Source organism: Hibiscus syriacus, unplaced genomic scaffold, assembly GCF_006381635.1.
Source record: "Hibiscus syriacus cultivar Baekdansim isolate YM2019G1 unplaced genomic scaffold, ASM638163v2 tig00116970_pilon, whole genome shotgun sequence".
NCBI lineage: Eukaryota > Viridiplantae > Streptophyta > Magnoliopsida > Malvales > Malvaceae > Hibiscus > Hibiscus syriacus.
In genome coordinates, this window is record NW_024063494.1 from 412,154 (window position 1) to 473,101 (window position 60,948).

The 60,948-nt window shown below is 33.7% G+C and overlaps 5 protein-coding genes and 1 pseudogene across 6 annotated transcripts; 5 read left to right on the forward strand and 1 right to left on the reverse strand.

Moving 5' to 3' along the window:
* Positions 1–4,814: 4,814 nt before the first annotated feature.
* On the reverse strand, positions 4,815–6,062 carry LOC120191588. The gene is made up of 2 exons (XM_039194521.1): positions 5,931–6,062; positions 4,815–5,852 (listed from the first exon to the last, which is right to left on the reverse strand). The coding sequence occupies exons 1-2, from the start codon at positions 6,060–6,062 to the stop codon at positions 4,815–4,817; spliced, it is 1,170 nt and encodes a 389-aa protein (XP_039050452.1).
* Positions 6,063–15,430: 9,368 nt separating this feature from the next.
* On the forward strand, positions 15,431–41,602 carry LOC120191549. Its single transcript, XM_039194491.1, has 8 exons — positions 15,431–15,456; positions 28,271–28,275; positions 37,378–37,571; positions 38,634–38,778; positions 39,003–39,263; positions 39,708–39,789; positions 40,205–40,401; positions 41,079–41,602. The coding sequence occupies exons 1-8, from the start codon at positions 15,441–15,443 to the stop codon at positions 41,358–41,360; spliced, it is 1,182 nt and encodes a 393-aa protein (XP_039050422.1). The 5' UTR covers positions 15,431–15,440; the 3' UTR covers positions 41,361–41,602.
* LOC120191548 (coniferyl alcohol acyltransferase-like) lies at positions 18,215–21,715 on the forward strand. Its single transcript, XM_039194490.1, has 2 exons — positions 18,215–18,692; positions 20,738–21,715. The coding sequence occupies exons 1-2, from the start codon at positions 18,282–18,284 to the stop codon at positions 21,692–21,694; spliced, it is 1,368 nt and encodes a 455-aa protein (XP_039050421.1). The 5' UTR covers positions 18,215–18,281; the 3' UTR covers positions 21,695–21,715.
* A 1,591-nt stretch (positions 41,603–43,193) lies between the features above and the next one.
* On the forward strand, positions 43,194–47,466 carry LOC120191589 (annotated as a pseudogene).
* Positions 47,467–49,117: 1,651 nt separating this feature from the next.
* On the forward strand, positions 49,118–55,482 carry LOC120191558 (ABC transporter G family member 39-like). Of its 2 annotated transcripts, none has more exons than XM_039194498.1 (19): positions 49,118–49,476; positions 49,591–49,711; positions 49,802–49,890; positions 50,154–50,238; positions 50,344–50,634; positions 50,719–50,809; positions 50,916–51,816; positions 51,931–52,091; positions 52,218–52,321; positions 52,444–52,609; positions 52,714–52,797; positions 52,874–53,010; positions 53,111–53,443; positions 53,531–53,821; positions 53,911–53,994; positions 54,078–54,211; positions 54,324–54,551; positions 54,650–54,821; positions 54,915–55,482. In XM_039194498.1, the coding sequence occupies exons 1-19, from the start codon at positions 49,118–49,120 to the stop codon at positions 55,437–55,439; spliced, it is 4,356 nt and encodes a 1,451-aa protein (XP_039050429.1). In that variant the 3' UTR covers positions 55,440–55,482. The 2 variants fall into 2 exon arrangements, with proteins under 2 accessions (XP_039050429.1, XP_039050430.1); XM_039194499.1 differs by lacking the exon at positions 54,915–55,482 and having other exon boundaries at positions 54,324–54,426; positions 54,542–54,551; positions 54,650–54,781.
* A 1,226-nt stretch (positions 55,483–56,708) lies between these two features.
* On the forward strand, positions 56,709–58,888 carry LOC120191560 (pollen receptor-like kinase 5). Its single transcript, XM_039194500.1, has 3 exons — positions 56,709–57,405; positions 57,490–58,119; positions 58,202–58,888. The coding sequence occupies exons 1-3, from the start codon at positions 56,709–56,711 to the stop codon at positions 58,870–58,872; spliced, it is 1,998 nt and encodes a 665-aa protein (XP_039050431.1). The 3' UTR covers positions 58,873–58,888.
* The last annotated feature ends 2,060 nt before the right edge of the window (positions 58,889–60,948 follow it).

Consider the following 60,948-nt stretch of genomic DNA (forward strand, 5'->3'; position numbering starts at 1 on the left):
TCATTTCCAATTAAAAACGAATCTCATCCATCTTCTCCCTACCTTCCATTGATTGCCAAGTGAAAATCTGCATAAACATCTTACGGAAGTTCACATGGTTTGCTCAAGCGTGAAACCACAAGTAGTATCTAAGGACCAAATCAAACTCTATGTTTTCCCTTTTTCCTTAGTTGATTTGGCTAAAGAATGATTATTTCATTTACCATCTAACTCTATCAATACTTTGGTTGACATGACTCATCTTTTTTCTTGATAGGTTCTTCCCTTCAGCGAAGGTAAGTGAATTAAGAAGAAGCATCCTTAAAATTCGACAAAAAGATGGAGAATCATTCTATGATTACTGGGAAAAAGATTTAAGAAGCTTTTCGTAAGTTGTCTGCAACACGAATTAACCGATCAAACACTTCTCTAGTACATCTACGGAGGATTGCTCCCTTTGAAAAATAAAGATGGTAGATGTTGCTAACGGAGGAGATCTAGTAAAAATGACTTCAAAAGCGGTCAGAGATTTGATTTTTACAATGATTGCTAATTCTCAATAGTTCCGCCCTTCAAGTGAACCCACCCGATAATTTCCTTAGAGAGTAAAATTGATAAATTAACTAATGTAGTTAATTCTCTTATTTTAGAGAAAATCAGTGCACTAAGACTTTGCAAAATATGCACAATGCCAGACCATCCTATGGATTATTGTCCGACGTTACAAGAAGACGCAACCACTCAAGTGAATGTAGTGGGTAATTTTCCAAGACCTCCTCAAAGGCCTTATAACCCACACAGTAATACTTACAATCTGGGGTGGAGGAACCACCCAAACTTTAGTAACATTGGTGGGTGTCGAATCCAACAAATAATAATACTTGCTTTTTAGAAATATAAATTGTAGTAGTGATAAGCAAGGTCGAATCCACAGGGATTGGGTAGACTTATTTTAATGAAAATTAAAGCAATGAAAAAGGGGTTTTTGAAATTGAGAAAAATAAAGACAAAAAAAATTATAATAAACTAAGAATTTAGAGAAATTAATATTAAGGAAATATCCAACTAAAGGTATAATTTCAGAATTGATTCAGAGAATTGATCATAGATGCAATGATAAAATCTTCTACTTTTCACTAAATTGGTTATGGTTATTGAGAAGCTCTAACAACCTGTCTCTCCTTAGTTTCTCGATAATCAAGAGAAGCTATTTGATTATTTCCCTAGTTAATGAAAAACCCTAGACAAGCTCTTAATATTTAATCCACCAACATCATTAATCACTAGAGAGACCACCAATTCTAGCCAACAAATACGCAAGCTCGATTCATTTAGACTAGGTTATATACCTTCATAACATAATCATAATCAACCATGTTACTTTACCACTAATATTAGAACATTTAAACAATTACGGATTTAAAGTTCTAAATGGCAATTTATCAACCTGATAATTGAATAACGGATCCTTTGCACAATCAATCAAGAAAATAATTCTTAATAAAAACAGAAGATATATAAATAGCAAAGAAGTAAAAGAACAATGAAAATTATTTAGATCTCACAATCCTTGAAGAACCAAAACTTCAATTATCCTTCAGTTGGAACAAAAGTATTTAGCTACTCATAATTGAAAGAAAACTAAAAGAAAATAAGGATAAAAACTGATGTAAAACTTGATGATCCACTAATGAAAGCCCTAGCTCCCCTTTTTTTAAGGATTTTCCTATTATAGATAAGGAAGTTTCCCTTAAAGAAAATCCCACAAAAATAGGAGTTTTAAATGCCCTCTTCTTTTTTCTAAAGATAAGAAAAATCAAAAGAGTCTTACAGCCGTCATTAAACTATTTTTCCTTTGTAAATTCGTAGCCCTAATTTAGGGTTACACGGACTAGTAAGGCACGCCTACGCCTTAACTGAAGACTTCTTCTGCGGTAGTTCAGGATGAATAAGCCGTGCCCACGCCTTATGCGAAAACCACTTATGGTCTTGCCAACTTCTTGAATTCTGATTTTTCCTCCTTAATTTGGGGATTTTGTGAAGATCATGCTAATCATTAGATTTTGAACTTATTTTATCCAAATCTTCAACCTAATCCACAAAATACGAAATATAATCAAAATCCATGATTTAAGCAATTTTAGTTATTCAAATATGAGGAAAATATCATAGAATATATGTCTAATATGCATCTTATCAAATTCCCCCCACACTTAAACCAATGCTTGTCCTCAAGCATACAATAGTTCAAATTCATAACTCTTCTCAACATCAATCCTTCTTCTTCCTTTGCTCATCCTTCCACAATCAAAATTGTCATGCCTTAAAGAATCAAATCTAAACACAAGTAAGGAACGAGAAATTCGTAGAAGAAATTCTCATAAACCAAAACACATGAATAATCACTCCATCAATCTTTTCGAAATCAAAATGCAGTGGGATCTAATACCCTCACATTGGATTCACTCAATACGCTCGAAGTGTTTAAGGGTGTCAACAAACTCTCAAGCCAAAACATAGAAAATTTTTACCATAGGCTTGCTAACCTATCACATCCCCACCACTAGTCAATGAATTGAATGCATAAAAACCTAAGGGTCTTAAACAGGGTGTAATGGGGCTTAGGTGAGGTTTGGTAGGAAAGGAATTTGAGCTGTTTTATTGAAGGAGTCATACAAACTTATCCACATGGAACTTAATCTTCAAATGTTCTCTTCAAGCCATATAACTTTTTTTTCATTGCACAATCTCTCTTTCTTTATTTCCTTTGCACAATTTTGCTTTTTTTGTTTTGTTTTTTTTAATGAAAGAGATTGCAACTCGAATCACTATATTCCAACATCTTCTGATCTTCTCAAGATAATTTGAATTCTCATGTGAAGAAGCTCATATAATCCTCCAATTCGAGGTTCAAAAGAGAGGAAATTAACAAAAAGGATTTAATATTTACTTATACCATGGTTAATTTCAAACAAAAAGGCTCATGCTCAAAATTGGCTTTCTAAGGATGATAATCAGTGTAGGCTCTTTACGAAAGCTAAAAGTGGTTTCACCTAAATGCCCTTATCGTTCTTGATGCATCCAATTCTAAAATGTGGTCTTCGACATGTATAGTAAAGCAAGTTCTAGAAAAATTAACTATGTATGGCAATCACTCAATCAAGAAATGGAGCATGCTGAAAGTGAGTGCTCATTGGCCCAAAAACTCATAAAAAGGGTAAACATATATCAAATCCCACACATTTTTCATTCAATCAATCATCAAGAGTAATCAACCAGTGTGTAGTAAATAAGAATTCAACTACTCAGGCTAATCCCCTATTATGCTTCAACTTAATTCGATAATTCAAAACAATCCAAATTATGTAAGGACAAACATCGAAAGAATCTGGAATTTTGTAGAGAAAAATCACAAACAAGAACTAAAGCATACTTGTTTTTTCGGAAAAAATTTGAAGCAAAATTATGTTCAAAGCAAAACCATGTATGAAATACTCTTCCCCACACTTAATCCATACATTGTCCTCAATGTATCAAAAGTAGATGCTCAAAAACCACAAAAAGGGTAAGAGTAGAAAACTCCCCTAAAAATATTGAGCATCAACCACGATATCTATCACGAGATGGGAGTGAAGGCGATGTGCGTCGGCTGGGTTGATTCTCGGACTGAGCGGAGATGTGGGTTAGGTGGAGCAGAGAGGATGGTTGGTGGCGCGCATTCTTCTGAAGGAGCACAAAAATAAAGAAAAGATGAGGCACATTTATATTTGAATCTTGTTTCCTGAACCAGAAGTGGTGTTGAGTTTAGACGTGGGCACGTCTTATACAAAAACATTTTCTGGATAGTGAGAGACTTTAGGAATAATTCTACTTTTATAAGGCATGCCCACGGGTTACAAAAATTCATCTTCTGACCTAAAGAGGAAAGCAAGAATAATTGTATTCCGAAAAATAAGGAAAAATAAAATAAAAATAAAGAAAATAAAAATTAAAAAAAAATTGGGTTGCCTCCCAAGAGCGCCTTTCTTTAACGTCTTTGGCTAGACGTTGTAGCTTCTCAATCATCCTAAGTTCGGTACTCCAAAATGGTTTGACCAACAGTATGCACAAGAGAACCTTCATAAAAAGGTTTGAAACGATGATCGTCGACTTTAAATATTTGACCTGTATCCAAACCTTGTATTTCATAGAATTTTTTTCTCCACCCAATAGCTTCCTTGTACTCTCTAAGCATTTGAATAAACTTTTCTTCTTCAAAGTGGGAGAGTTTGTTGGAAATGATCACCGAAATAGTTTCCTCTTCTCCTAGATATACATGCTTCAGATGATTTGACAAAGGTTTCGTTTTCAATTTTGGTGCCTGCACAAGAGAATGAAGAAGCTTGGTGTGAGAAAGAGGTGACTCAATATAAGATACATCATACCTCATGGGTTTGAGTGATTCTAGTTCTTGGATTGTATCTTGCAAATCAAGATCCAATACATACTCTTTCATGATTCCCTACAATCCTTCAGGAGTGAAATTCATGTTGAGTGCAACTTTCAACTTGTCATCATTATTTAAATAAAAAATTTCCTGTGTTAAAGGGTCAATAACATCCATGAAAAAAATAGAGGACACATCACCAGGACATCTCATGGCATCATAAATATTGAATTTAATAATTTCACCATCAAATTCCATGGTAAGTGTACCATCATCTACATCAATTTTTGTCCTAGCTATTTTCAAAAATGGTCTTCCTAACAAAATTGATGTTGATTTAGAATAATCATCTTCTTGCATATCAAGCACATAAAAAATCTGTAGGAAAAATCAATTCATTGACTTGCACCTAAACATCCTCTAAAACTCCCTCAGGATATACATTAGATCTGTCAGCTAGTTGAATAATCACTCCTGTCTCTTTCAAAGGACCAACGTTCAAAGATGAGTAAATAGAGAGAGGCATGACATTTATTGAAGCTCCTAGATCTAACATTGCTCTCTCAATCCTAACATTACCGAGTTTACAAGGGATAGTGAACATACCTGGGTCTTTGTACTTGGGGGGTAGTTTTTTCTGGAAGACATCTGAAACATTCTCCCCCATACTTACCTTTTCATTGCCCTTGAGCTTTCTCTTATTGGTGCACGATTCTTTAAGAACTTTAGCATATCGAGGTACTTTTTTAATTACATCAAGTAAAGGAATATTTACCTCGATCTTGCGAAATGTCTTAAGAATTTCTTTCTCTTCTGCTTTTTTCTTGGATTTAGCGAATCTAGAGGGAAAAGGAGATTCTATGACAAATTCCTTCGGTTTTTCGCTTTTGAGTCCTTTAGGTTGGTCTTTCTGAGTTTGAGGAGCAACAACTTCCTTTTCAGCTTTTTTATCTAATGCTCTCCCATGTGCCAATGGACTAGGTTCCTTCAACTCCTTTCCACTTCTTAATGTGATTGCACTAACGTTTTGTTTTGGATTAACAATGGTTTGTGAAGGTAACTTACCTTGGGATTCTAACCGATTCACGGATGATGCCAATTGACTCATTTGATTCTCCAAATTTTGTATGCTTGTTCTTGTCTCTTGCTGAAATTGTTGTGTATTGGTTTCAAGTGATTTGACAATTTCTTCTAGGGACATACCCGGCTTTGAAGAAGACTGCTCATGTGGAGAACGCTGGAATTGTGATGATCTTGGTCCATAGCTAAGGTTAGGATGATCCCTCCATCCTGGATTATAGGTATTTAAGTAAGGATCATATTTCCTTTGGGGGGGATCGAGAAACCTTCCAATTGCATTAGCGTACTCATGAGAATCATCTTGAAGTGTAGAACACATGTCAGTTGGGTGACCGATCACATCATATATCCCACAAGCTTTCACTTGCTGTGTTTTTCTTATAACTAGTTATTGAACAAGGGAGGTAAGATGCGATAATTGATGTTCAATGGAGGACGAACCTACCTCGTTCACCCTTCTTGAAGATGTGTCTTGCCTAAAGCCAAATTGTTGTGAATTGGCGGCCATGATGGAGATCAATTCCCTAGCTTCACGAGGAGTCTTATTCACTATGGCGCCTCCACTAGCTGCATCCATCATCTTCCTCTCTATGGGTAGAAGTCCCTCATATAAATATTAGATAAGAAGTTGCTCAGAAATCCCATGTTGAGGGCAGCTTGCACACAGTCGTTTGAATTGTTCCCAATACTCATGAAGGGTCTCAGTATCTTTTTGTTTTGTTCCACATATCTCCCTTCGAATACCAGCGGCTCTTGAAGTGGGGAAATATTTATCAAGAAATAACCTCACCATATCGGACCAAGTAGTTACAGAACCAAGGGGTAAATAGAAGAGCCAATCTTTAGCTCTATCGGTTAGCGATAATGGAAAAGCGCGCAGTTTTATCTGCTCTTCAGTCACTCCTTGCGGTCTCATACTTGAACATACCATATGGAATTCCTTCAAATGCTTATGAGGATCTTCATTCTCAAGTCCATGGAAAGTAGGCAACAAATGAATCAAACCAGATTTTAGTTCAAAAGCTACCTCTAAAGTTGGGTAGTTAATGCAGAGCGGTTGTTGATTCTCATTTGGTGCAGCCAATTCTCTTAGAGTTCTTTCTTCGTTGGCCATTGTTCCTTCTACTTCAGAATCGCTGGAAGAATCAACCAAGTTGATTGCAGATTCCGATTCAGGGGATGAAGAATAAGAAGCTTGTTTGTTGCGCAAGTTAGTTTCTTTTCTTAACCTGCGAGCGGTCTTCTCGATTTCAGGATCGTATTGGAGTTCACCTGCACGAGAAGAACGGGGCATCAAAATAAATCTAAATGACACCAATCCCCGGCAACGGCGCCAAAAATTTTGTGGGTGTCGAATCCAACAAATAATAATACTTGCTTTTTAGAAATATAAATTATAGTAGTGATAAGCAAGGTTGAATCCACAGGGATTGAGTAGACTTATTTTAATGAAAATTAAAGCAAGGAAAAAGGGGTTTTTGAAATTGAGAAAAATAAAGTCAAAAAGCAATTATAATAAACTAAGAATTTAGAGAAATTAATATTAAGGAAATATCTAACTAAATGTATAATTTCAGAATTGATTCAGAGAATTGATCATAGATGCAATGATAAAATCTTCTACTTTTCACTAAATTGGTTATGGTTATTGAGAAGCTCTAACAACCTGTCTCTCCTTAGTTTCTCGATAATTAAGAGAAGCTCTTTGATTATTTCCCTAGTTAATGAACAACCCTAAACAAGCTCTTAAGATTTAATCCACCAACATCATTAATCACTAGAGGGACCACCAATTCTAGCCAACAAATACTCAAGCTCGATTCATTTAGACTAGGTTATATACCTTCATAACATAATCATAATCAACCATGTTACTTTACCACTAATATTAGAACATTTAAACAATTACGGATTTAAAGTTCTAAATGGCAATTTATCAACCTGAAAATTGAACAACGGATCCTTTGCACAATCAATCAAGAAAATAATTCTTAATAAAAACATAATATATATAAATAGCAAAGAAGTAAAAGAACAATGAAACTTATTTAGATCTCACAATCCTTGAAGAACCAAAACTTCAATTGTCCTTCAGTTGGAACAAAAGTATTTAGCTACTCATAATTGAAAGAAAACTAAAAGAAAATAAAGATGAAAACTGATGTAAAACTTGATGATCCACTAATGAAAGCCCTAGTTCCCCTTTTATAAGGATTTTCCTATTATAGATAAGGAAGTTTCCCTTAAAGAAAATCCCACAAAAATAGGAGTTTTAAATGCCCTCATCTTTTTCTAAAGATAAGAATAAATCAAAAGAGTCTTCCAGCCGTCATTAAACTCTTTTTCCTTTGTAAATTTGTAGCCCTAATTTAGGGTTACACGGACTAGTAAGGCGCGCCCACGCCTTAACTGAAGACTTCTTCTGCGGTAGTTCAGGATGAATAAGCCGTGTCCACGCCTTATGCGAAAACCTCTTCTAGTCTTGCCAACTTCTTGAATTCTGATTTTTCCTCCTTAATTTGGGGATTTTGTGAAGATCATACTAATCATTAGATTTTGAACTTGATTTATCCAAATCTTCAACCTAATCCACAAAATACGAAATATAATCAAAACCCATGATTTAAGCAATATTAGTTATTCAAATATGAGGAAAATATCATAGAATATATGTCTAATATGCATCTTATCATACATACACAACCAGAGGACAAATCAAGGCTATTAACCGATGCCCTCTCCGCCTCAACCATAAAAGTCTTCATTATAATCCATTATTGAGTGGTAGCCTTATCTCAAGAAAAATTATAGAATCGAATTGAGGCTCATCTACAAGAATTGGATAAGCAAATGAGTCAATTGGATAAAACGTGGGACACCTAAAGTCTCAAGGTAAATTGTCGTCACAAATCGAGACTAACCTGAGGGAAAACGTCAATGCCATAACCCTTCAGAGTAGTACCGTTATTACACCTCAGATCCTAGATAGAAGTGTCACGCAATCGAGGGAGAAAAAGAAAGATGAAATGCCATCTCTTCCCACTCAAAGTACTTCCCCGATATCTCCTCCTCACTCCTCTTACGTCGTACCACCTCATTTTCCTTCAAGGCTGGTGAAACGTGACAAGCAAGCTGAAGAGAAGAAAATCCTTGATATGTTTCAAAAACTAGAAATAAATATTCTACATCTTGAGGTAATCCAGAAAGTATCGAGATAGGTCAAATTCCTTAAAAATCTCTGCACAAATTAAATGTGACTTACCAAAAATAGAAGGTGAACTTAGGAGAGAATGTCTCCTCCGTCTCTAAAGTTAAAGGACCAAGCTATGTTTGCAATACCTTGTAAGATCAGTAAGGTTGGGATCAAGCGAGCTATGTATGCTCTTAGCGCCTCTATCAATGTAATTCTTCTCTCTAACTACAATTTGATTACCACTGAGCTTTTAAAGGAAACGAGAGTTACAATTCAACTCACCAACATATCGATTATATGCCTTGGAGAACTCATAGAAAACGTTCTGGTAAAGGTAAACGATTTAATTTTTCCAACTGATTTATATGTTATTGATATGGAAAGTGACCATACAAGTAATGCCTCCGAAATTCTCCTCAATCATCCCTTTTTGAGTATGGTGCATACAAAAATTGACGTATGGAGTGGTATTCTTACCATGGAGTTCGATGGTGAGATCGTTAAATTTGATGTATATAAAGCGATGAAATATCTGGATAACATTACAAATACTAGTTTCATTGATATTTTTTATTTTTTAGTAAATGAAACTAACTTATCCGATGATTTTTGTAGGAAATTTGAGGGTAAAGACAATAAATCCAGGGAGTTGAAAAATATTTCATTTGTTGATTCAAATTTGCACTTAACTCCTTCAAAAACTAAATTTTTACCTTCCATTTTGTAGGAACCAAAAATAGATGTGAAACCATTGTCGAAACGTTTAAAGAACTAATATTTTGGTGAAGACGATGTGTTGCCGACGTTGATTTTCGACAAGATTTCAAAACTGAGAGATCTGAAGAAAATCCTATGAGAATATTTATAAGGAAAATAAGAAAAATTATATTATCGTAGAATTTCTCAAATTTCTTAGATGGAAAAAGCTAATGAGGTGGAAATGTCTCTCGGTGAACATGTTGTCTGAATTAGGTCTTCGAGTTAAATGACATTAAACAAATTGCTCTAATGGGAGGCAACCCATTTTTATTTTTATTTTTCTTGATTTTTTTGTATTTATTTTATTTTTTCTTTGAATTTTCAGGTATCCCGAATTTTTTGGTCTAACTTAAATGAAGTTGATTGCGGTTATTTTGGTCGAACATCAGTTGCAGACGATAGCATAGTCTTCTCTTCCTTGTGCATTTTAGCAAACCCCAAACTTACAATTCATTCAAAAGTCCGTTCTACCGCTCATTTCTAAACCATTCCAAGCCTTTGTTTAATTTTAATTCAACCCCAACTTTTAAATCTTATCTTTGGGCCCTATTTTCTTATCATTTACCATATATTTCCACCTTTTATTTCACCTATTAAATAGGGGATGCCTAACAAAATGTGTTATAGTAAATGTTAATAATTTTTTAATATTTTCGGTTAAGCGTTATCTAAAACATTATTTTTTTCTACCGAAAATGTTAATATTGGGTTCTACATAAAATGTTTAACATTTCCAGGAAAGTGCTATCTGAAATATTATTATTTTTCTGCCGGAAATGTTAATATTAGGTGTTACCTAAATTTTTTTTTTTACCGAAAATTAGGTAACGAAATTAACATTTCCGGTAAAAAAATAATTTTTAGGTAGCGCTTTAACGGAAATGTTAAAATAATATTAACATTTTCGATAAAATCTTTCCTTAGTTGTATATTAAAGTTATCGTACAACAAAACTACTCATTAAATAGCTGTGAAACCCACTTATCCCATTCAATTTTCAATTTTAAAACAAATTAATTCCATTCTTTTTATTTTTTAACCCCCACGTGCCCTTATAATTAAAACAAAATAATTTTTATCCATTTTCCACACATTTTTTTAGGCTGAATTTCTCAAATAAAGCAGTTGAAAAAAATTTATTCGAATAGGGCACTCTTGGAATTATTTCGTGAAATAGAGTGAATGATACAGTAAATCCGAAGACGAATTGGAGTCCAAGCGACTTATACACAAATTTGGGGGAGACGCATGGAGTGCAATGCGTCTACCATATTTTTTCACCTATGTAAATGTACAAAGGGTAAATTACACAATTAATCATTTAACTTTATTCTCTCTCCAAATTCACTCATTGCTCTTTTAATTTTTTCAATTTAATCACTCAACTTTTATTTTACTCCTATTTTGATCACTCTACAATGACATGGATTGTTTTACTCCTATTTTGATAATTCATCGACCATTGTTCAAGTTGTTATATGGAAGTCAATTTGATCCATCAGCTCTAGCTTTGAATTTGTGTACTAAAGAAACCAACATCGTGCTCACATAATTTCTAATTGAAATTGGGTTTAGGTGGGAGTTATGACCTCCACTAATTTAGGGTATAATAAAAATAAATTAATTAAATGCGACTACACTGTTTTGGACAACACTTTCAATTAGAAATTATGTAAGCACGATGTTGGTTTCTTTAGTACACAAATTTCTAATTGAAATTGGGTTTAGGTGGGAGTTATGACCCCCACTAATTTAGGGTATAATAAAAATAAATAAATTAAATGCATCTACACTGTTTTGGACAACAATTTCAATTAGAAATTATGTAAGCACGATGTTGGTTTCTTTAGTACACAAATTCAATGCTTGGACTCAAAAAAAATTCCCTTTGTACATTTATGAAAAAGTGAAAAAAATTACCCTTTAGTACACAAGTTGAGTGATTAAATTGAAAAAATTAAAAGTACAATGAGTGAATTTGGAGAGAGAGTAAAGTTGAATGATTAATTGTGTAATTTACCCTTTGTACATGAAAAACAATATGGGAGACGCATGGAGTGCAATGCGTCTCCCATATTTTTTCACTTGTACAAAGGGTAAATTACATAATTAATCATTCAACTTTACTCTCTCTCCAAATTCACTCACTATACTTTTAATTTTTTTCAATTTATCACTCAACTTTTGTTTTACTCCTATTTTGATCACTCATCGATAGGGATGGGCATGGGTCGGGTTTTTGGTCCACCCGACCCGACCCGAGAAGAAGGGGACCTCCACCCGTGACCCGACCCGACGAAATTAATTTTTCACCCGACCCGACCTGAAATAATAAAAAAATTATTTTTATTCAATAAAAACAGTGACTAAATTGAAAAAAAATATATGGAGGGATATTATTGTAATTATTCCTAAATATATAGGGTAAAATTATATATTTTTTCCGGGTCGGGTCGGGTCGGACTTTTTTCACCCTAAACCCGAACCCGACCCGAACCCAAATTTTTTTTAGAAAAATCTGACCCGACCCGATCGGGTCGGGTCGAAACCCGTTAGGTTCGGGTTAGATGCCCATCCCTACTCATCGACTATTGTTCAAGTTGTTATATGGAAGCCAATTTGATCCATCAGCTCTAGCATTGAATTTGTGTACTAAAGAAACCAACACCGTGCTTACATAATTTCTAATTGAAATTATTGTCCAAAACAATGCAGCTGCATTTAATTAATTTGGAGAGAGAATAAAGTTGAATGATTAATTGTGTAATTTACCCTTTGTACATTTACATATGAATGAAATTGATGAAAAAATATAGGAGACGCATTGCACTCCATGCGTCACCCCCAAATTTGTGTGTAAGTCACTTGGACTCCAATGCGTCTTTGGGTTTACTATAGCATTCGCTCTATTTCACGAAATAATTTCGAGAGTGTCATATTCGAACAAATTTTTTTTCAACTGCATTATTTGATAAATTCAACCCATTTTTTATCACCTCCCTTTTATTTTCTTCCTTCACTCTTTCCCCTCTTTTATTTATTTTTTTCTTTCACCCACGTCGTCGCACCTTAAGGTCACCGCTCACCGATCATCTGATCTATCACCGTTGACCATATCTTGACTCCTATCTTTGCGAATCTTGATCGTCTACAAGCCACGATGGTTCGAGCGAAGAAATCAAGAAACTGATAATTAATTTCTCTCGTTTAATCATAGACATCGTTATCCACCGCTCCATCATATCCAATGCCCATTGTCGAATCATTTTTGAGGTAAAAAAATGACTTTAATTTTATTACCTCATTACTGATGTATTGCTCTTTGGCTTTGCAGGAAATTTCAACATCTATCTGCACCCCGACAACTTCTCTTTTAAGCGGTCGAACCTAGCCATGACTGTGGTCGTGGTCGCCACTAAACACGGGGAGTTTCTCTATCCTTTATCTAGTACCTTAGTTTTACGTATTGGGACAATACACTTTAAATGAGGGGTGGAGTGATTGAATTTCACTTTACTTATCTTTGTGCTTCAATTCTAGTATGTCTTGGCTGAATTGGTTGAACTTTTTGTTGAAATCATTCGCCTTTATTAAATGTTTTGGCATGTCATGCTTGCTTGAGATCATATAATTGTTTGAGTTTATGTATTCATAATAGCGAATGGAATGAGTAGTGATTTGAGTAAATTTTTTTGTGATATTCCATGATTTTGTTAGTTGAAATGTGTTTAACTCAATGCATGTACACACTTCGATAAAATTTGAGCCTTTACGAGCATATTCTTTATATTCTTGCTCTTATTCTTATTTGATTGAATGTGTTGAACTAGGCGTTGATATTCTAGAACCTGAACTTAAATGCATGTCGAGACTACATAAAAGTTTGATGCCCTAAAATGATTAGGCCACTTAGGATTCACCCACTTTTTATGCTAAAATGTCTATCCTTTCGTTTCCATTAGTTAACCAAATTTGAGTTTATTCCCATTCTTTGTTTTCACCATATATTTAAACCCAAGTCTTTTTACTTTTGTCTTTCTTTTCTACCCTTTTCAGGACAAGAGATTGAGTTAACTAATGAACGATCATGATCCACACAAAAAAAAAACAGTTCTGAAAAAAAGGGGAAAAAAGGTTAAAAAACAAAAACAATAATAGTTCGAAAAAAGGAAAAGAAAAAAAGATTGTTTGTTTGATGTTTGTTGGTTGGTGTATTTATTTTGTTGCATTCATTTACTTTGCTTATCTTGTGGATTTAGATCCTATTATTTGTGAATCTCTTGTCTTGACCTTTAGCCTCGTTTTAACCTTATTATCCACCTTTACCTAAGTTTTGTTACAACTTATTCAAGACCCTTTGATTATTGCGTAACTTATTCAAGACCCTTTGATTGTTGCATTTTGTTCTAATTAGTAGTGAAGATTTGATTTTCTTACAGATCTATGGTAATATCACTTTTAGTTCTGACTTTGATGGTTGTTGTGAACTTGAGTTGCATGATGTGTTTCAATATGAGACGAAACAGAGGAAGGCAAATGGAGTTTTCAACTTGTTTGATTGAAAAATGCTTGAGGAAAAGCATGAGATAAGTGAGGGGGAATTTGATGAGTATTCTAAATTGATATTATTTACGTGTTAATTCTTCTGTGTTGTCAATTTATTACTGTTGATTTGGTTTTGTTTTACTTATTTTTGCGCATGAATATAATTTTTAGAACTATCGGTAAGAAGGGCACAATCTGCATTTTTTTATTATCCGATCCCGGTTGGAGACATGGGCATGACGTTGGGCATGATGCAGTCTGAAGTGGTAGCTTCCAAAAGGTCCAATCAGCATCGGTAATTTCTGGAAACAGTCTAGTCAACATTACTTGAGGACAAATTCTTTTAGGAATCTTAGATTTAAGTTTGAATTCAAAACACTTGAGATTTATCTTTTAATGTTTAGGATAATTTACCTTTGAATTTTCATATGCTATCTTTAGGGATTTGGAAAGCTATAAATATCCTCTTCGAGTATAGCTTGAAATACACTTAGATTTTATTTTTGTTTTACTTTGTTTTTATTTTTTTTATAAAAGTTTCATTTTCTTTTTCCTTTTGTTTTTACTTTAAGATTTTTACTATTTTCTTAAAAATGTTAAGTATGATTTTTATCATGCTTAGCTAATTTTCTCATTTAGTCGATAGCTTAGCGATTATTCAATTTCGAATGTGAGAATTGAAAAACACTTAATATCTTCGGATTACATTCTCAATTTTCTGCAAACTTGATTGACAATCGGCCTTTCATTTAAAAACCAAAACACTTTCATTTAAAAAAAAGAGTTTGTTATTTAAAGTTGGGAGAAATAATCCGCCGGTAGCAAGTTTGACTTCCTGATAACACACTTAGCGGTGGTCCGCTAAGGGAAATTGAGATCGGATTTGATTCTCAATGAGATAACATAATCCGAGTTGGGAGTTTCCAATACTTAAATTTGTTTTGTGCTAACGGTGATAGTCGTAGTTAGTCCAATCAATTGAAGGTTGACTTGGGAAGATCAAATTACCAAAGAGAAAATCAAGTTGCAAGGGTTAGGCCTTGTACTCTGTAACTGATATGAATCCCGAAGTAAAATATATTTCAACGATCAAAGTGAATTAAGACAAAGCGAAGCTTGGGGCTATTTCTCCATCATTATTTTCAACTCATACTCTCATTCTTAAAATTTTTTACTTAGTTAATTTTACTTAAATCTTTATTTCAGCAAACCCCCCATTTTCCCTTTTATTACATTTATCAGTTACCTGGATTAGAATCAACTCAATTCTACATTGGAAATTTTAATTTGCTTTTGTTGGACTTGTTTATTTTATTCGAGGATTGCTAAAGCTTTGAAAACGTTGGTTCTATTTAATGCTTTTATTAACTTCTTAATGTGATAAAGTTGGGTTTTATTTTTGTTCTGAGTTGGATGTTTTAACCATGAATTACACTTGTGCTGAAAATTGCAGTGTTGATGAGTTTGATTGGATGTGTTACCTCTGCTGATTGTTTTTAAAGATACTGTGATTGATTGAATTCCTTGATTGTCTATATAATATGCACCATGCAACTGAGATTGACAGCATAACAAATAATGACAGGTATATAATTTCCATAGGTAATCAGTCAAATCTCCACCTTTTATCAAAGTAGTCTACTTGTATAAAAATTCCGAGAGTCTCCTTTATAACATGCTATTACAATATTTAATATAAATTAATCTGTCAATAAATTGAATATTAGTAAAATTATAAATACAACAATTATTAAAGACATGGCCAATTTTACATGAGTAATATGTTTACTGGGTAATCATGACTACAATGATACTTGCTGATTTAGTTATGTCTCTTCATACTTAGGGATGGCAACGGGCCGGATTCGGGCTGGTATTAGTTCTCATCCCCGTCTCCGTTTAAAAAATCCGTACTCGCCCTCGTTTAAAACATCTTGAGGATTTAAATGGGAATTCTCATCGGGTAATCAGAGAAAATCGCTGGGAAACGGATATCCCCGTTTAGTATAAACGGGTATCGGGCCGGGTATATATATTTAAATTAAATATATAAATATTATATATATTTTTAATTTTAATTAAATTTATTAATATTATATATATATATATATAATAATTATTTTTAATATTTATCGGGACGGGTAATCGGGGCGGGGATTACCAAACCCGTCCCCGTCTCCGTTTAACATAAACAATTTTTCCCCGTCCTCGTCCCCATTTATCATTCCGAATCCGACCCGTTTAATTCAATTTTCGATTTTTCCCGTCGAGTTCGGATTTTTTTGCCATCCCTATTCATACTCGGTATTTTTTTGCGGTTCTCTTTCTTCTTTATCTTCATTGGTCATTCTTTTCTACTGCCAGTAATTATATAAAAAAAGATGTTAAACGGTACCATCGACTGACCTTGGCCTTAAGAAAGCAAAACCTACACTAATGAGAGAAGCATCCAAGGTACTTAAAAAAATCATAATTAGCTGTCAAGCTTACCAACACTCTGCATTCGTCCACCAACTATACAGTTCATGGATGCGATAATTTATACACGCTTCATACATGAAATTAGGTTGAAGATAATGACTCGTGTTTTCATTAATGCAATTAAAACTCAACTATTTAGATTATGCATATCTAATAACATTAATTAAGTTGAATTTATTAAAAAAAGTATGATTAACAAAACATCTTCTAAATTTAATGCTTGGTTGAAAATCGCAGCTGAGGGGGGAAAAGTCCAATAAAACAATAATAAATACGAGTTTAGGTTTGACAGGGTAATTAATTATTATTTAATTCCCTAATCACTTTCGTTTACTATAACCCCGGAAATTTCATCAGCAAACAGTCTTTTAATCATATAAAATTAATCTCTCTCCATATTTTCACTGCAAATTAATCATCAATAAACGACAACGTTACGACTTGAAATTTATATAATTTTTTATTTTTAAAATTTAAGGTTTAATTTGTAACTCGATATGAGTTTTCTAAATTTTTTAAACCATTCTAATAATTTTTTATATTAATTTTAAAGTTTTGAACTTTAAACTGAATTTTTAAGTTTTGGTAATGTTTTTATATAATATTAAAGTTATTTTCATCATCTTTAATATAAAATAAAAATAAGATTGTATAAACCAAACGATCTCGATGATTAAAGAATCTACTGTTATTTCTTAAAGTCTCAAGTCCGAGCATCACATGCGTAAGAGTATGAGCATTTATTGTTAACGAGTTGAGAATATTTGAACAAATATTATTATGTATTAATCTCAAAATTATAAAAAATGAATAAAAAGTAAAAGTTGTCAAAATGTTACGGTTGAAATCGATTTTTTATTTTTGAAATATTATTTTTCTCAACCCTTGTATTTATTGCAGTAATAGATGAAGAAGATGAAGCGTAATGGCCTTCACTGACGTTTGAACAAAGAAAGCAACGTACTTTTGTTGTGGTCACTTTTGAAAAGTTCATGATACCCCAAAATTAATACATACTTCCGCCAAAAGTTGAAACGTCGGTATTACTATAATTGAAGAAAACTGGTGGAAACGGTTTTCACGGGCTTGTCTATGTTAAGAAAGTAAGGCATTTCATCGTCCAAGTGAAACTTTTGGTATGGTATTAGTTCAAATAATCAGGCTGCGTTCCGGGTAGTGGAAACCCTAATCTTCACATGGACTGAGGGAGGTTTTATCTTTTATGCTGTTGAATGATACCCCATAATTAATTTAAGTGGACTAAATCATGAGAATATTATTATTAATAATAAGTCTAATTTCTGTTTTAGATTTTTGAACCTACAATCCGTTGGTTTAGTGGGATGAGACACTAAGTCTCTTAATCAAGGTCAGAGGTTCGAATCTTGGCGTTTAAGAATGGAGCAAACTGGGTTGGGAGGATCGCCCTCGTATTTGCAGTACTCGATCTGGATTGGTCGGTCAAATAGATCGGACATCAGTGATTAATTAAAAAAATAAGTTTAATTTATGTTTTAGATTTCTGAGCCTACCGAATATAAAATAAATGATTTCTATTGATAGAAAAAATAAAAAGAAAAATAGTTGAGTGGAATAAATTTTAAAAAAGGAATAAGCTGGTGAAGATACGCAAGTCTGTTGAATAGTTTATACTAAGGGAAGGATGTAACATTCTAACAGAACAAATTGTAATACTTGAGACGCCTACTGTTTGCTTCCCCACTGTTTTCTATAAATCCCTTCTCTTAGTAGTCTTTAATATGCACCAATAGCCCCAGACGCCATCTCTACCCCACCCCCATATTACAATCATAGAAAATGGGATCGGAAAAAGGAGAATTCACGGTGACGGTGAGCAAAACCGACGTGGTGGCGCCACTGGTGCCGTTCCAAGAGCACTGGCTGCCGTTCACCAACCTAGACTTGCTTCTGCCGCCGCTCGATTTCGGCGTTATCTTCTGCTACAATAAACCAGTGTCCGCCAGCAGCGGCATGGTTAGTGTTCTGAAGAAGGCCTTGGCCGAAGCTCTTCTCCCTTACTATGCTTTGGCCGCCGAGGTTGTCCCCAACGCGCTGGGGGAGCCCGAGCTTCTGTGTAACAATCGAGGGGTGGATTTCGTGGAGGCTTATGCAGATATTGAGCTTCGAAACCTTAACTTCCATAACCCTGATGAGAGCGTTGAAGGTAAACTCGTACCTAAGAAGAAACATGGCGTGATGGCCGTTCAGGTACTTTCGCATGTTAGTTGCAGTGGACAAATCGTTGCTTTATTAATCAAAATATCTAAAAATATAAGCAATGTGTTACTAATAGAATACGAAGATTATCCGTCACCCAAATAAATGTTAAAAAATAAACAAAAACAACTAAGTTAATAGAAAACATATCCAGTTGGGTGTTTCTATGTTGTGGAAAATTGGTTGTCTGAATATTTCTCTCTGTGTAAAAAAATTCAAATTTAAATGTACAATATAAATTTATGAAAATTTATAGATTATATATATATAAAAACTTATGTATTATTATACATCAAATATTCATAACAATTAAATTTAAGAGTAATTGTGAAAAAAGTTGAGACTATTGATGATAATCCTTTTGTTGTTAATTATATATATATATATATCAATCTATAATTGATAATCAAATTTAATATATTATGTCTTTATATATTTTTACCATCAGTGACGGAACTATTAAGGTTCTCGAAGGGGTTGTGGCACCCCTCCCAACAAATTTTTTTTTTACATTTAATTTATATATATAATTTAAATATTTATGAGATAATTATGAAATTGTCCCTTTAATTTTTAAAAAATTATATTTTACCCCCTTAAATTAAAATCCTAACTCCGTCTACCACATTAATAACTCTTTTTTAAAATGATAAGTTTGGCTATTTATATTCTACTTATTTTTCTGAGAATATTTTAATTATTTGTTATGTTTAGATACGATTATGAATCAAGTTCAATTAGATTCATATCATACGTTATATTAATATTATATAAATTATTCGAGTTAAGTTTAATTTAAGATATAAGTAACAAAAATTTAGGGTATGGGTATGGATTCGAACCGGCGTGTTTCGACCCGATCCGATCGAGTCGATTTTTTTTTAAAAAAAATAGATTCGAGTCGGGTTCGGATTTAGGGTAAATATTCAATCCATTCCAACCCGAAAAATTATAATTATAACTTATATATTTAGATATAACTGTAATAATATCCCTTTATATATTATTATTTTTAATAAAATCTGTATATTTATTAAATAAAAGTAATATTTTTTAATAAATATAATAATATTTATGGTCGGGTCGGATCGGATGAAAAGTGTATATTTTTCGAGTCAGGTTTAAATTGGATAAAGAATGTATATTTTTCAGATTTTAACTTTCCGCCGACCAGTTCGTTGAACGTTAGGTTCGTTTATGTGCCTAATCCCTAGCTTTAATGTAAATTGTTTGTTCTTAAATCCAAATTATTTCCTTCCTTTGTCACAATGATTGACTTGTAATTAAATATTAATTAATATACATGCATACATTCGACAATCTATTTTAGTGTTAGGGAAGAAACCATGCATGCTTGTTGTCAGAGAACACATACAATTATAATTTACCCTCTGTACCATTTATTTATTTGGTCTTATAGTGTTATTACCTAAAATTCAAATAAGGTCGTTGGTTAAAGATAGAGTGCCACTAAAGTAGTAGGTAATCAGTATCACCTACGAGTAGTATAGATTACTAAAAATAGCAGAATATTTTATTAAAAATATTGGCAGTTACGTCACATAAGAAAAAACAAATATCAAAGATTAGGTGGCAAGTAGCAATAGCCTAGCCTTAGATTGTTTGACTTATTCCCCTACGTGGACCAATTACCTTTAGGCATGCACATCTCACGGTCATCCATATATTGTAAATTATACCATTATTATCATTTTCAATCTTTAAAGTCCCAACGGATATGTGGAAAAGCTTTGCTTGTGACAGGTGAATTTATAGTAATATAATCAATTTCCGACTTCCGTGATTAAGAGGAAACACCAATTTACTTGACTGATGTATAGTTTACTCACTTGCTAATTTATGTTTATCCATTACCTGGGGTAGGTGGAAAGGAATAATATTTTTAAAAGTTGATTATTATGTAAGTTTGGACAATTTCAAATTTAAATTAATCCAAGTTGATTGAATTAATTCAAATTATTAATTCAGAGTTACATATAGAATGGCTAAAATTGGTCTACTTTTGATGTTTACAGGCAACTGAACTTAAATGTGGTGGTATAGTGGTGGGATGCTCGTTCGATCATCGAGTATCTGATGCATACACAGCCAACATGTTCCTTGTGTCATGGGCCGAACTAGCTCAGTCGAAACCGGTTTCAGTGGTCCCGAGTTTTCGTCGATCACTGTTGAATCCGAGACGACCAGGGTGCATCGACCCTTCCCTGGACGACTGTTACGTGTCGATATCGTCTTTGCCACCTCCCGAAGAAAACTATGAACCAACTGATCATCTCATAAGTCGGATGTATTACGTTAATGCCGACCAACTCAATGAGCTTCAGTCACTCGCCTCCTCCGACGGCGAGAAAAGGACCAAGCTCGAGTCGTTTAGCGCGTATTTGTGGAAGATGGTGGCAACTTACACTGTCGATAAAGATAGAAGAAAGATATCGAAATTGGGGATTGTTGTGGATGGGAGAGCAAGGCTTGGCGAAGGAGATCCGGTCAGGGCCACTGTCATGAGATCTCACTTTGGAAATGTGCTATCCATTCCGTACGGATCCGAAACAATCGGTGAGCTAACCGAAAAGCCTTTATGTTCGGTGGCAAAACAAATCCACGAGTTTCTAAAACCCGCGACGACAAAGGAACATTTCCTAGGAGCGATTGATTGGGTCGAAGCTCACCGCCCCGAGCCCGCGATGACAAGGGTGTACAATGTTGTGAAGGATGATGGACCGGCGTTGGTCGTTTCGTCGGGGCTGCGGTTCCCGGTTTCAAATGTGGATTTTGGATGGGGTTGCCCTGCTTTTGGGTCATACCATTTCCCATGGGGTGGTCTTTGTGGGTACGTTATGCCGATGCCTAGTACAGCGAGAGATGGTGATTGGGTTGTCTACATGCTACTATTGAAAGGGCAGTTGGAACAGATAGAAAAAGAGGCTGCACATGTTTTCAGGCCCTTGACGTCTGATTACCTTGATCTCTAGGTTTCATGTTGGGTAAGTAAAGAAGAAGATAAATCAATCTAATGGAGCTACTTATATATTTGAATAAGTATAACATCATGCGCTCGTATTTGTTTGCTTGTCGTGTATAGTGTGTCAGAAGGAGTGACTTGTTCTTGTTAAGAATATGCAAGTTGTATTACGTGCTGTGAATATATGAGATTATTGTTTTTATACAATAAAAATGTGACGGTAAATCTTTTGAGTTTAGTAACTTTTTAGTGTTTTTATGTGGTGTCATTTTGGACCCACGTATTGATTCTAGATGCTTATAATCATTAAAGATATACTGTGATTGGATTGTAATAAAGTTAATTTATCAAAGTATTAACATTATAAACTCGATCTGGATTAATCAATCAATAGATTGAATACCAATGATTAATTTAAAAAAGAAGTATTATTATTGTTATATGCATTTTTATTAGTATTGTCGATGTTTATCTTTGATTGTTCGTATCTGTTATCCTTTCTCAAATTGTTGGTTAAATTTTTAATATTTTTCTTTTATACTCCTATTTTATTTTTTTAGCGGTTATTTTAATCACTTCAAAAGTTTTATGAGAAACTATTGATTTAACCTAATCTAATTTTAAAGTCTCTTATTATTATTTTGTATAACTAACTTTTTATTTTAAAATTTAAAATAATTATGACTTTATATTGAGAAATTTGAATTTTGATTTAATTTAAAATTTGGAGTTGTCATCGACCTTTGAGTTAGGTAGGTTGAATATCTAAAAATGTCTTTTAAAACAATTTTAAGGAAAAATCATTTTAAAGCCAAAAAATGATCTGGGTGTTACCAAAAATTTATTTTTTATGGTTCTGGGAGTCGATTACGTGTGGAGAAGAGTGAGCATCCCCACAGCGCCCAAAATTAATACCCTTAATTATATGTCGTCTAAAACGATGAAAGTTTACATATTTGAATTTAAAATTTAAGTTACGATCCTCTTTAACTTCTTATGAATTTTGAAAAGAGTGAAATTATTTATAAAATACTTAACTCAATAAAGGTGATTTAGTTCACTCGGTTTTATTTAGAAAGGGTGTTCCCTTACTACATGAATTAATAGAAATTAAAATTCAGTTATGTTTGACGTAATTTTGTTAACCCACAACGCAAGACAATGTTGCCTTTAAAATTTCAAAAACGAGAAAGTAAATGTATGACATATAAATGCAGTAGTAATAAATAACATATAAAAGATGAATTCAATATTAATAAAATATAATAGAACTAAACAGGGGTAAATAAACAAAAAAAAAACTAAACAAAAGTAAATACATAAATACATGAAATAAATAAAAATGAACATTTATATTTATTAAAATAATTATGTAAAACATAATATATAAAAAAATATTTTTAAAAATAATATATATATATATATATAATTATTTAAAATGAATAAAAATATATATTTAATTAACTTAATAATCAACAAATAATAATGTTAAAATTATTTTATTCGAATAACCCTCAGAAAAGCACCCCAGTGTTTGGAGGTCTTCCATAAGTTAATCAAATAATTAACAAAAAAATTATCGTTTTATAATATTAACAATAACAAATTTTAAAAAAATCCCAATACAATACTGATAAATATCCTTTTTATCAATATATAAACGCATACAAAAACTTTCTCAAAGATACATATATAAATATTACATATTTCATACTCTATATTTAAAAAATAAATAATCATCGCTAAAGTAATAATAATATATTACCATATTATACAAAAAATAAACAAATAGACCTAAGATATGACTACATGAAACTAAGTGTGAAAGGAAAAGTGTGTATATATATACATAAATATTTGACCTAAAATCTAGGCATTCAAATAGGAAAACACATTTATAGGAAGTCAAAATAATTTAAAATAAGAAATACACAGCAAAGATCAAGAACATATTCATTCACATATATATATATATAGTATCTCATAAGGAAATATTAAGCATTCCTATTTAATAACATACAACAAATATATTCAAACAATAAAATATAAAATATGTGAAACTAACATATTCATATATACAAATATAATATAAGTACTAAATTGACACAATAAAAAGTTGCAAGGTGATATTGGTATATTTAGCCTTAATATTCCATTAAATAATTAAACATGAATGGTGATTGAAATGAATAAGAAACAAACTATAAGGACCAATAGCATAGATATAGAAATTTCTAATGTAATACGAACAAATGGACTAAAATGGAACAAATATTAAATTATCAAACCCAAATCAAGCATTTGACCATAATATTTAAATGATGCATGATGACTAAAATATAAAAATGAAATCATTGAAGATTTGAAATCAGCAATATCCCCCTTCATTTATGACTAAAACGGAATGATACAAGGTATAAATGACTAAAACTGCAATTTACCCTACAAGTTCATAAAACACGTGTAAGAGGAGTGTGAAACTACGTCGTTTTGGGCTTGATATATAACCCTGAACTAAGGCTTATTTTTCTAAGTCTTTCTCATTTTCCATTTGTTTCAAAGAGAGAGAGAGAATTTATGAATTCTCTCAAGTTCCCTTCGTCAGAGGAGACAGTCGCCTCCACTGTCGTACACAGTGGCCAAAAGGAAATCGAACACTCTCAAAATGCTCATCTCCTCTTCCTTAAACTGAAACCAAGACCCATTTTTCCTAAAATCCAACAAAAATGCGTAGATCTCTTATTATACAAAACCCTAGATGTGTTGGGTTGTCAAGTAGGGCCTATTATTTGGGTTACTGGTCCGTTAGGGTCTTGTAATTAGTTGGTCTATCCATTGTAACCTATATACAAAATAAAATAAAATAAAATCAATATATATATATATATGATTATCTATCATGTAATTAATACACTAACATTAACCTATTAATATACTAACACTAACCTAAAACATAATTACATTAACAATTACCAATATTATCAATTACAATTAAAACATATATAGTTTAATAAACTAGATAATATTATTAAATAAACCATGTAGATAAATAAGAAACGCAGACAAAATGTAATGTCTACAACTGTCCTTCTTTACCCATTGTCGGGTGACGAAAATTGGGCAAAGACCAAAGACATTATTTTGTCTGGCCTCGATGTTCACTTTGAATCTAGAGACCACCATTCCAAGGTAATAAATATGAAAATGACTTTTTTTTCTGGTTGAGGATGTCAGATCACATTTCAATGATTTGATGCTTCAATTTGAAGACTTCGTGCTTTTGTTCCTTCATGATGAGGACACTTGGTCACACTTGAAACGAATGTGTTTCTAAAGACAACATAGTTCTTTCGTGTTGAGGAAATCTAGTTTCTTTAGATGATTTGATTTCTGAAACGACATGTCTCTTACATGATGAGGAAATCTGGTTGCTTTGGGTAATTTGCTCGAGGTCAAATCTAACGATGACATTGTTCTTCGTGTTGAGAGATCTAGTAAATAAACGATATGATTCCTTCATGTTGAGGACGTTTAGTCATACTTTGGTAATGTGGACAACATTGTTACTTCGCGTTGAAGAAGATCGATTGTCTAGAGATCACTTGATTTTGAAAACGACATAGCTCTACGTGATGAGGAGATCGGATCTATGAGTAATTTTTTCGATGTCAAATCTCATGATGACATTGCACTTTCGTGTTGAGGATATCGGATCTTTGAGTAATTTTATCTAATATGACATGTATGGAATTATTAATGTTCTTTATTTATAATGTTAATAGTATGCATTTGTGGATTGCGCACACATATTCATACCTTCAAGTTTACCCATCCTTGAATTTTGCTTTGGTTGGTCAATAATTTGTATTGCTTGTGTTTCTAAGACTCTACTTAGTCACTGAGCATACTGATCATAGATGCAGAAGAGCAACAAGCTGATCCAGACAAAGTGGAGGAGCAGGTAGTAGTGAGTTACTGACATGCTCTTCTTTTTCTCTTCATTTGTTTCCGCTGGACAGTTAAAAGGAAATATTCTTACTATCAACCTTCATTTATTATTTTCTTAACAGCCTCTTTCAACAAAAAATAAGACGTTGGTTCTCTTAATTCCACTCAGGATGCTGCCCTAATGGGCCATCCCAGTAATGGTGCTGGTCAGTCTGGGTCATTCGTTTCAGCTGGAGAACGTAATGTCTATTCACCTACAATCTATGCCCCTCAGCCTCAGGCTTTCTATTATAGAGGTTAATTTTCTGTTTTCTTGGGCTATTTTAATGCTGGACCAGTCTGGCTTGACTTTGTACTAGTAAATTCCAGTTGAAACCTAATCACTGATTGCATATATGGTTAGTATCACAGCAGTTCGTTTCTTTTTTATGCTCAGGTGCTGTTATTGTAGTAGTTCTTGGATATCACTCTCTGATCCATGTCAATGCTAATTGAGCTAGGAGATCGTATGAAAAAGCTTATACCATGCGAGTCGTGATAAAAAAAGAAATCAGTGAGTTTCCGTTGCACCAAAATATAAAGTCTTTGTGTTTTTCTTATTTTTAGTTTATTGCTAAAAAGGAATTAAATTTTGGCTCTTAAGTTGGTTTTCTATGTAAAAGAGAAACCTGGATTTTGGTTTATATTTCCTGTCCTTTGGTTTTAATGTTAGTAAGGTATAGGTTTTTTAATTTGAATGGCAATACTCATCACGGTTGAAAACATGAAATGCTTAGTTCTTTTATTTATTTTGATTCTGTATTCCCTATTTATATGAATTCTTACTGAATGGTCTAGATAGTAGTGCATGTTACGTTGTTACTTTTGAGTGATTTCACTGTGCTAGGAAAAGAACCATTCACTTGTGTAGAAACCTTTTGATATCTTGCATTTCCTGGTTTGAGATGAGTTATATGTGAAATAGAAATTAATATTGGGGTTGTTTCTATAATTGAGAGCAGGTTATGACAACACTGCTGGTGAATGGGATGAATATCCGCCGAGTGTCAACGCTGAAGGATTAGAACTTGGACCCATGGTGAGAATCTCTCCATCCCATTCATCTGTGTAGATTTTCTTTGATTGATTAAGTTTTTTGTCCTTTGGGTGACATTTTATCTTTAATTAGGGATTCTTCAATGAGAATCCATCAGTTGTCTTCCACCCAGGATATGGATACAATCCACAAATGCCGTATGGGCCATATTCCCAGTCACAACTCCTTTGCCTTCTGTAGGCGGTGATGCCCAGTTGTACTCCCCGCAACAATTTCCATTCTCTGGACCACCATACTATCAGCATCTTGTTCCTCCGAATATGCCTTATATTAATTCACCTTCTCCACTTTCAGGACCTGAGCTAACCACATTAGTTAATGTTGACCAACAAGGTGATAGCATGCTCTTTGGACCAAGGCCAAGTTATCCCAGTCCATTGGGATCTTTTGGTAGAGGCAGTTTACCTGGAAATCCCGGTACCCTAGGCTTTAATGATTTACAGCAAGGTTTTGATGGATTCAGGTCTGGAGGACTTTGGTCAGATTGGTCAAAACCTTCTGATAGACAAAGACCTTTCACTCGCATATCACCAGCATTATCTCCCCATCCTATTGGGCCAATTGGGCAGAATGTTCCAATGGTATGCATATTTGTTAATACTTCCGGAGATCTTATTTTATGTTATTCATTATTCTTGTTTATGGTTTTACCTTATTACCTGCTTCTTTGGCAAGCTAGCGTGGTCTTAAGAATAAGCCTTTTTCATTTGCTCTCAAAATTGGCAGAGAGAAGCACCTTATTGAATTGCTTACCTTCTTCAGCTTACCCAAAATAGCATATGGCGAATATGAAGTTTATACATAGTGGAATATATAAGAATCAAATATTCATTCTCATTTTTTGCAAGTTGTATATATATGGTATATCTGCCTTTTAAAACAGTGTCAAATGTACATTTTTTTTACTAAAAAGTATATCAAATGAGAAATAATTTATATCCTTCTGCTATTTATTAACTACATATTCTATATTGTTTTACTTCTAGTATTAATAATGTACATCGCAGAAGATGTGGAGCACTCGGTTATCATTTTGCTTGGTGGGCCTTGAATTTTTTTTTGGTACATTTTCATCTCCAAAACCTGCAAAATTTTCTTTCTATTCTCAGTTTATAGTATCTCTGATTCTGTCTTTACCATCAAGTCCTGTCATACTTAGAAAATTTTTGTAGCACATGGCACAGTTTTGGAAGAAATTAGACATTCAACCATGGTCCTTGGTTTATTGCTCGAATTAGACAGTTTTTGTTTAGCTCGAATTGTGGGATTTTAAGTTCTAGAAGTTTTTAAATGACTAATATTTGTGAAGATGATCCACGTCATTTAATGATTGTACATGTAGCAAAGCTAGTGTTTTGATAGTCTTAAATTATTATACCATTTAGTCGAGTCTTTTAATCCTTTTCAGGCACCTCAGCAGCAAAGGTCATTTTATCCGTTAGGATCTGGAATGAACTCCTATACCAGAGGCTACCCGCAAAGTGGTCTCAATCAAGGTGCTGGGTTTATAAATGCGTCAGTTCCTAGTTCAGGAGAAAACAGTTGGGGCTGGCTACCTTTTGATAGTAAAAGACAACGTGGAAGAGACAGTGACATCTCTCTATGTGGTTGTAATGGTGCTCTTGATATCCTTGGTGAAAAACCGAGGGCCAAGGGCCTCAAAACCTAAGAATCAAATCACAGCCGAGAATAATTCTTCCGTTGATGATAATAAAAACAAACCTTCAACGAAGATCAATGATAATACATTTAACTGGTCAGATTTCACTACAGATTACAAGGATGCTAAGTTTTTCATAATCAAGTCATACAGTGAAGATAATGTTCACAAGAGTATCAAATATGGCGTCTGGGCTAGTACACCTAACGGGAACAAAAGGTTAGACGCCGCTTATGATGAGGCCATGGAGCACCAAGACAATTGCCCAGTGTTTTCTTCTTTTCGGTATCTACATTTAAGAGAAAAAACTGTAGCTACTATTTACTTTGTTTCGTCCATATTGGTTGAAGATAAGTTACTCCATTGTTGCAGGTGAATGCTAGCTCTCAGTTCTGTGGGGTTGCAGAAATGGTTGGACCTGTTGATTTTGGCAAGAGAGTGGATTACTGGCAGCAGGATAAATGGAGTGGGCAATTCCCTGTCAAATGACATATTATCAAAGATGTTCCTAACAGTCATTTCCGCCACATCATACTTGAAAATAATGATAACAAGCCTGTGACTAACAGTAGAGATACTCGGGAGGTAAAGTTTCAAATGACTATTATAAAAGACAGAGTTCATTCATTTGATAATTCTGTACCAAAGGTTCTTTTCACCTACAATACTGGTAGTCATTGACTGCTGTGTTCTGAATCGAGAACCATTGATTTACATGATATGCTCACCCAAGCCCGTCTCCTTTCCTCAGATGCAAATGAGGATATTATCCTATCGTTTAACCGTGATATTACCGTGCTACAAATCCTAATTAGATTAAATATATTTTATGCAATTTCTGATTTCTTGACGCTTCTTTGTACTTGGTTTTGAGGATTTAAAAGATATTCCCGTTACAGCAAATCTTTTACTTGTGTGGAAATCAAATTTTGCAGGTGAAACTGGAGCAAGTACTTGAAATGTTGAGCATCTTTAAAAGTTATGAAACCGATATGTCAATCCTGGATGATTTTGACTTCTATGAGGACAGGCAAAAGGCCATGCAAGAGCGTAAGGCTAGACAACAAGCTACCCTCATGTCTGTAGGGGTTGTAGGAGAAAGTGAGCATAGAAATGCTGTTACATTATTCAATGGTTTCATAAAACAGATGTCCAAGAGCTTTGCTCAATTTGTCTGCTTAGATGATGGTAATAAAGAAGGCACTGGTATTGAGAGAACTAATTCCGCGTCTGATGGCTCTAAAGGTGCAAGGGTTAAACTTGAAGATGTTATCACAGCAACAGCCTCTTCTTCCCAGGCGAGTTAGGAATAAGCATTCTGGGCGGCCTTTGTTTTGTGTATGCGACACAAACATCTTTTTCACCTTTATTATTATTATTATTTTACTTCATGCGAAGTTGGATATCTCATTTGATGTGATTCCAATGAAGCGTATCCGTAATTCGAACAAGTTCTCACAAGTTTATGGAGCTGATTTGCATCATATGAAATATTTGCCTTGTGAGTTTAACTGTAGTCATTAGTTTTCTGTCTTTGTCTTCTACCTTCGGTTTTGTAAAGTTGTTTCAGGCAGTTGAATAAAGAATTAACATCAAATGGTATTATGCAAACTTTTGCTTTCTTTCACTTCCCTCTTGGCGTACTTCAATTATTATCAGGATGTGTGGTGTTGGCTGCAGAATATTAGTTGCCATACTGATCAACTGATGTTATTTTGGAAGTGTCTCTAAAGGAATGTGAATGGTACTCGAACATGTCGGTTCCGATCAGATTTTTTTTTTAAAAATCAAGTTCTGGTTTAAGGTGTAAAATATTCGACCCGAAAAAAATTATAATTTTACCTTATATATTTAGAGATAATTACAATAATACCCCTTTATATATTATTTTCTTTCAATTAAATCTAGGGATGGGCATGGGTCAGGTCAGATTTTCTGTCCACCCGACCTGACCTGAAAATTTTAAATCCTCTACCCGACTTAAACTCAAACCGAAAAATATATCCCTTCAATCTGACCCGAACCTGATCCAATTTTTTGAGATAAATTCAAACCCGACCCGAAATAATATATTTATTAAAAAAAATATTATTTTTATTCAATAAAAATAGGGATTTAGTTGAAAGAAAATAATATATATAGAGGTATTATTGCAATTATCCCTAAATATATAATATAAAATTATAATTTTCTGGGTCGGGTATTTTTCACCCTAAACCCGAACCTGACCTGAACATAACTTTAGAAAACCCGACTTGACCCGAATTTTTTTAAAAAATATCCTACCCGATCGAGTCGGGTCAAGTCGGAACCCGTTGGGTTCGGATCTTATGCTCATCCCTAATTAAATCCCTGTTTGAATAAAAAATAATATTTTTTAATAAATATATTATTTCAGGTTAGGTTGGGTCGGGTCGGATTTGGTTTGAGTAAAAGGGATATATCTTTTAGATTAAGTTCAAATCAGATAGATGATTTAAAATTTTTTGATCGAATAGACTGAAAATCAACCTGACTTGACCCGACCCATGACCATCCATACTCTAAAGTCTAAACTTGTTTTCCAAGTTAAAAAGAGGTGGCTTAGGTTCCAAGTAAAAAGTCAGAGAATGAGTTGAGTCTATGTTTATCTCAAACAAAAGCCTTAGTCGATGTTTATCTCAAACTACAGCCCTAGTCGATGTTTATCTCAAACTACAGCCCTAGTCGATGTTTATCTCAAACTACAGCCTTAGCCTTAGCCCCCAATACAGAGTATAGGACCCTCACCCATTCCTCTTATCTTTCTATGACAGGGACAAGGACAGCTACTTGGTTGAATATTCCCAACCAGTGGAAATTACTTGGCTCCAAATATTAGCTCCAACCCTCCACGCCTTGAATATTCCTCTTATCTTTCTTTTTGTTTTCATATCTATTCTCTCTTCTACTTTCAGAATTTAACAATATCAATTGACCTTTTATCAGTTATTTGAAGAAAATATTCTACACCCTTTATTGAAATTTGCGCCTTCTTTGGGGGCTTATTTAGTCATTTTACTTATCAATAACAAATAAATAAAGGGTAAAGTATAGTAATGGTCACTGAACATTTCTGAAGCTTGCATTTAGGTCTCCCAACTTTTAAAACTTGTAATACAGTCCCCCAATATTTATTCCGTTTGCAATATGATCCCCCAACTTAAATCACTGTTAGAAAATTAGGGTAAATTATATAAACGGTCATTGAACTTTTCAGGCACTTGAATTTAGGTCCCCAACTTTTAAAACTTACAAAACAGTCCCCCAATAATTTTATTTTCTTATTAAATATAGATGTATAGAAAATATAAATGATTCAATTTATATTTAAATGTATGAATCATTTATATTTTTGATATATTTTATTTTTCTTGTATAAACTAGTATTTAAAATATGTTTATATTTTAATCAAAATATTTCAATATACGAATAAAAATATATTTATATAAATGTATATTTATATTTAGATGTATAAATAAAAAAATATATTCATATATTAATGTATGAATCATTTATATTTTTTGAATATTTTATTTTTAATAAGAAATTAAAATTATTAATTATATTAGAAATACTCAACTTAAGATTATATATATAATCATGAATTATAAATATGAAAAATATAATTATTAAATTTAGTTTAAAAATATATAAATCTTAAATTTATTCTTTTAAAATATTGTATCAACTAATATTTAAAAAATATATTAAATCTATCAAACAATTTATCAAATATAATATTTTTTATTGTAAAAAAATATAATATTTTCCCATCATTTATTGCTTTCAAATTTTTTGCCGAAGTTCAAATCTCATTATTTCCATTTTCCATTATATTCTTTTTTTTCTGGCATTGGTCATACTATTAGTATATGTATTATTGTATATCTCTTAACACAAACGATGGTGTTAGCTTAGTGGCTCCACCCTGTATCTTTCATTTGCGTGACTCAGGTTTGAGTTTGCCCAAGACCCAAATTTTACTTCTTTGTAACTTAATTTTCTTCTAATTAGGTGGTGACATGTGTCACCAATAACATATATCATGATCATGTGTTAACACATGTCAGATCCTGGTTAAATGATTAATTTATTAAATTTTATTTAATTTAGGACCAAATTGATAGCATATATAAATAATTAGGTGGTGACATGTGTCACCAATGACACGTGTCATGATCATGTGCTAACACATGTCAGATCCTAATTAAATGATTAATTTATTAAATTCTATTTAATTTAGGACCAAATTGATTATATAAATAATAAAGACTGAATGTATAATAATGTCAATTCCTTTTAACTGCCACTTCATCATTTGTATCAATTGGTAACGACTAGTGGCTTAGTTGAAACAGTTAGATAATTATGTTGTATAATTGATAAATTTAAAAGATCGATGACAAAAGTAAAAAGGGCTAGATAGTTAAGTTGTCAACCTAGTAGTTTACACTTTTATTTATACGTCAAAATAACATTTTAAAATTTTAAAATTCGAATTATTTTCAACCTCTTCTATATCCTAACTACTTTTTTAATTAAAAAATTTATTCAACAGATAAGAATTATACTATTATATTTATATAAAAATACGTATCACATGAAATAAGATGAAATTAAATAATAATAAATCTGACATAATTGAATTTAGTTGAATTATTTTGGAATTTAGGGTTTAGAATGAAATTGAATTACTTTGGAAATTGGGGTTTAGAATGAAATTGAGGACTGTTTTGCAAGTTTTAAAAGTCGGGGGACCTAAATTCAAGTGTCTGAAAAGTTCAATAACCTTTTATATAATTTACCCTAATTTCTAACGGTGGTTTAAGTTGGGGACCATATTGCAAACGGAATAAATGTTGGGGGATTGTATTGCAAGTTTTAAAAGTTGGGAGACCTAAATGCAAGCTTCAAAAATGTTCAGTGACCATTACTATACTTTACCCATAAATAAAAGAAAAAAATCCTAAAAGAATAAGTGTACCCTTTAAAAAAAACTATTTTCCTTTTGTTTTAAATATTAATTTTAAAAAACCTGACCATAATTTTATTTCCAAAAAGTAGATTACAATGAGAAGAAATTCGAATTAAAAATCAATTATGACTTAATTTTTGAAAATTTAGGGTTTTGATGAATTTAAAATTTTAATTCGAATTGGAGTCGCCATCGACCTTTAAGTTAGATAGGTCGAATACATAAAAATATCGTTTAAAACAATTTTAATAAAAATTATTTTAAAGACAAAAATTAGTATGTGTTACCAAAAAATCGTTTTTAAGAGTCCGAGAGTTTATTACACGTGGGAAACGGTGAAGACCCCCACAACACCCAAAATTGATACCTAGGGTCCGTTTGTTTCACTGAAAACGTTTTCCGAAAAATATTTTCTTTAAAATTAATTACATTTTCTGAAAAACGTTTTACGATGTTTTGATGAATTTTTTAAAAATTATTTATTACAAATATTAAATACAATAAATAATATTATTTATCATAAAACTTAATATTATTATTTTTAAAATATTAAAATAATTTATTTATTATAAAGTTTTTTTATAATTTTATTAATAAAAATACTAATATTGGTATATTTTATTGAAATAAAAATATTATAAATTATATTAATTATTTATTAAAGTAGTAGTGTTATATTATATTTTAAAAAATATTAATTAGTATATTTTAAATAACTTTATTAAAATATTATTAGATTATTATATTAATATTAAATATATAAATAATATTATTCATTATTAATAATTTAGTAATATTATTTCTATTAAATTAATAAATAATATAAATTTATTAATAATTTATTATATATTATTAAAATATAATATAATATCTTATATTATTATAATATAATTGATTATTTTATTATAATATTAAAAATATTGTATTATATTATTATAAATATTAATAAATATATTTTAAATATTTTAATAATTAATATTTTGATTAAAATGATATTAAAATATTTTATTAATATTAAATTCATAAAATAAAATTATTTTGAGTATTTATTTTTTGAAGTGAAAAGTTCAGAAAATGACTTACGAAAAATCAGACCGTAAGTCATTTTCCAGAAAACATAAAGGAAATTCTGTTGAACAGAAAAATGTTTTATGTTGACCAACCAGTTTTCCTCCAACCAAATACTGAAAAATGAGGAAAACATTTTTTGGAAAACGTTTTACGTGATCGCTTGTATGTTGTCATAATAGTGGAATCTGCAAATTCGAGTCTAAAATTAAAATACGATCGTTTTTATAGAACAATGATTAATTATTTAGAATCACAAAATTACACATAAAATAGATAAGATTTTTTTCAAGTTCATTTTTTCGTTCGAATGTCGTCGAATTATACTTTTCTATAGGGACTTACTTTTCACGCCCATTCTACGGCGAGCATTCTTGAAAATATTCGAGCGAGTGTAATTTAACAAATTATTAAATAAATAAGCATTTAACAAAAATTAAAAAAAATGTACATAAATATACTATGTAAAACATATAAATATACATGCACATAGACATACATATATAAATATTTAATATGGCAACACATGCATAACAATATTTACAACAAAAATATGCACATGCTTAGTTATAAGCACTAATATACAATAAACAAACCAAACAAGGACCGAATCAGCAGAAATAAAAAAAACATAGAGCTAACTAGGCAATAATCTATATCTTTAAGCCTAAAATAGTGATTAATTTACATATAACAAAAAATATAGGGACTGAAAACATAAATAAATCGAAACTGGATAAATAATAAAAAAATGACTAAAATGAAATAAAAAAACAAATTGATAGATCATACCAAATATTTAACCAAAACATTAAAACATATGTACGATGATTGAAACGTAAAACTAAAAACATGTAACGCTCAAATCCATAAATATGCACGATGACTAAACTGCAATTTCCCCTGAAACTATGAAAACACGAGAATAGGGAGTCCAAAACTACGTCATTTTGCCCAGTTTATAAAAGCTCAAAAAACAAGGCTTATTTCTCATTCCCTCTCCATTTTCTTCCATTTGGTCCTAGCTGAGAGAGAGAAAATTCAATTTTTCTCTACTTCCCTCGTCGGGGGAGGGGGAAACCAGTCGCCGACGTTGTCTGCCACCACTGTTGGTGGCTGAAAAAAACCAAATCTTACAAAAGAAATCCCCTCTTTCCCCTAAGCCTGAAACTAGGAGTGGGAATAGCCCAGGCCAGGTCAGGCTTTAATAGGCCTGAGCCTGGTCTAAGAAGAATTTTGTAGGCCTGAGCCTGGCCTGTAGCCTGTCAAAGGCTTCTTTTCGGCTCGACCTGACATTTGTAAAAGTCTGGCCTGATTAAAAGCCTATTTAAAAGCTTGTTTAAAAGCCTAATTTTTAATTGCAACTGGAAGAGACAAAAGTTATGCGCAACCTGAGCTAACATGACTCCATTATGTTTCAACTTTCTCCAATTTCCATTACGCATGTTATTTCACTTTTCCATAAATCCAACTTGTTGTTCCCAACATGCATGAATATAATATTTTATTCAATAAAACTTGCATGAGCCAAACAAAACGCCCACACTTTGTTGTTCCCCAGGCAAGCACCTTGCCTGACAGCAGCTCCCATATTTTGTTGTTCCCCACGCCACACCATGCCCAACAACAGCGCCCATCCCCTGCCCATGTTTGGCATCAACGCATGAGAAATCAATAAAATTTATCAGCACACACATATATATATATAAACAAGTCGGCCTATCAGGCTTATAAGGCTTAAAAATAAGCCTGAGCCTGGCCTATTTAAGTTAACAAGCTTTTAAAAAAAACTCGAGCCTGGCATTTTTATTAAATAGGCCAGGTCAGGCCAGATTTTATGTAGGCCCCTGTAGGCCGGCCTAGCCTATTCTCACCCCTACCTGAAACTGAGGTTGGTTTTGCATAAAACACAACTAAATCTCTTAGATATAGGGTTTTTACCTTTCAAAAACTCAAAAATTCAGCGACTTTCAGTTTTCTGACTTGCTCCGAACTAGAGTAAGGTATTTTTTTTCCTTTTTTTTCTTTTTCTCAGGTATTTTCTCTCTCTCTTTTTTTGGCTCGACTTTTCCTTTTTTTCTTTTTTGGTTCGAACCGCCTCTAATTTTTCCCCCTGATTTTATCTCCCCTTTTTGCTTGCATATTGGTTTATATGTATTTTTGGTTTAGTTTTGGTGAAGCTATGGTGGCAATTTGATAGGGGAAATGATTTTCTTACATCATTCTCGATTTTACGAGATTATTTTAATTTTGTATACAAGGATTTTGGATTTGGTTGATTTTTTACTGATTTTCCTCGCTGTTTGTACGAGATAATGATGCTGAGTGGTTGAAACGGCAACTGGCGGATGATAGGAGTACGTGATCGGAATAGTGGTGATGATGTGAAGGAAGAAACTCCTTAGGGTTAGGTCATATTAGGGCTATGGTTTAAAAACCCTAGTTTAGTCGGGTAGAATTTACTGGCTTGGCTTCAGCTTGAGTCTTGTAAATTGAGCCTCAATTATGGGCCTACAAAATGTAAAATAAAAAATCAATAATAATAATAATAATAGATAATAGATAATAATATTAACTAAATAATAATAATAATAGATAATAATAATATTAAATAAGTAAATAATAATAATTTATAAATCCAGACAAAAACGGTATATACAATCTAATTTCGGATTTTGTTAGGTAGGAGCTTGGACAATTTCTCTCACACTATATCAACTCAAAGTATGATATAGTTTTTATACAAGAAGTATACATTTTCCTAATATATAATAAAAAATTGTGCAGGAGATCTCCAACACAGTCTGCAATTGATTTCACCCACGCTTAACTCAATCTGTGCCCAAAGAGAGGCAAAATTATCATTTTAGGTTGAAGGCAAGAGTTTAGGATTCGAGGTGGGTAGCCTGACGACCGAAGGGAAGATGACGAGTGTCTCTTCAATGGAATTTTGGTGGTTCCTTAACCTCAGAGCCACTCTTATTGCTCTTCTTCTTATACTCTTTTTTCATCTTTCCAAGAAATTCTACTCTAAATTCCTTCCGTCTTCGTCCACTCGTCGTCTTCCTTCTTCTTCTTCTTCTTCTACATCCAGTTCTACTCCTGATTCTCAATCAAGGTAATCTTTTGATGCTCTTTTCTAATCTGGGTTCCTTTTAGTTTATTCATCTTGCCGTCTTTCTCACTCAAATTTGTTCACTTATTGGGGTTTTGGTACAGTTTTGCCTGTTTTGTTGATTGAGCTTCAATTTCTTTATCTTCTTAATATTTTGTTGAATAGGCTCTTTTGGATTTGCATCTATATTTCTGGGTTTCGCATCACTCTTCGGCTAGACCTTAATTTACCACATCTTTAAAGTTTTCTGTTAGTCTTTCTCGTATGTTTTGTTTTTATTTAATTTCCAGAAGCGGAAGTTATTGAATGTTTCTTTTGGTCTTATCATCTGCAACTTTTACTATCAAAATGTGAAGAACATGCACTTTAGGGAACATATTTAGGGGTGAGCGCCCGATCAAGTCAGTATATTAAAAAAAATAGAATTATTCTAGTTGAGTCTTATTTTATAATTGATTTAAAAAAAATTTAATTCTAATCGGGTTTATAATATTTTTTGATTTTTTATTTAAATTTAATTGTAAATATTTATAATGTTATGATATTATTTGATTGTAATTTAAAATGATATTTATAACCATATACAATATATATATTTTTGTATTATATATATATATATATATATTATACAAAGTCAAGTGATTCGACCCAAACATAAAAATCAATCTATTAATTATTAAAAATTTCGAGTTATTCGAATTGTATTTTACAACACGATTTGAACTTGAAATTTCTTCAAGTCGAGTTTATGAAATTACAATTTGAAGCCAATTCGAGTTGAGTTTTTTCTAATCGAGTCAAGTCAAAGAATCTATTTTTCGAGTCGAGTCGAGTTTTTCTCATCTTTAAATATATTATTAACTATTTCTTAATTAGATATTTTTATGGTGGGGAAACTTTTTTCTGTTGCCGTCTCCATAAATTCAACAATCCACAATGGAAAAATTAAACTTGTTTTCTTTTTTAAAGCTAAAAATATTTGTAGTTGTTACTTAACTTTTTCGTATGGAGGGGTTTCAATGTTACCTAGATAACTGGTTTGGAGTTTGTGTTTGCTACGTGTAGAATCCCAGAGATCGTATCTGATTCAGACTTGAAGTTTTTGATTGATAATTTGGATGAGAAGCTCAATGAGGACGAGAAATGGGAGAATGTAATCGACAAGAAAACCAACTTTCTTTCCTACAATGCAAAATGCTGCAGACCTAAGGTCGATTTGATTCACTTCATCTATATTAACAATGTAGTTGAGTTTTCTAAAATCAGTACTTTCAATCATTTACTCGTATATGCCAATTCATTGAACTCAAGGTCGATTCGACTTGTCGGACGGGTTTAAGTTACAATTACAGTCTGCTTACAGCTGGACCAGGCCAGTATGTAATTCAAGAGGTGAAGCAAACTGAAAGTAATTTTTCTTGTTGTTGACTGCAGGATAAACCACTGAAATATTTGAGCACGACTGTATTTGATAGTTGCTCTCCGGAGCTTCTGAGAGACTTCTATATGGACAATGATTATAGAAAGCAGTGGGATAAAACGGTGATTGATCATGTGCAGCTGCAGGTGGACACAACAAATGGGATTGAAATTGGCCGCACAGTAAAAAAGTTTCCCCTTTTGACACCTAGAGAATATGTACTGGCTTGGAGATTGTGGGAGGGAAAAGATAGAACATTCTACTGCTTTACCAAGGTGACTGTCACTGTAACTTGGTCTTTCATCATATGTTAAGTTCTCGTCTGATTCAGATTCTTTTGGAAAGTGGAAATTCTACAACTGATATTAAGGATTAAGAACATGACTGACAATATCTTTAATATGAAAGTGATGTATATGTTTTATACTTAAAAGTTACTAATACTGGAATTTTTCCTCACTGAACTCACGCTGTCATTTGTGAAAAGCCTTTACTATGTTCAGGAATGATAGTAGGGATCAGAAATGGGGGAGTTCCCTTAAGTCTGGGTTCTAAACCAGGTTCTTGCAAATACGTGGGGTTTTCCCCTTTAATCCCCCAGTACAATATCAAAATTTCTTCATGCAAATACTTATGTTTTTCTACAGTGTTGATCCATGTTTATGCTTACTATCAAATCGTGGTTGACTTTTGTTTTAATTCTTGTTATGATTGACTAGGAATGTGAACATCCATCTGCACCGAGACATAAAAAGTATGTTCGTGTAAGATATTTTAGATCCGGTTGGCAAATCAGGAAAGGCAAGTGTCTCGTATACTTATCTGTTACTAAGAAACATAAAGAGTCGGTGGTTTCTCATTGGAGCTGTGAAATATCTCAGGAAGTTTTTTTCTAGATTGAATTATGTACTTGCACAATGTGCTCCTGCACGTGAAAGTCCCTCTCTCTCCGCACGAGAAAAATAGAAAAGTGAATGATGATCTTGTCACCAAATCAAGCTTTTTCAGACTCCGGTTTGAGTCATTAGTGACAATGCATTTCTTAATTCTTTCCAAAGTGTTTCTACACAAGGCATTGAAAATATTGAACTTTCTTGGGAGGGGAATAAAAGGGAATAAGGGATGATGTACCTATATGCTTCTTTATCTTGTTTCTTTTTTGTTCCCATTATTACTTGACTATTTGTGATTCTGAATTTTAACTTTAATTGTACAGTAGCTGGTAGAGATGCCTCTGAGATCATAATGTTTCACCAAGAAGATGCTGGTCTGAATGTGGAAATGGCAAAACTAGCATTTTCAAAGGGCATATGGAGTTATGTATGTAAGATGGATAATGCACTACGCAAGTATTTTGCGACCAACCGCCCTCTGACTGCTCCATCTGTTTCGTCCGTCACTCTGATTCAGAAGGTCTGCATTATTATATTGATTAATATATATCCCTTTTCTAATGTGATCGTGTTTACCAATAACTTGTTATAATTTCCTTATTCCAAGAGAAAAACATTTAAGACTCATGTGAGACATATATATTCGTGTGTCCTACGCTAGCACCCAAGTTTGAGTAACATAGAGATAGATTTTTATAGCTTTGTTAACCTTAAAAGTAAGCGATTTAATTTACTGTGCTGTAGAAGAATATACCCTGTTATCTTGGTTTCCTTCACGTGTGTTGAATATTAGGGTCTTGAGAATAAGGTAGGATATGTTATCTTTTTATAGTATCGTTATTTCTTTTGAGAAATGCGTAAGATAATCTTATCTTTATAGCAGAGGTAAAAATAAAGAAGCTGGGACTGAGGAGTGAGGGCAATATGCAGTAGCAGCCTAAAGTCTTCTATTGCACTGTTGAGCAATCTAGTCTCGGATAGTCTAACCTTTTAGACTTGTCGTTTTAATTGAGACTTATCTAGTTTAGACCTTCTATTGTCAAAATTAATTTATTGAAATAAATTCTGGTTACGGAATCACATGATTAAGCATCTGCTGCTTTATATTTGAAAAAGAAAAGAAATAAACTGGTTCGGGCGATATTGTATTTGGATCAGCTCATGTACTGATGATTGACATATGCTGTCTGCATATAGGTTCCGCCTGAATTAGATATGATAAGTGGCAATACTCTTCCAGCAGTCTCTGCATCGATGCCCACTCTTGAACCTGTTAATGGTGAACCCAGGGAGAAAAGGTTATCAAGAATACCATCGAGAAGGACTGTAGCGAAAAGTTTGCTTGTTGCTGGGGGTGTGCTCTGTCTGTCTCGTGGTCATGCTAGCCTGGGTGCTAAAGTTGCAGTGGCTTTCATCTTAACAAAACTGAGAAAGCATTGTGATTCATCAAGCCAAAGCAGGCGAACTCAAGGCCCATGACATTGTTTCATCTCTGCAACTATTTTTGATGGATGGTTTTTAACGAGGCTTGTTGTTATACATAGGTTTTCGCAACTTAGTTATCAAGTTTAACTACAGTAGGAAATAAAATGGTGTAAGGGTGGAGATTATTTGATGTGAAACCCAAATGTTATTCTATAATTTCTTGTATTCGATATTGTAAATATACTCGAAACCCAGATGTGTGTTTTGCTAATCACTGCAGTTCATGAACTTTAAGATGCAACATACCAATTACAGCTTTGTTTTTGCACCAATGGCCTGACCCATTTTTTAATTTAAGATCAACAATGCTTGAACCTCCACAATGCTTTAGTTTACACACATCCTCCCATTTCACCCAACGAAAGATAATACACCGGGAGACTTGATAACACGGATTTTATCAAGGTGATTCGCCCGCCAAATGAGAGAAGATTTCCTTTCCACCCACCGAGTCTGGACAACACTTTATCCAGAATTGGCTTCCAAATATCAATTGAGTTGCTCGACTGATTCAACGGTAAACCCAAATAATTGGAAGGCAGAGCATCCCGATCACATTGAATTGTATCTGCCCAATTTGAAATACAATCATCGTTAATATATATTTTGTATCTTAGTATATAAATATTTAACTTAAATTCACACTATTTTATATATATTAAATTTAAAAAATATTTTTATATTAATTTATTAAATATATTTCATTATTAACTTAATCTAAAAAAAAATTATTTTTATTTTAAAATATATATTTTATATTAAAATATTTTGAAATTAAGTAAAATATATTTAATATATTTTTATAAATATTTTATTATTATTTTTACTTTTCAAAATATATTATTATTATTTTTTACTTTTCAAAATATATATTTTATCTTAATTTACTAAATATATTATATTATTACTTTCAAATATTAAATATATTTTATTCTTAATTTCAAAATATTTTGAAATATATTTATGTAATAAAATATTTTTAAATTAAGTTAATAATGAGATATATTTAATAAGTTAATATAACTTTTTTAATTTAATATATAAAAAAATTGTGAATTTAAGTTAAATATTTATACAATAAGATATAAAATATATACACTATGTCGTCTATTTTAAAACAAATATTAGTCTTGACCAATGGTTAGGTATGTACTTAATTTTCCAAAAGACTTATGTTCAAATCCCTTTAGTCCTAATTTGTTCTGCTTTGTTTTCTTTCACTCTCTTTCAACAAGAGAGTGACATGTGGTATCCTTTGGTTTGATGATTAATTAAAAGTATGATTAAATTGAGAGAATATATGAATAATAGGGATCAAATATGTGATTATAGTAAAATATCTAACCTATAGTTAACCCTTTAATTTTTTGTGCATGAGATGAGATACAGTAGGCCCGGGCCTACGTATGCCACTGTTAATGATAATGGCTGACATTTTTTGTGTTTTATTTATTTTAATATAAATAAAATATTAAAGCTAAAAAATTTATTTGAGGCAGGAAAGAGCTTAAGTTCACCCAAGAGTTTACATTTTGGATATATTATTTTATTTAAATTTTAAAAGAATTTTTTATTCACATTTGCAGTGTGCAGACTAATTTGCTTAGATATATAATTTAAAAACAAACAATTTTTAAAAGTTTTATCCAAACAAATTGGATTCAATGTACCAAATTAACTTGGGAATGAAATTGAGGATAAAATCTTTCAAGTATATCAGTTTATAAGCATGGACTTTTGTCTACTCTTAATTATAGTTAATGAAATCTCATATGAAACAGACTATTTTGACATGCAGCCCCTTCTTTTATATATTTCGGAGCTCTTTCTCTACTCTTAATTTGAATGAATTCGGTGGTTCATATCAAGTGATGGTTGGTAGTTTCTCAGGGGAAGGAATTTCAAGCAAAATATAGCAGCAGTGAAAATTGAAGACGGTGAGCAACTCTCATATGAGAAGGCCACAACAGCACCGAGGAGGGCCGTCCATTTCTTATCAGCTTTGCAAGCCAGTGACGGTCATTGGCCTGCTGAAAATGCTGGTCCATTGTGTTTCCCTCCACCCTTGTTAAAATTCCTTCGCCAATCAATTCTTAACCAAATGCAAATATTAATCTATAATGTTATGTTATCTGCTCAAAAATTGCAGATTTTCAGTATGTATATCACCGGACACCTTTACACAATATTCCCCCAAGAGCATCGTAGAGAAATCCTTCGTTATATATACTACCATCAGGTTTTTTTTTTTTTGAAGATCAGTACTACCATCAGGTACATATTATATATTGTGATCATTGGTGTATATATACAAGTTTACTGAAGCATTTATATGAATGTGGTGCAGAATGAAGTTGGTGGTTGGGGATTGCACATAGAAGGTCACAGCACCATGTTCTGCACCACACTTGGCTACATTTGCATGCGTATTCTTGGGGAAGGACCCGATGGCGGACTCGACAACGCTGGTGCGAAAGCCCGCAAGTGGATTCTTGACCATGGCAGTGTCACTCACATGCCCTCTTGGGGAAAGACTTGGCTTTCTGTTTGCATGAATGCACATGTTTTGCAAATTGACTTTAAAATTTATCCATATTCAGACTGAGAAAACCAAAGAAATTTTATAATGTTCCCATTTTTTTGTAGATACATGGCGTTTTTGAGTGGTCTGGAGCTAACCCAATGCCCCCAGAGTTCTGGCTCCTTCCTTCTTTCCTTCCTATGCATCCAGGTTTGCACGAATCAATTTCATTGCACTAATATCAGCTCATATATACACACACATATATGTATATAGATAAAGGACGTTAATCATAACTGGCCTTTCAAATGTGCAGCTAAAATACGGTGCTACTGTCGAATGGTGTACATGCCAATGTCTTATCTATACGGAAAAAGGTTCGTTGGGCCGATCACGCCTCTCATCAAACAATTGAGGGAAGAACTATACCTTCAGCCTTACAATAAAATTAACTGGAAGAAGATACGCCATTTATGTGCACCTGTAAGTTTATCTCTGTTGAGTTCAAATAACAAACTGCAAGGATATTTAACGACACCAGAATTAAGTTCATAAAACATTGATAAAACATTTTTTTGTTACAGGAGGATATCTACTATCCACACCCTTTGATTCAGGATCTGATGTGGGACAGTTTATATATACGTACCGAACCGTTGCTTACTCGTTGGCTTCTTAACAAGTTGATCAGAGAGAAGGCTCTCCAACTAACAATGGAACACATCCACTATGAAGATGAAAATAGCAGATACATCACCATTGGTTGTGTGGAGAAGGTAGTTTTATGATCATAGTTGAGGTTTCAAAAATTTGATACATGTATGAATGGCTATTTGATTGCCAACCATCTGGTGTCATTAGGTATTATGCATGCTCGCCTGTTGGGCTGAAGAGCCAAACAGTGACTATTTTAGGAAACACCTTGCTCGAATCCTGGATTACCTTTGGGTAGCTGAAGATGGAATGAAGATGCAGGTTTGTGCACATCCATTCTCGAATCTCTTGTTATTTCAAGCATTGGTTTTCATTTGAAAAAAATCCATGACTTTTGGTCTGCGGAGCTTTGGAAGTCAACAATGGGATACTGGTTTCGCTGTTCAAGCTTTGCTTGCAAGTAACCTCACTGCACAAATTGGACCTGTACTCAAGAGAGGACATAACTTCCATCAAGAAATCTCAGGTTTAATATCAACTTTCATTCAACATTAAGTCTTTTCCAATCTTTTCTGTTGCTCATCAAATGTCGACCGACAATAATTGTTATCTTTTGATTATAATGACTAGGTCAAAGACAATCCTTCCGGTGACTTTAAGAAAATGTACCGTCACATTTCGAAGGGATCTTGGAATTTCTCTGATCAAGAATCATGGATTGCAAGTTTCTGATTGCACTGCAGAAGGCTTGAAGGCAACTGATTTCTTAAGTCTCAATCAAACGCATTCTAAAAAAATATTCTTTTGTTATCTTTACAGATATTCCTCTGTTTTGCAATGTTGTCTGCTCATGTCCATGTTGCCACCAGAAATTGTTGGTGAGAAAATGGAGCCTCAGCAGTTATATGATGCAGTCAATGTTATACTCTCCCTTCAGGTAAGAGTTTGATCACCCTAGATTTTCAAGGATACCTTTCACTTAGTTAAAGTTTTCCGTCTTTTCGATAAGCTTAAAACGCTTCAATTATTAAATATAGAGCAAAAATGGAGGATTAGCTGCCTGAGAGCCTGCTGGAGCTCAAGAGTGGTTGGAAGTAAGTGCTTAGTCATTGATATTTAAACTCTGGTGTACTCTTAGTTAACATATGGTAATGATGGTTCCTTCTTTGTTCTTCTTCTCCAGATGCTTAATCCCACCGAATTTTTGGCCGATATAGTCACCGAGCATGAATACATTGAGTGCACAGCATCTTCAATCCATGCCTTGGTTCTGTTTAAGAAGTTGTACCCTGGGCACAGGAAGAAAGAGACTGAGAATTTCATTACGAATGCTATACACTACCTTGAAGATATACAAATGCCCGATGGTTCATGGTATGCGCTTTCTGGATTTAATCGAATAAGCCTTTTATGATTAATTTTTCGAAAAGCATTAGAGTCGAATCAGATTAAACACTTCAACAGGTATGGCAAGTGGGGAGTTCGCTTCACGTACGGTACGTGGTTCGCACTCGGAGGGCTTGCAGCGGCACGCAAGACATATACCAGTTGCGCAGCGATGCGCAGAGGTGTTCAATTCCTACTTAGCACCCACAGAGCTAGTGGTGGGTGGGGTGAGAACTACAAATCATGTCCCCAGAAGGTAAATCTTAAATGCTACAAAACACTTGGGCCTTGTGTCCTGCTCCATGTTTGGCATATGACATTGTTTAAGTTGGTGATGCAGAGATATGTGCCACTGGAAGATGGCAAATCAAACTTGTTGCATACAGCATGGGATGCTATACAATTAAGATTGTTTCCTATAATATATTTTTTATCTCAAAATTTTAAAAAATAAAAAATAATATATATGTATATATATATATATATTTAAAATGTCTAACTATATATGGTGTAAAATCAAATTTATTATCTAAGGTTACGATATTTAGAATGTTGAGTTTATTATTTAAAATTTAGGATTCAGAGGTTAATGATAAAAAATAGAAATGATTGTACAAATTTAATTTTATAACATTTATTTTGTCAAAAAAAATTATAACATTTATGTATCAAATAATTCGTTAATAAAACGCTTAAATTATTTAGACCGTATCATATTGAAAAGAATAAATCAGTTAATTAAAATTTTAAAATATTATAAAATAAATCTAGCAGTCGCATTAAAATTGAATAAATAAACAAGATAGAAAATGAATGTAATGGTTGGGAACCAAGTGGTCCACCATGTTTTAACTAAAGGAATACGTTTTCATGTTGGTTTTATGGTAAGGTTTGAAGTTCTATTAAGCGTAAATTTTATGTATAAATTTTTATTTTTATTTAAATATCATTATTATTTATAAATTTAATTCATATATATATATATATATACGAGTTATTAATTTAATTATATTTTGAATGACTAATTATCTGACATGTGTCACGCATATAAAATTTTATAAAAAATATTAAAAAGATACACTTTTAAATGTCTAAACTATACATCAAGTTAACTTTTGAGGCTTAAAGATTTTTTCGTTAAGAATATGTGCCTAATGTTTTCTCGATTAATATTTTAGCTATCAATTGTTATATTTTTTATTTTTAATAATAAAAATGTTACTTTCTTTTAAAAAAATAAAAATAATCTCTCCTCCCGCATGTCTTTCTCCCTCTCATCTCCCACCTCCGATGACGACAAAGGGTCACCGTCGGTTAGATTTTGTTCAAAGCGGGGCGAGGAATCTAATGGTGACGATATAACGTACAACCAACTGTAATTGTTGGAATCGTCGGAAAACAATAAAGGAAAATTTAGAAAATCTGCGACCCCTCATGACGTTTTTCACGACGATCGATATAGTTTCACGGTTGATGGATTGTTGAATTTTGATCGCACGATGAGATAGTTCTGATGGTGTTAACCGTGATCACCACTGACTGACAGTGATCGATTGGTAGTGAAATTTTGGATTTTTAAAATTTTTAAAGTATAATATTAAATCTTTTTTAAACATATTTTTTAAAAAATTATACATGAAACGTTTCAGATAACAACCAAATTTAATAGTCGTTACAGTTCATGTATTTAAAAGTCAATTTGATATTTGATATACGTTTAGGATATTAAACCGTAAAAAATAAAAAAAAATAACAATATGTACCGAAAAATGTAACGGAGAAAGTTTAAACATCTATTTTTGACAAAATTATTTTCAGACACCAAAAATAAATTTGAAGATTAACTTAAGTACCTAAAATTGTATTAAGGGTCTGTTTGTTTCGTTATAATTAGTTTTCTGGAATTATGGAAAATGAATTATATTTCTGGAAAACGTTTTACAACATTTTGAAGATGTTGTTTAAACTTTTTTCCACTAGTTGATGATTTTTTTAATTATTTATTTCAAATATTAAATACAATAAATAATATTATTTATCATAAAACTTAATATAATTATTTTTAAAATATTAAAATAATTTATTTATTATTAAATATTATCTTTATAATTTTATTAATAAAAATATTAATATTAGTATATTTTATTGAAATAAAAATATTATAAATTATATTAATTATTTATTAAAGTAATAGTGTTATATTATATTTTAAAAATATTAATTAATATATTTTAAATATCTTTATTAAAATATTATTATATTATTATAATAATATTAAATATATAAATAATATTATTCATTATTAACAATTTAATAATATTATTTCTATGAAATTAATAAATAATATAAATTCTATTAATAATTTATTATATATTATTAAAATAAAAATATAATATCTTATATTATTATAATATAATTGATTATTTTATTATAATATTAAAATATAATATTTTATTATTAGAAATATTATTAAATATATTTTAAATATTTTAATAATTTAATATTTTGATTAAAATGATATTAAAATATTTTATTAATATTAAATTCATAAAATAAAATTATTTTGAATATTTTTTCTTTGAAGTGAAAATTTTAGAAAATTACTTACGGAAAATCAGACCATAAGTCATTTTTCAGAAAACACAAAGGAAATTTTGTTTACAAGGAAAATATTTTACGTTGACCGACCAATTTTCCTCCAACCAAACACTGGAAAACATTTTCCGAAAAATAAATTACGTGAAATAAACACGAAATTTCGAGAAAAACCAATTTCGTAATTAATTTTTCACAAACAAACCGACGCTAAATATTTAATATATTACAATTTATTAAAATTGATTAAATATATGTATTTGCTAAATGTAACAAATTTTCGTTGTAATTGACTGCTCCACAACAAGGGAAGAAAACGATAACATCAGTCGCATCAAAAGAAAAACAAAATAGCTAATTATAGCCAACGGCATGGTGAAACTGTCCAGACATACACCGGCTCTCTATCCTTCTTTTCACCACACAAAAATAAAAATATGATTGCTAATTCCTACCATTCCAGACATCATTTTAAGCACGTAGCAGTGGTTACGAGCACAGTTTTCTAGTTAGCTGCTGAAATGGAACCTGTTATATAAGCTGAAATAGATAGAATCATTTTAATTTGTTCACAGCTTTTATTGTTACTACAAAGATGGCGTCAACTTTAGCAGGAGATGATCTGTCGGCAAGATCGATGAGCAGCGGGCAGGGTTGGGGGTCGGCGAGGTTCCAGGATATTTGGCAGACTCCGTCGGAGGTGTTCGAGCGGAGCCAACGCCATGATACGGAGGAAGACCTCATGTGGGCTGCCATCGAGCGCCTTCCCGTGTATGACAGGCTTAGGAAGAGTATGATTAGGAGAGTTGGTGATAATGGGAAAGTTGCTCTTCACCAAGTTGACGTAACTAAGCTTGGACCTCACCAAAAGAAGCAACTCATGGACAGTATTTTGAAGGTTGTCGATGAAGATAATGAAAAGTTCCTCAGGAAATTAAGAGACCGAACTGATAGGTATATATGCTTAATTGCTTATGCTATCTTTTTTTTTCCCGAGTTACAGAAAAGAAAGCAATTTCTTTTTGGATATTTGATCTGATTTATGGATATGGGTTTGATTGATGGAAGAGTTGGGATTGAAATTCCAAAGATTGAAGTTAGATTTGAGCATTTATCAGTTGAAGGAGACGTTTATGTAGGAAGCAGAGCTCTTCCTACACTGCTTAATACTACTTTGAACATTATAGAGGTATCTCTTCTCCCTCTTCTCCCTCTTCTCCTTTTTAATGGTGGCATTGTTGGATAAGTGACACGCCTTTCCATGTTTCATGGAACATAGAGTATTCTTGGATTGGTTCGGCTTCTACCATCTAAGAAGAGAAAGATTGAGATACTTAAAGATGTTAGTGGAATTATCAGGCCATCAAGGTAAAATTACATGGAAAATCCTCGATATTTTCATGTCCTCGTATTTTATACTAGTGTAGTGTTACCCTTGAAAAGGTGGGACAAACTAGCATTATACAATAATACAAACTTCCTTCAATAGATGAAATGCTATTCACTGAAAAATATTCGTAAAAGTTCATGCAAAAAAATGTTAACATGTTCTTATATGTGAATGAAAGATAGTTTGGAGGATGAAACAATTAACCAGCTATTTATCATTTAATTTGTATGGAAATTTATAGGATGACCCTAGTTTTGGGTCCTCCAGGCGCAGGAAAAACAACACTACTACGAGCACTTGTGGGAAAACTTGATCATGATCTAAGAGTGAGTCTCTTAATAATACGTTTTTTCCTTTCTTCTCGAGTACTCATAGAGGCTAACAACGGTTATCTGAAATATTTTGGTCTAATAACTTGGCATTGGTTGCAGTCTTGCGGGAGAATCACATATTGTGGTTATGAAATGAGTGAGTTTGTTCCTCATAGAACATGTGCTTACATCGGTCCCCATGATGTTCACCATGGTGAAATGACGGTGAGGGAAACATTGGATTTCTCGGGACGGTGTCTCGGCGTTGGCACCAGATATGAGATATTGAAGGAGCTCTCGAAGCGAGAAAAAGAGGCAGGGATCAAGCCGGATCCTGAAATTGATGCATTCATGAAAGCAACAGCTATGGCAGGCCAAAAAACCAGCTTGGTTACAGATTATGTTCTTAAGGTTTGCCTTCGACATAATTTTTTTTTTGTGTCCATTGAACACCAATCAAAGCAAAGTAACCCTTTTTATGAATTTTTTAAACAGATACTTGGATTAGAAATGTGTTCGGATACTCTGGTTGGAGACGAAATGCGTAGAGGTATTTCCGGTGGTGAAAAGAAGCGCTTGACAACTGGTATGGTTCTACCAGCATGTGAAGATGGTACTCAATATCAAGCATATTTGTAATTTTAGATTACTTGCCTAGGCATTCTAATAGTTTCTGTTTACCTGAATTGCAGGAGAGATGTTGGTTGGTCCGGCAAAGGCCTTCTTCATGGATGAAATATCGACGGGGCTGGACAGTTCTACCACATATCAGATTTGCAAGTTCATGAGGCAAATGGTTCATATCATGGATGTAACCATGGTCATTTCTCTTCTACAACCAGCACCGGAGACATATGATCTGTTCGACCACATTATCCTACTTTCGGAGGGCCGAATAGTCTACCAAGGTCCCAATGAATGTGTCCTTGAGTTCTTTGAATACATGGGTTTCAAATGCCCTGAAAGAAAAGCAGTTGCAGACTTTTTGCAAGAAGTAACTTCCAAGAAGGACCAAGAGCAATATTGGTTCCGAAAAGACCAGCCTTACAGCTATGTTACAGTTTCGGACTTTGTGCAGGGCTTCAACTCATTCCACATTGGCCAACAGCTTGAATCGGATCTTAGGGTCCCTTATGACAGATCAGTAGCACACCATCCTGCGTTAATTACAGAAAAGTATGGTATTTCAAACTGGGAATTGTTCATGGCATGCTTTGCAAGAGAGTGGTTGCTAATGAAACGTAACGCATTTGTGTATATATTCAAGACCGTCAAAATTACGATCGTGTCGATACTTGCCATGACCGTGTTTTTCAAAACAGAAATGCATGCAGGCAATTTACTAGGCGGATCGAAATTTTTAGGAGCTTTGTTTTACAGTCTAATCAATGTGATGTTTAATGGTATGGCCGAACTTGCAATGACGTGTTTCAGGCTTCCTGTTTTCTATAAACAAAGGGACTTCCTGTTTTACCCTCCATGGGCTTTTAGCCTTCCTATTTGGATAATCAATATCCCTTTTTCGGTTCTGGAATCCGGAATATGGATCTGCCTCACATACTACACCATTGGATTTGCCCCATCTGCTGGCAGGTAGATAGGCTCTACAGTTTTTAACATTCTCACAAACTGTAAAATTTGTAGTTTCTTGAGAATCATGAACACCGGTTTCTTTTATTGAATAATTCTTTTTCTTTGCATATTTAGATTCTTCAGACAGTTCCTGGCATTCATAGGCATTCATCAGATGGCTCTATCCCTCTTTAGGTTCATTGCTGCTATAGCAAGAACACAAGTCATCGCCAACGCATTGGGTACCTTCACCTTGCTAATGGTTTTCGTGCTTGGAGGTTTCGTTGTTGCCAAAGGTAAGCAATTCATGATTTTCATCTCTGTTTACTGTAAAAATTATGCAGTTAAACCTAGCAGTAAGCTAAGGCATATGATTGTTTATCCTAAGTTCAACCATGGCAACCCTTTTTTTTTAACTGCAGATGACATTGGTCCATGGATGATATGGGGCTACTATTTGTCTCCAATGATGTATGGACAAAATGCCATAGTCATGAATGAATTTCTTGATGAAAGATGGAATACGGTAAGATCTTTACTAATATATATATATATATATATTAGTATGCATGCATATCCATGTATGAACACTGGTTAGGCACCTACATCTTCTTGACCTTATTGTATTACAAAACGTTGAATATGCAGAAAATTAATGACTCCAGATTTCATGCAACGACAGTCGGAAAACTTCTTCTAAAGACTAGAGGCTTCTTTACAGAGGATCATTGGTTTTGGGTTTGTGTTGCAGCACTATTCGGATTTTCTATTCTCTTCAACGTTTTATTCATCGTTGCATTGACTTACTTGAACCGTAAGTTACATTATTAGTTTCATTTTTAATGAAAGTACTTCAAACAGTTGCTATATGAATCAAAATCCGAAGTAATAGTTGTTCCTATGTGAATCAATTTTCAGCTCTGCGCGATTCCAAAGTTATAGTTGTTGATGAAGATGAAAATAAGAACAAGAAAGAGTTATTCTCTGGAAAAAACATAGAAGGTCATTTCAAATCTCAATGAACAAAACAATTCTTCCTAGATGATGCTTTGCCTGAACTTTTGTGAGTGGATTGTAGGTATTGATCTGCCGGTGAGAAATTCTTTAGATACTGCCGACATTGCAGACCGGCTGTGTAGAAGAGGAATGGTGTTGCCTTTCAAACCACTTTCGCTTGCATTCAACCATGTTAGCTACTCTGTAGATATGCCTTCTGTAAGTTATTGTTTCCTCAAGACTTCTCATGTTATTGTATGAGATCGATTTCATGAGACAAACGAGTTAATAAGGTGAAATGTTGTTTTTTATTTTCTAGGAAATGAAGACTCAGGGTGTTCAAGAGAGTCGTCTTCTGTTGCTACGAGATGCTAGTGGTGCTTTTAGACCTGGGATATTGACAGCATTGGTGGGTGTCACCGGTGCCGGGAAGACAACCCTGATGGATGTATTAGCAGGAAGGAAAACCGGTGGATACATCGAGGGAAGCATAAGCATCTCTGGATATCCAAAGACTCAAACTACGTTTACTCGTGTCAGTGGCTACTGTGAACAAAACGATATCCACTCGCCTCATGTCACCGTCTACGAATCTCTGTTCTACTCGGCCTGGCTTCGCCTTTCTTCGGAAGTTGATACCAAGACAAGAAAGGTTATACTATTTCTAAAGAAAAATCCGTCATTTTCCATTGTAATTACCCCAAAAAAAGGTTTAAATTTGATTATGGACTATGCACAGATGTTCATTGAAGAGGTTATGGAATTGGTTGAGCTCACGGCACTAAGGGATGCTTTAGTTGGCCTTCAAGGAGTAGATGGTCTTTCAACAGAACAAAGGAAGAGGTTGACGATCGCGGTCGAACTGGTTGCGAATCCTTCAATCATCTTTATGGATGAGCCAACTTCCGGACTTGATGCCAGGGCTGCTGCAATTGTCATGCGGACCGTGAGAAACACGGTCGATACAGGGAGAACAGTCGTGTGCACGATTCACCAACCTAGCATAGCCATTTTTGAGTCTTTTGATGAGGTATAGAGACTTTCAATTTGCTGCCTACGTTTCCCCCTTCATTATTTGATTTATATATCTCATTTTCAACTTACTATTTACTTGTTCAGCTGCTGCTGATGAAAAGAGGAGGGCAAATCATCTATGCTGGACCTCTTGGTAGCAATTCTCACCATCTTGTAGAGTATTTTGAGGTGAGAATTTGTTTTTTAATCGACCAACAACGAGCTAAAATCCGTAGTAGATGGTTAAAATGCGCGCTCCACTTGCATTGTAGGCTATACCTGGAGTTCCGAAGATCAAGGAAGGATATAATCCGGCAACATGGATGCTTGAAATCAGCTCTCCAGCGGTTGAGAATCAACTGAATGTAGACTTTGCAGAAATTTATGCTAAATCCCTACTTTATCAGTATGTTCCAATACAACACCATAATTAAGGCCAAATTAGCTTTATCTGAAGTGGTCTAAGGAGTACTAATAGTACGATTTTCGCTTCCTCTTTGTGTTAAAAAAACTCACAGGAGGAATCAAGAACTTATTAAAGAGCAAAGTACTCCAGCTCCAGGCTCCCAGGATCTCTACTTCCCAACCAAATATTCTCTACCATTCCTTTCTCAATGCAAGGTCTGTTTCCTGAAACAACACCGCTCTTACATGAGGAATCCTTCGTATAATGGCATCAGGTTCTTCATAACGATCGTCGTAGGCATCTTGTTCGGCCTTATCTTCTGGAACAAAGGACAACAAATGTAAGTAATGTGCTTTGAATCAATTAAACAAAGACTGTTGGCATTCATTATACGATGTAAAGCTAACCAAATCATTTTTATAAACTAATCATCGACAGAGCAAAACAACAAGATGTGTTGAACTTCTTTGGAGCCATGTATTGCGCGGTGTTTTTCCTTGGAGCAGTGAATACTGCATCGGTGCAAGGCGTTGTTGCTATAGAGAGAACAGTCTTTTATCGCGAAAGAGCTGCCGGAATGTACTCCGCACTTCCTTATGCGTTTGCTCAGGTGAAAATCTCTCGACTATGTCCATCGGTACCTAATTCGACGATCATAAATGGTGGGCGTAGAATTATTTACATCCCATCCCTCCTTTTTCAGGTGGCAATAGAGATAATCTATACTTCAATCCAGATAGTGATATATACTGGACTCCTATACTCAATGATAGGGTATGAATGGAAGGCCGACAAGTTCCTGTGGTTCTACTACTTCATGACTGCAAGTTTTGTCTACTTCACATTGTATGGGATGATGGTTATTTCTCTGACTCCAGGACCCCAAATTGCAGCAATTGTCATGTCATTCTTCCTAAGTTTCTGGAACATCTTCTCGGGTTTTCTCATCCCGAGACCGCAAATCCCGATATGGTGGAGGTGGTACTATTGGGTCACTCCAGTATCTTGGACACTCGATGGCCTTATTACATCTCAACTGGGAGACAAAAACTACTATCTCGAGGTGCCTGGATACCCGAACGTTCCGATTAAATTATACCTAAAGAAAATGTTCGGGTTCGAGTATGACTTCCTTCCTGTGGTCGCGGTCGCACACATCGGTTGGTGTCTGCTCTTTTTCTCTGTCTTTGCCTACGGCATAAGGTTCCTAAACTTTCAAAGGAGATAGATAACTATCAACTTTGAAGACATATAAGTTGTAGGGTAAGGTGACCGGCTGATAGGCATACGATGCTCTCACGCCCTGTGCCGCATCGTGCCGCAGATTGCCAACATAATACAATAATACATGATATAAGGATTAAGATTGGTACGATGCTAACGATGAAAATTATCCAATGAATTATGTATAAACTTATTCCGTTCTAATCAATAAATCAAATCTTTTCATGTAATCGATGGTTCTTAAAATATTCAACAAATAACACCGCTTCAACAAAATTATAAAATAAATAAACAGGCATACTACATTGATGGTCCTTTAACTTTTAGAGTGCTTTCACTTTGATCACTGCATTTAATACAAGACTTTGTTTAACCAAAAGATTAACATAAAGATCATTTCAAGATGTTCCAACTTACTGAATTAGTATTGAAATGATATTAGTTTGATTTACTTAAACATGTATACTATCAATTATATAAATTTAATGATGCTTATTTTTTCTAATTAATGATAGACTTTAATTTTATTAAATAAACAAAAAATATTTTAAAAGTAAATTATATATGAATAGAATTTTTTTTTCAAAACCATCAACACGTTCAAACCAACTAATTAAAGATAAACATGAACATGCAAAGAAGGGAAACGTTAAAAATTTAATCAAACGACTAACATAAAAATATATATTAAAGATAAAGAAAATAATATTTTTTTTATAGAATGAGATGACAACCTACACCCGTTGTTTTATAATTCCTCCAATGATCAAGGACAGAGAAGAACATAGGTGCACACAAGTCATAAACTATATAAATAGGAAAATGGTTTAAGCCGTCCAATTAATAGAGTGCAAATAAATGCTTAAAATTTGAAGGATGGCCTTGGATTTCTCATGACGCACAGCTCAGGTTCTAAACCACAAAATCTTTGTCCTATGCGATAGAATATAGCATGGTGAACACAAATTCACCAACTTTGGACCCTCTCCCTTCAATCTTTATTCTTATTGGTACAAAAATCCTCACCAACTCTTTTATTCTCGGGACTTTACGCCAAACGCATCCTGGTGTGGCGTTTGTCCCATGATTTTCTTCTTCAACTCTCTTCCATCCCTCACATTTTCCCTTCAGCACCAAAAAAGGACGAAATATAGGAAGTAAATGTAAGGGGAAAAAAGAAAGAAACGAGAAAGGAATTAATTCGGCTCATGCAATCATATACAATTCTCAGTATCGACGCCCCTGTACCAAAGCTTTCACGTTGTAGCCAGCAATGGTAATGGGCATGCACATAGCCAGGCTTGTGCGCATGCCAGTTTCATCGTTATTCTATGCATTCGTTGTTGCTTTATCATCGTGGTTAATGGTCGTCCCCTCGGCCGGTGACCAGAAGGAGATTGAGAGCCTGTTGATGTTTAAGAACACGTTATCGAACCCTTCAGCTCTTTACAATTGGAATGCTTCGGCTCCTCCATGTACAGGAGAAAGATCAAACTGGGTTGGTATTATTTGCAACGAGCAAGGTAAGGTAAAGGGTTTGCAACTTGAGAGAATGGGTCTATCAGGGGTGATGAATGTTGAAAGTCTTCATGAGTTGCAGGATTTGCGCCTTCTAAATCTTATGAAAAATAACTTTGAAGGCAGAATTCCTGAGATTAAGAAGATGAATAGATTGCAAACGTTGTTCTTATCCAATAATCATTTCTCTGGGGAGATTCCCGATGATACGTTTGCACAGATGACTTGGTTGAGGAAAGTGTTTTTGGCTAATAATATTTTTAGCGGTAAAATTCCTTCATCTCTGGCTAAGTTGCCTCATCTTTCGATTCTGAGAATGGAGGGGAACGAGTTTAGTGGTCCGGTGCCTGAGTTTACTGGGAACTCTTTGAATGTGGTGAACTTGGCTAACAATCAATTTGAGGGTCCAATTCCTAAAAGCTTAAGCAAAATGCCTACAACTATGTTCTCAGGTACCCCACTGCAACAATTCGTAATGTATATATTCCATGCCTTTAGTATTGATTATTTCGAAATCTATTCTGTCGGTGCTGCAGGGAACAGAAATCTATGCGGACCACCTCTCATGGAATGCGGCACTCGCAGAAGTCCGCTGCGTCCTCCAACGAGCCCTCCGCCCGAATCAATTATGAACTCATCAACTGGTCTAATCATTGTCCTCATTATGGTATCTATAGCTTTAGTAGTGGCTATTCTATTACTTATTTGCTTTCTCCTAGGGCGGAAACCACCTCAAACAACGGGGGAGGAACCATTCGTCGGGCAGTCGTATAAGCCGTCGCCACCTCCCGTCGAAGTGAGAAAGAAAGCTACAGTACTTCCGACTCCAGCTCACAATATGAAAAGGTCTGAATTGATATTCTTCGGAAAGGAAGTCCAAAGGTTCGATTTGCAAGATCTGTTAAGAGCTTCGGCTGAGGTTCTGGGTAGTGGGAATTTTGGAGCTTCATACAAGGCCAGCATAGGGTCGGGCGAAACGGTGGTGGTGAAGAACTATAAGCAAATGAATCACGTGGGAAAGGACGAATTCCATGAGCACATGAGACGATTAGGAAGGTTGAACCATCGGAACATATTACCGTTACTGGCTTATTACTATAGGAAAGAGGAAAAGCTATTGGTTACTAACTTCATAATTGATGGTAGCTTGGCTTGTCACCTTCATGGCAAGTTCTTCTTCTTCTTCCCCATCCTTGTAAATCACTTTTATTACTTATTTAAGTTACCAAGTAGGGTTTGTTTGTACAGGCAACCATTCTAGTACCAAACAGGGTCTTTATTGGCAAACCCGGTTGAATATTATAAAAGGAGTTATCAAGGGTTTGGATTATCTCTACAACGAGCTGCCAACCCTAGTGGTTCCGCATGGGCATTTGAAATCTTCCAACGTGCTTTTGGACAAGAACTACGAGCCTCTCTTGTGCGACTATGCTTTGAGATCATTGATAAACCAGGAGCAGGCTCAAACGCAGATGACGGCTTATAAATCACCGGAGTACGCTAAGACCGGTAAGATTAATAGGAAAACCGACGTGTGGTGCCTTGGTATACTCATCTTGGAGACCTTAACGGGTAGGTTTCCAGAGAACTACCTAACGACGAGCTACAATAGTTCCATGAGTTTAGCCACGTGGGTGAACAAGATGGTTAAGGAGAAGAAGACCAACGAGGTTTTCGACAAGGAGATGAAAGGAGCGAAGAACAGTAGCGGCGAGTTGATAAGCGTGATGAAGATCGGGTTAAGTTGTTGCAAAGAGGATCCAGAGGCGAGACCGGAATTGAACGAAGTATTGAAAAGGATTGAAGAGTTGAATGAGGGCGACGATGATGATGACGACGACTCGTCTTCAACCATAGGTGAAGTGAACGCGGTTATCTATGGTCAAATGAATGTTGATTCTTCGTCATTTGATCGTTGAGCAATAGAGAGATTCAAGGGAGTGAAACAATATGTGAATGTAACGAATCCCGAATGTCCTGGCTATGTCTTTTCATGATCAACAACAATAGACTATGAAAAGCTTGGTTTGGCAACGGCGGAATTCAACTTCATCTAATAGGGGACATCTTAGAGGTCTTTAAGAATTTTTAAAGACCAAATATATATATATTCAAAATTGTTTATCATACTTTTCTGGAAGGGGGGCTATGATCCCGCCCGCTCATTTTGTGTTCGGCCACTGTTGGCTGGGCTGTAATTCTAGTCGTGGAGCTGAGTCATACTTTTTTTCTAAGTTGGTGAGGGAAAAACAAAAGAGAAGATTTTTTTTTTCTTATACAATTTTACACTTGACTAGTCATCTCTTCCACTCTTTTCTGGCGAACAAAGGCGGCTTGTTGTTTCTTGTTTGCGCAGCAACGTTGTGGGTTTGTTGGTTGACGAGGAACCATTCTGCCTTCAATATAAAGGTTGAAAACTTTTACTTCTTAATCCAAACTCTCTTACGAATCAGTACAGATTAAAACGTGGCAAAGAATGAAGAATAACCCAATTTTCTCAAGTTAAATTTATGACCTTATCTTCATCAGGATTTTCAAGTAATAAAGTAGCAGCTTCAACCTTCTATGTAAATCTATTCTTAATTGAATGTTGAATAATCGGGTAAAGAAAATAAAAAGAACACAAGAATTTTAACGAGGATCAGCAATGTGTTTACGTCATCATTGCCTTAGACGGTGCAAGAATTTGTATTCAATTCAATTCAATGTCTCATAGGTTTAGGTTACATCTCCTTTTATAATAAATAAACCCTGGTATATATTTACAAAAATAACCTTGTACCATACCTCGGGTCTACACCCCCGCACCCCCAATCCACATAATCGTAACCCCCACTACGAGACTTTCTCGGTAAGTTTATGAGTCATGCCTAACATTGAACAAATCCCCACCTAAGAGCCAACAATGAGCTACTTAACCATTTCACAAATCTCCCCCATCCTTTTCATTTCCCTCATACAGCGCTCTTCAAGATCTGCAATGAGTGCTCTTATATTGTGTGGGCAGCAGATTCTCTCGGTGGTGGTTGGCATCTAGATACGTTTCAAAATTGGACAATCAACGTTTCTATTGGCACGATAGCTCGTATATGAAGTCGAACTAATTGTAATTTTGATAGCAAGGTATTACAACCAAGAAATGATAAATAGTTTTCTCATTATTCTCTCTAAGAATTACAAAACTGATAAGAGTTTATATACAATTTTTATCATACAAGAATAATAAGAACACCAAAGAAAACTAACTCAGCTAATAATATAACCAACCTTTAACGGCTTAACTAAATATTAACTGTAACAGCCCCCTCTCAAGATGGAGACCGGTGGATGTTGAGAAGTCCCATCTTGCAAATGAGAGGAAAAAACGCATGTGAATGAAGAGCCTTTGTAAAAATGTCGGCTAGCTAATTTGCAGACCGAACATGAAGCAATTTTAAGAAGCTTTGTTGAACTTTATCTCGAATAAAATGACAGCCGATCTCAATGTGTTTTGTTCGCTTGTGAAAAACTTGATTTGAAGCTAAATGGATAGCAACTTGATTGTTACAGTACAAAGAAACATGAGGAATCGAGATCTGAAATGAAGACAAGAGTGTAGCGAGCCAAACCAACTCACAAGTAGCTGATGCCATAGCCCGATATTCAACTTCACAGGATGAGCTACTCACTGTGTGTTGTTTCTTGGAGTTCCACGAAATCAAGTTACCACCAAGGTAAGTGTAGAAACCAATGGTAGAATAACGATTGACAGGACATGAGCTATAATCCGAGTCAACAAAACCAGTCAACCGCAAACTAGATGATAAAGAAAAAAAATAAACCAAGTCCAAGGGTCCTCTTAATATATGAAAGAAGATGATGAGCTGCCAAAAGATGAGGCTGTCGAGGCGAAGATACAAACTGACTTAATAGTGAACAGTATAGGTGATATCAAGTCTAGTGTGAGTAAGATATAACAACCATCCAATCAATAATCGATAAAGCTGAGGATCTGA

Excerpts from the sequence above, each read along its gene's own strand:
- LOC120191588 (XM_039194521.1), bottom strand. The coding sequence starts at position 6,062 with ATGGATGCAGCTAGTGGAGGCGCCATAGTGAATAAGACTCCTCGTGAA. Across the intron at positions 5,853-5,930 it reads CTTCAAGAAGGGTGAACGAG|CAAGTGAAAGCTTGTGGGAT; the intron begins GTAGGTTCGTCC and ends AGAAAAACACAG.
- LOC120191548 (XM_039194490.1), top strand. The coding sequence starts at position 18,282 with ATGGGATCGGAAAAAGGAGAATTCACGGTGACGGTGAGCAAAACCGAC. Across the intron at positions 18,693-20,737 it reads ATGGCGTGATGGCCGTTCAG|GCAACTGAACTTAAATGTGG; the intron begins GTACTTTCGCAT and ends TGATGTTTACAG.
- LOC120191560 (XM_039194500.1), top strand. The coding sequence starts at position 56,709 with ATGGTAATGGGCATGCACATAGCCAGGCTTGTGCGCATGCCAGTTTCA. Across the intron at positions 57,406-57,489 it reads GCCTACAACTATGTTCTCAG|GGAACAGAAATCTATGCGGA; the intron begins GTACCCCACTGC and ends TCGGTGCTGCAG. Across the intron at positions 58,120-58,201 it reads CTTGGCTTGTCACCTTCATG|GCAACCATTCTAGTACCAAA; the intron begins GCAAGTTCTTCT and ends TTGTTTGTACAG.
- LOC120191558 (XM_039194498.1), top strand. The coding sequence starts at position 49,118 with ATGGCGTCAACTTTAGCAGGAGATGATCTGTCGGCAAGATCGATGAGC. Across the intron at positions 49,891-50,153 it reads GGAATTATCAGGCCATCAAG|GATGACCCTAGTTTTGGGTC; the intron begins GTAAAATTACAT and ends GGAAATTTATAG. Across the intron at positions 54,822-54,914 it reads TTCCTTATGCGTTTGCTCAG|GTGGCAATAGAGATAATCTA; the intron begins GTGAAAATCTCT and ends CTCCTTTTTCAG.
- LOC120191549 (XM_039194491.1), top strand. Across the intron at positions 39,264-39,707 it reads CATTCTACTGCTTTACCAAG|GAATGTGAACATCCATCTGC; the intron begins GTGACTGTCACT and ends ATGATTGACTAG. Across the intron at positions 40,402-41,078 it reads CCGTCACTCTGATTCAGAAG|GTTCCGCCTGAATTAGATAT; the intron begins GTCTGCATTATT and ends GTCTGCATATAG.